Source organism: Urocitellus parryii, unplaced genomic scaffold (assembly GCF_045843805.1).
Source record: "Urocitellus parryii isolate mUroPar1 unplaced genomic scaffold, mUroPar1.hap1 Scaffold_88, whole genome shotgun sequence".
NCBI lineage: Eukaryota > Metazoa > Chordata > Mammalia > Rodentia > Sciuridae > Urocitellus > Urocitellus parryii.
Window position 1 is genome coordinate 192,842 of NW_027554213.1, and position 72,089 is coordinate 264,930.

The 72,089-nt window shown below is 44.7% G+C and overlaps 3 pseudogenes; 1 reads left to right on the top strand and 2 right to left on the bottom strand.

Annotated features, from left to right (window-relative positions):
* Nucleotides 1-1,575: 1,575 nt before the first annotated feature.
* On the top strand, nt 1,576-11,607 carry LOC144253052 (dnaJ homolog subfamily B member 14-like; annotated as a pseudogene).
* A 4,950-nt stretch (nt 11,608-16,557) lies between these two features.
* On the bottom strand, nt 16,558-18,081 carry LOC144253058 (ankyrin repeat domain-containing protein 40 pseudogene; annotated as a pseudogene).
* Nucleotides 18,082-20,052: 1,971 nt separating this feature from the next.
* LOC144253053 (immunoglobulin heavy variable 4-30-4 pseudogene) lies at nt 20,053-20,530 on the bottom strand (annotated as a pseudogene).
* Nucleotides 20,531-72,089: the final 51,559 nt, after the last annotated feature.

Sequence of the window (72,089 nt, forward strand, 5' to 3'; positions counted from 1 at the left end):
CTGGCTGAAATAAGACAGGCAGAGGAAGACCATCACAACACCATCAATCATATGGGGAAACTACTGCATCTGGAAAAAGAGGACTATGGCCATTGGAGATGGGAAGGTGTAGAGAGAGCAAGGGTTAGGATGAGTGGTAAGGACCCCATGCAGAGGGGCCTTGTCCTGGTGCTCCACAGCTCACAGTGCACTTTGGCCCACAGTCAGGGTGTTCTTTAATCTTGCAGACTGGAGCAGAGCAGCTGGGTGGGTTCCCCTCTCCAACGAGGGACAGGTGATGGACAGCTGGGTGTGCACAGCCTGGGATCCATCATGGCACCTGGCACCCATGTGTCAGGGTGCTGTTCTCTCCCTCAAAAGAACTCCACAAGAACTCATATTTTTGTAGGTATAAAAATAATTTTTGAATCACTAGCTATGTTTCTGATGGAGAGAGATGCTGACATTCTTAATAATGTTGGTGATCAAAAACCATCACATGAAAAAGAAAACAAAATACAACAGCTCATTCCTTATTCAGGCCCTTCAAAATGTATTTAACTGTCAAATCCCTAAATCTAATTTATGCAACCAAGTCCAAATATTATACTCATAAAAGTAGACACAAGGCAGGTGCAGTAGTGCACACCTACAATCCCCATGGCTCGGGAGGCTAATGCAGAAGGAACCAAATTCAAAGCCAGCCTCAGCCATAGTGAGGCACTAAGCAACTCAGTGAAATCCTATTTCTAAATAAAATATAAAATGTGGCTGGAGATGTGGGTCATTGTTCAAGAGTCCCTGAATTTAATCCCCAGTACCTCCCACCAATAAAGCTGGTTTAACCAATCAAATACAGACTGTGTGCAAGTAAGGGTGTCATGTTTAGGAAAAGAGATCCCAGCATCCTCCTTGACTCAGGAAGGAGCTGAGTGAGCCCTCTAGAGCAAATCCTGATGTTTCAGTTAGCCAAAGTAGACAGAAATGAAACCATTGAGAAAATAAGCAATTGAAAAAATTCTGTTAATCTGATACAATATCATTTTTCTTTACCAATGAAAAAAGTATTATACAAACTATGATTATTATTTAGGTATATGTAAGAACATCAGAGAAGAAGAAGAAAAATCATTGTATTTGTATTTGGTATAAATAAAAATAGATAATAATTTGAGAAGATAATGACAGGTAGAGAAATTTCATATAGAAAATACAGGCAGGAAACAAAAGACTCTTCAATAAATTTTGTTCATACATCTATGAATATGCCAAAATAAGCAACACAATTACATAATTAAAATTCTCAAATAAAATATTAAAATATGGAAATATTGTTTATTGAAAGAGAAATGGCTTGTATTGATATAAAATATAAAACTCTAACTTAGCAACTTATAAGGTTTATATGCAAAATCGGTGTTATAACACTCAATCAACGTCTTTTGGCAAATACAAAAACAAAACAAAACAAACAAAAAAAAAACAAAAAAAAATTTAATTTTCTGGAATGAACCAGGAGTAACTTAAGATGATCTGGGATATAACAATTTTCCATGACCATTTTCACCCAGATTGCTGCTGAACTCTCAGGACAGGATGGGCATTGACGTGAGCAGGAACACAGCCCAGGTTGTCCCTGTCTCTAATCCTGCAATCTAGCCACAGTGGCTGGAAACCTGGACAGGATCCAAGCTGACTCTGCCAGGAGCCAGGTGTCCTGGAGTTTCTCAGGCTCAGGGTCTTCTCCCAGCAAGATGGGGTTAGAGCAGCACTAGGCAAACTGTGCCTTCAGGGTCCTGAGGCCAGTGGCAGAGCTGACCTGTTATTCCCACAGTCTACTCAGAGCTGTCCACTCTCCCTCCTGGGTCTTTGCCAAGGGTGCCCCTTTCTCTCACCCCTGTCCACAGGCCATGTACAGCTTGGATCCCTGGGTGTGGAGTGTGGATGTCACAGAGCCTTATCATGACAGGTAGGCGCTCACATACACCAAAGTTACTCTGAATATGCATATTTCTGTGCATTGACCAGGTTTAGGACTTTCTGTCACTGCTTCTCTGTTCAGTCCATAGATATTTGGTTCAGATAATTCCTTGCTATGGGTGGTGTTGAGTGATGACTGGAGGTTTGGCAGGTACAATGGTTTCTAACAACTGGTTGCCTTGCAAAACCCTTTCTTAACATAAGTGAAAATAAAATTGAATCCAGACATTGTCAAGGGTCCACAGGGGTGGAAGTTTCTGGCCCACTATGTGGGCTTTGCTGTCAAGTGTGTTCTGTGACCTGATCCATGACAGGAAGCACACTGAGCAGATTGGGAATGAAAAGGTGTCATGGGGAGAGAAAGGGGATCCAGCTGAGAATGCAGAGGGTAAGATATGGCATCAAGTGTTTATAAAGTTAACCTGGGTGTGGTGGAGCTCACCTCTAACCCCAGGTACTCAGAATGCTGAGGTAGGATAATTTGTTCAAGGTAAGCCTGGGCTTCTTAGGGAGAACCTGACTTAAATAAGACTCAAATTGGGTTATAATGGAACTCGGGGTTATGACTCCATTGTATCAATCCCTGGTACTGAAAAAATAAATTTAGAAAGTTCACATTAAATACACTGAGCAGTAAATATTATTAAAAATTAATTTTCATCAGAAAATAATGTTGAGTAGCCTATGCTGAGCAATGGAATTATAGACAAGCCTGATCTAGAGGAGGAAAAGCATCTGAGATTCTGAGACAGGAATGAACTAGAGAATTTCCATACAAGATTGTGTCTTGGCAGGTCCTGGCTGAGGAGGAGCCTCAAGGACTGAGGTAAACTCTTCTCTCCTCCCTCTGAACCTGCTCCTTAGCTTGCTGAGCACCCCCTGATGGCCCTGGGCACCCTGCAGTGAAGTTTATGTATAGATTCACACTGAGGTCCCCTCACTGTGGCTCTGGCACAGTAATAGATGACTGTGTCCTGGGAAGTCAGGGAGTTCAGCTGCAGGAAAAACTAATTCTTGAACATGTCTCTGGACTTTCACTCAGCTTTTGAAATATGGGCTCTAGTTAGTACCACCATTATTTTATATATACTCTATTCATTCAGCACCTTTACTGGGGGCTGAAGGATCAATCCAGTGCGAGCCATAACCACTAGTTGTGATGGACAATCCAGACACAGGACAGGTGACATATAGGGTCTGTAAGGGCTTCAACAGGCCAGATTCTGACATCTGCAGCTGAACCTGCATAGGACACCTGGGGACAAGGACAGTCACATGCTATCAGTCACCTGTAATCACAACCTCTGCATCAACCCAGGTCAGACACTGGAGACACTCACCTTGGGAAGGTGTGACCAGCTAAAGAAGAGTCTAAGCAGCCTCATCTTTTAGAACACACTCCTGCCTTCCCAGAGACCTCAGCCCTGTGTGAGCAGAGAGCTGTGATCTCCCACAGCTCAGAGGGCATTTTGAACCCAGAGCAGGAGAAGGACTTTGCCTGTGGATGAGGCTTTTCTTACATCTGGAGAGGCTGAGGTCAGGCTGCCCAGGTCCTCTGTGCTCCTGAGGTGTGTCCCTCCTTGGAAACCAAGTAAAGCTTTACCTGTGAGAGGAAATTAGTTGGGTTCAGGGGTGCTGGAAGGCTTTCAGAGGAGAAACCAACATTCCTGAGCTCTTCCTCTCAACAGGAGAGGACAGGATGGAAGTGCTGGGCCAGGTGAGAGTACTGGGAGCAGAGGCAGCTCTCAGCTGCAGCCTGAGGCTGAGAGCCCCTGAGTGCCCCAGAGCAGCAGAGCCAGGCTGACAGCAGACAGGATGGCATGCAGGGCAGGCTGGGTGAGGGAGGAGGCCCAGTCCCCCTCCCTGTGCAGCATCCCTGCAGTGAGACCTGCCTTGCCCACAGCCCAGCATTTGGAGAAAACAGTGGACACTGTCTATAGTGAGGTGGGTCACTGAGAGGGCAGGTGTAGTTGCTGACTTCCTGATGAGGTTCAGGAATTATTCTCCTGCTTGAGTGAGCACAGCACCCTAATAAGACATGTGGGCTCCTCTCCTTATTCCCTGTGGTGTTGACCATGAACTTCCTGCAAACACTGAGCCTGCAGCACCCACCTCTTGGTATTGGGGTGGCTCAGATAAGACCTGCTGGTCTCCAGGTTTTCACCAAAAAGCCAGGTGTGCCATTATATGTACTTTCCAAGTCCTAGCAAATCATCTGATTTAGAAAGCTATTCTTCAAGTTAGACCATCACAGCAATGCACCTAGACCCTTGGCATGACACTCTTTTCTCCTCCCCTCATCCAGGTGTAAACCAGTGGGTTCTAGCACCCAGTGTTTTACTTGGCCCTACCTGAGATTTCATGTCCATCTACTACATTAACATCATGCTCACTTATGGCTCTCTTTCATTAAGCTATGATCAAAATATCGTAGATCCAATATTTTGGTCTCGCAGGCTCCTTGACTTCCTCTCCCATAACGTGGGTTGCTTTGGAACTGTCCTGAGTGGCCTCATGCTCAGTTCAGGTGATTTCTCCTCCTACTCATGGATGATTGACATTGGTGACCTGTTGACACTAGAGCCTTGGCCAAGATTTCTGAGTCACAATTGAAAAAAAAAATTCTGTTTCTCACATTCTTTCTGTGTAAGGCACATCCCAGTGTTCTTTCACATCTGAAGTCCAGGGATTCATAAAACATAATTCTTGGGGACAATTTGAAATAATAAAATCACAATGCAGAGACATTGCAGGGAACATGGTCCTCCATTGCTGGTCACAAAAATATTTGTTCACAGCATGAAACAGAAACAAGAGGATGGGTAGAGGGAACCTCCTGGGAATGGATGTCTGGGGGGAATTGCCTTCCCAGGCAGTTAATGTCCATGGATAACAGCAAACATACTATAGGTTTGATTGCAAATTTGACCTGGCTACCAGGGCTGTGGAGGAAAGTTGGCCAGAAATTATATTGGTGACTACCTGTAAATTGCTTAGCTGCTGCCTGAGTATATATACAAGGTAACTGTGCAATAAAATCAGAACTGCTTCTTTCTTGGTCTCCAAAGGTCTTGATTAGTGACTCTGCAGCCATAATCTCCTCTACCCTGTACCGTGGACTTCCTTCCTGGGTGAGGAGAGCCCACGGACCCAGGAGACTAGGAGTCAAGCTACTATGGGACCAGTTTCCACTCCTCAGTACTGATCCACAGACCTAATATCATCAGAGAATAGTGATGCACACACACCAATGTTATAGCAGCATAGCTCCAGGAGCCAGGTGTAGCACCAGCCAGGTGCTGTCCACACAAGAGTGGACAGAGAAAAATGTGACCTGCATGCCCAATGGAGTTCCCACAGCAACAAGAAAGAGAGAAATAATGTCACTTCTTGGAAAATGGACTGAATTGGGAACATGATGCTTGGAGAAAAAAGTAAGACTCACCAAGTGAGGTAATGAAAGATGTTGTCACATGCAACAGTTACACTCAGGGCAACCCACCAATCCAATACCAGGGGCTCTTCTGGAACCTCACAGAAAGTAGGAACAGAAGGAGGAAATACTCCTCAGACCACCCCTCCTTGTCCTCAGGAACAGCATCCTGGGCTGAAGAGAAGAGTCCAGAACAAGAGTCTGAGTCCTCAGAGGAGAAGCATCACAGGGAGTTGGCAACAGGGAGAGGCAGGTTTCTGTGGTGGGTGGGAGGTGATAATGTGGGCCAAGACCACCTCCCCACTGCAGTAGGGACAGACAAGGGCCTCCCTAGGGGCCCTTCATGTGAGCCCAAAGCCAGACTGGAGAGAAGCTCAGAGCAAGTCCCCTAAGGCAATCCCAGCCTGGAATAAAATTTATCAGGTTACAGAGCTTCAGGTGCAGAAAGAAGTAGGGGAGCTGGATGTCATTTAAGGAGCCAGGAACCAGATGTGAGGGGATCAAAGCACAGGGTGGTTCCAAGGAATGTTTTCATAAGACAGAAACCAAATGCTATTGAGGGCCCCATACAACAGAAATCTCCAAATACAGAGTGGACAAGGTTCAAGATGATATATATAGAACACTTAGAAAAAAGCAGGTCTGGGGCTGGGGATGTGGATCAAGCGATAGCGCGCTCGCCTGGCATGTGTGCAGCCCAGGTTCGATTCTCAGCACCACATACAGACAAAGATGTTGTGCCCACCGATAACTAGAAAACAAATATTAAAGATTTTTCTCTCTCTGTCTCTCTCTTTTAATAAAAAGCAAAAAAAAAAAAAAGAAAAAAGGAGGTTAAAGTAATTTTCTGAAATTATAATAAATTATAATAAAACACATGAAATCCAACAAAATGCCTGTCTGCTAACATAAAATCCAAGCCAAGCCCAACAAGACAGGACACTGAGATCAGAAAAGAGGACAAGAGGGACATGAAGCAGTCTCAGCAAGTTGTGTGAAACACAACATACACTATGAATGCTTATTCTGGTTTCAATATGTATTCCACTGTTATATCACAAATCTAATGTATATAACTTTGTCCAAACATTCTACTCAGAAAAGCAGGCTTAAGCTATAGAACTCAAACTGTCTGAAAGTGAAGGGCACCATATTTAGGGAATGGTATCTCAGCATCCACCAGGGCTCAGGAAGAAGCTGAGCAAGATTCCCAGAGTAAGTTCTGAGTTCTGAATGAGGCAAAGGAGACATAAACTCAACCACTAAGGAAAAAAAATTAATGAAAAAATTCTATGTTTATCAAATGCAAAATCACTTCTCTTCACCAATGAAAACAATATTGTACAAGGTATGATTGTTAGTTAGGTATACATGAAAACATCAGGGATATACAGCAAAAGAAAATCATTGTATTTGTATTTGCTATGAAAAAAATAAATTATAATTTGAGAAGATGATGATAATGCTCAATATAAAATATTACAAATAATTAAAAATATAAAAGTTTTGTTGATTGAAAAAGAAATGGGTTCCACTGATATAAAATATAAAACTCTAAGTTACTTAGAAACTTATCTATTTTGTATACAAAAAAAGTGTTATGACTCTCAATCAAAATTTTTTTGGGAAAAAAATCAATTAAAAATAAAATCTTTGGGAAAAAGCACAATAATTTAAATTTATGAAGTGAAGCAGGAGTTGCCTGGGAGTATTGTGGAACTAAATATTGGTGATGCTCATCCTCACCCAGACTGGAACTGGACTCTCAATAGGGTGGGCACCTATGTGTCCCTCTCTGTGATCCTGAAATCCAGCCACAGTGGCTGGAAACCAAGGCACTGTCCTAGGTGCCTCTGCCCAGCAGCCAGATGGCCGGGGGCTTCTCAGACTCAAGATCACCTCATAGCAAGATGGAGTCAGGGTGGCTCTGGGCACAGTGTGTCTTCAGGGTTCTGAAGCCAGTGGCCCCACTGGCCTCACTTCTGGGTATGGAGCTGAGAAAGCTCCTGAGCATGTCTTCCTCTGGTGCTGGTTACTCTTGACCATCCAGGTGGAGCTTTCCCTGCTTACCCCTGACACTGTGGGGGCTCGCTCTCTCCCCTATCCCTAGGACAGCTGAGTCCTGCTGCACCAGTCCAGCACTCCCTCAGCATCACTGTGGGGAATTCAAAGTGTCTCTCAAATTCTCTGTGTCTGTGGAAGGCCCCAGCCTGGATATCACTGTGGAGAAGTCCCTCATGGTTCTGCAGGAGGGCTCAAACACAGTGCTGAGAGCAGAAAAGTACCCGGGAGCCCCCTTACCCTGGTTATCTCCTCTTCTTCCTCTGGCTGCTAAAGGCTCTTCTCTCTGGAGGGATCAGGCTCCATAAACTCTGTCTGTGACATGGGCCAGGCTGCCCTGTGCTGAACTATGGAGCTCTCCTGTGTCTCTGCAACCTGATGACAGCAGAAATTCTGATAACTGGTTGGTTTCAGAGACAGTACTTGGAATCAGGCCCTCCCTTAGGAACCCTTGATGATGGGCCTGAGCTGCGACCTTTGTGTGTCCTAGTATGAGCTGGGTCCGGACCCCACTGTCCATTTTGCCTCACTCTGAATCCAGAGTAGAAAGTCTACTCTGTGACTGATTGTGTGTCTCAGAAAGTGCTGTCAACAACTCTGCAGAGGGCTCTGGATATTGTGTGTTCCACTGTGAGGTCACTCACAGGAGCAGGTGTGGCCACACCCTGTGCTTATGCATGGTGAATCTCTGCTCCCTTACAGTGATGACTTTTGAATGTAGAATTGAGAGCAGATGAACAGGATTATAAATCTAGAAAAGATCCATGGGGAGACTCTGAATTGAGGGGAAGCCCCAGTGGGAATCCATTTGAACCTCCCTCTTCAAGAGTTCAAGTTGGAGCCTGTGATATAGGGCTCTAAGTGGCCCTGGTGTTCCTGGCACCCTGAAAAACAAGGAAACAAACATTTTTGTCAAAGATATCATAGAAATATACAAACTGAATTAAAAAGGTATTAATTGCCTAGGACCCAGGGGGATAGAGAAAAAAAGCCTCAATACACAACAAGAAACCAGTCCTCAACCACTCTCTGCCCCTGCTCCTGTCCTGACCCTGAGATTCTTATTGCTGAGCGCCCCCTGCTGGTCTTGGTCACAATGTGGGAGGTTTGTTTCTGGGCTTATACTAAGGACCCCTCACTGTGTCTCTGGCACAGTAATAGGTGTCCTTGTCCTTGGCTCGCAGACTACTCATTTGCAGGTACTGCAGGTTCTTGCATTTGTCTCTGGAGATGGTGAATTGGCACTTCACTGAGTCTGGGTAGTAGGGGCTAACACCATTTTAGTTAAATTGTCAAAACATTACAGGCCCTTCCCTGGAGCCTGGCAGATCCAGTTCATCCAGTAGCTGCTCAAGGTGAATCTAGAGGCTGCACAGGAGAGTTGCAGTCCCCCCCCCAAGGGCTGCACGAGGGCTCCCCCAGACTCCAACAGCTATATATCCACTTGTCACCTGCAAACACAGAAGCATCCTGGTCAGGACACTTTCACTCATACACTCATTCTCTCACTTCTGTCCACTCACACACTCAGGGTATCTGGTTCTCAATTATTTACCTTTTAAGACAGCCACCAGGAAAACCCAGCTGAGCACACTCTCCATGCTAATTGTCCTTGCAGTGACCAGTCAGGAGTGGGCCATGGAGCAAGCACAGGGACTGCATACATGGTCTCAAGCCCAGGGCTGTGTCAATGGGTAAGGAACCTGCCACTCACACACCTAGAGCAGACAGTGCCAGGCTGCCCCTGTGTCTCCATGGTGATTTGGCCATGATCAGGACCTGTACCTGAGGGTGAGACAGGAAAGGAGAGGCTCTGGCCATGGGCTTCTATTGAGTGAAGTAGGCTACAGCCCTGAGAGAATTCAGACCTCTCCATTTCTCCCATTTTCCATGCCCAGCATCTTTTTTGTCCTGTCCAGGGAATATGGTGAAAGAAATATATGGAAGTGGATACGTGGTCAAGAACAGGAAAGACTTGAAAATTGGAGCAGTGTTCTTGTATCATCTGGGGCCTGAGACCAATTATAGCTAGCTAAATATCTATCTATATTTCTATGTATCTATTATCTATCATCTATCTTTCTCTGTGAATCATCAATCATCTATTATGAATATATTATTTATCATCATTTTCTTATATTTATATCAGCTTTGATAAATTATTTTGTCACTTATTTATATTTGTATATCATCTTTTATCATTTCCTTGTTATCTGTCAATGAAATACCTTATCTGTCTACCATGTATCTCTCTATTTGTCTGCCCTCTGTCTGTGCATATCTATCTATCTATCTATCTATCATCTGTGACCTGTTCCTCCCTTCCTGCTCCTGGGCAGTGCAGGACCTGCGGAAACAGCATCTCACTGTCTGGAACATGTGTCTTGTGATCCTCCTGGGCACACAGCTACTGCCCATGCTGCTGCTGCCCTGTCTTTCTCAGCATGTCCACATCATCCACAGATAGAGAGAACAACTGACACCCTGGGCCAGGCTCCCCAATGGCCTGCCCCTGAGACCTTCCACCATGTCCCCACTGCACTACTGAGGTCATATCCCAGCACATGTTCCTGTGTGGTGCAGAACATGTGAGAACCATGAGGAGGAAGTGCGTCTGAACTTAAGGGTTTGCTGTAGATCCCCACTCTCCAGCTTATCCAAATGAGGGCCAACCAGAGGTCTCTCAGATGGCGGGGGGGATGCCCAGACTGCCCACCTCTAGTCAACATCACACTGCAAGCTTTAGCAATAGCAATTTACAGGACAGGGAAGCAAAGGCCCTTCAAAGTGGGAAGGAACTTCAGTTTTAGATGACCCAATTTTATATACATAAAAAGCTAAAGAGGTCCCTGCCCCTCTCTGCATATGGCTGCTGTTGCCCTGGGCTGCTGTGAGCTCCTTAGCTGGCCTCGCCTCCTCAGCAGTGGCGGCTTCCCCGTTGTAGCCGCGATTCTCAAGGAAAGGGAACCAGGCGCAAGTCCTGGGGGGAACCGGAATAAGAGATCACCAGGGAGGCCCGGATCCCCGGCAACCCAGCGCTCCCTTCAGAAGCTCTACCCTCTGCCCTGGGCCCGCTGTTGTTCAGGCTGGTCTTCAACTCCTGGGCTCAAGCAGTCCTCTTGCCTCAGCCTTCCTGAGTAGCTGGGAACAGAGCACTGTGGGAGATAATTATGAAAAATGAAGCACTGCTGGAAATAGTCCTCATGCGGAACACCATCAGGTACTAGTGATCCCAGCAAACCCCACTGCACAAAGGACAGCGTATCCCGTGGTGGTGAAAGTGGAAAATGCTTTACCAAAGACCAAGTAGTGGGAGTTCTCAGCATTAACAAATGTAAAAATTACTATGAAGTACTTGGAGTTACAAAAGATGCTGGTGATGAAGATTTGTAAAAAGCTTATAGAAAGCTTGCTTTGAAGTTTCATCCAGACAAAACTATGCATCTGGAGCAACAGATGCTTTTAAGAAGATTGGAAATGCTTCTGCTTTTTTAAACAATCCAGAAAAAGGAAAACAGTGTATCTCACAGGCAGTGAAGAACAAGCATGTAATCACCAAGACAATGGCAGATTTAATTTCCATAGAGGCTGTGAAGCTGATATAACTCCAGAAGACTTGTTCAATATATTTTTTGTTCAATATATATTTCCTTCAGGTAGTGTACACTCATTTTCAAATGGCCGAGCTGGTTATAGCCATCAACATCAGCATCCACATAGTGGACATGAAAGAGAAGAAAAAGAGGAATCGGAGGTTTTTCTGTGTTTATCCAGCTGATGCCCATTACCCTACTGATTCTTGTGTTATTATTAGCCAACTGATGGTCTCCAATCTTCCTTATTCCTTATATCCCAGATCTGGATCAGAGAAAACCATTAAAATGCAAACAGAAAATTTGGGCCTTGTTTACTATGTCAACAAACATTTTAAAAATGAATATAAAGGAATGTTATTACCAACGGTAAAAAAAAAGTGTAGAAGAAAATTATGTGACTAATATTTGAAATAATTTCTGGAAAGAAAGCAAAAAACAGATATGCAGTATGCAGCAAAAGTATACCGTGATGATCGACTCCGAAGGAAGGCAGATGCCTTGAGCATGGACACCTGTAAAGAAGTGGAGTGGCTGACTAGCCTTTATAAAGGAGGATGAACTGGAATTTGTATTTATACCTTTCAGCATGCTCTTTATCTCTTTTGTAAATTTAATTTCATCATGAAAGCTGAAAAAAAAGATTTGATATTAAAAACTGAACTGAATAGTTGGTTCTTGAAATCTTGGGCTGTTTATGACCTATTGGTTCCTTTAAATAGTAAGAACTGAGAACTGAAATTAAGATTTATGTTTCTGCAATTATTTTCATTTTAAAAGCTTATATGATTCCTCAATAAAAATGCTTTGAGAAAGGATTTTCATACCTGTAGCAATTCAGTTTTAGTGATTCTCTCTCTTTTCCCTCATGTAAATATTTATGGAATGATCATTTTGTGTACATACAGATTACTGCCTTTTACTTAAATTCTTTTAGTGTTTAGTTCCATAAGACACTTCCTTAAAAAAAAAAAAAAAAAAAAACCAAAAAAACCTAAAGAGTCCACCTTGAATGTTACAACTGACAAACTGGTAAAGTCACAAAATACAAAGTTGCCATGCAAAATGTGACATTTTATACATCAAAAGTAACCATGTTGTGGGCTGGGGATGGGGCTCAAGAAGTAGTGAACTCGCCTGGCATGCATGGGGCATTGGGTTCGATCCTCAGCACCACATAAAAATAAAATAAAGATGTTGTGTCTACCGAAAACTAAAAAATAAATATTTAAAAATTATCTCTCCTCTCTCTCTCTCTCTCACTCACTCTCGCTCTCACTCTCTCTTTAAAAAAAAAAGTAATCATGTTGAAAAATTCAAGAAATAGTCCTATTCAAAATTGCTACATAATTATCTAGAATTAAATAATCCAAAAAAATGAAATATATCCATTAGGTAAACTCTAAATTCGTTTAAAGCAATTGAAGATAAAATACAGAAAAAGTGGAAAGATATCCCAATTCATGGAATTGGAGTAAAAATACTGGTGATTGTACACACCCCATGAAACCACCTGAGGATTCAATGCATCCTTTGCCAAAGTTCCTGTGACATTCTTTACAGAAAGAGAAAGCATAAACTTAAAACTCACAGAGAGCCAAAGAGAAACTGAACATGCAAAGCCACCTTCACCCAAAATAGCACTGCCTGGTCTCATCTCTACCTGCACATCAACATGTACCACAGGTGACAGCAGCCTAGAGAGCTGGCCCTGCACTGAACCCACACACAGATGCAAGGAGATTTTGATGACAGGGTGCAGCCACACACATGTAGTCCACTGGGTCTAGCAAAAAGGTCAGGAATCCTTATTGGAAGGATGGTTCTTTACTGAATAGCTCTGGGAAAACTGGACAACCACAGGCAGGAGATTAGAATTAGACCCCCACTCTCACCAGGTAAAATCTCAGCTCCAAATCAATGCAAGACTTACACACAGGTCCTGAGATGTCAAAGCCATGGAAGAAAACTTAGGAGACACTGAAAGGTGCTCACACAGGAGGAGAAATAAGATAAGAACCTAAAAACAAAGGCCATAGAGTAAAAGTGGACAGATCAAGCAGCAGGATTCTCCACAGCAAAGGAAGCTACTGACTGAGGAGAAAATCTACACACTAGCAGAAAATTTATTTGGAAAGCTGTTGCTCCAACAAGGGTCAGAAATGCAGAATGAGTGGGAAAAGCCAACAGTTCAGTAGCCAAAGATAACACAGAGCAAATACCCCACAGTTTACTGCACTTGGGTAAATTACCTATGTTCACATCTATCAAAGATCACATAGAAATAACACAAATAACTTATCAAATGCTCAACATCACAAATCACCAGGAAAACGCAAACAAAACCACAGGGAGATTTCAATCCTCCCTGATGAGATGGCTCCTTGAAAAGGAGGAAGATAACAAATGCTCACAGTGGAAGGGGTCAGGGTACTACTGGGAATGTAGACTGTGTCATGGAGAACACTGTGAAGCTTCATCAGAAATAAAATCAGGTCTCACCCATGATGTAGCCACCCAGGTACTGAGTGTTTTTCCATAAGAAATGTAATCTGTACATCAAATAATTATTGGAAAACCATTGATTATTGAAACACATTTCACAATCAACAAAGGAGTCATTCAGGGGTAGATGGATGAAGAACATCCACTATGCACAGACCAGGAAATATTTTATAGCCAAAAGAATGACATCCTGTCCTTCCTGGCCCTGGGCATGGCCCTGGAGCACATGGTCCTAGCTGAAATGAGTCAGGCAGAGGGAGACCATCACCACACCATCACTCATGTGGGTAGCCTACTGCAGCAGGTCCTGGAAAGAGAGAGGACAGTGGCCTCTGGAGATGGGAAGGTGCAGGGAGGGTGGGGGTGAGGGTGGGTGGTGAGGGCCACGTGCAGAGAGGGCCTTGTCCTGGGGCTCTGCAGCTCACAGGGCACTTGTGGCCCACAGCCAGGCTGTGCTTCACAGTGAGTGGGACAGAGCAGCTGGTGGGCTCCCCAGACTCAGGAGGGACAGGTGATGGACAGCTGGGCATGCCCAGCCTGGGACCCATCATGGCACCTGGCACCCTTTGTGTCAGGGTGCTGTCTCCTCTGCCTCACAAGACTTTACAAGGTTTTAATGTAATCATGAAAATAAAGCTGGAATGGCCAGCTGTGTGTCTGAGGGAAAGAAATGGTGACATTCACAGTGATGTTGATGATCAAACACCCTCATGTGTGAACAACATTATACAACACATCATTATTTATTCAGATCCTTCAAAATGTATTACACTCTCAAGTCCTAAATCTAATTTGTATAAGTACATCCATGTATTATACTCAGAGAAACAGGCTTAAGCCATCAAATACAGGCTGTCTTCAAGTTAGGGGCATTGTGTTTAGGGAAAGTGATCACAGCATCCACCTGGGTGAGGAAAGAACTGTGTGAGAATGCAGAGCAAGTCCTGAGGTTTCAGTGAAGGAAAGAAGACAGAAATCAAACCATTGGGGGAAATAAATCATTCAGAAATGCCCTCTGAATGCAATTGGGTTCTTTTTAGTCATTAAAACACCAACATTTGTACAATGTACAATAAGAACCTCAGAGACATATAACAAAGGAAAACTGTTGTGTTTTCTTTCTTTTTTTTTTTTGGTCAGTTAATATTTAATTTTAATAATACCTGTTATGTTTGAAGAGTAGCAATGCACGAAGAAAAGAATCCTCTGTGAATGTTTACACCCAGTGTGAACACATGCTTTAAATATGCAGTGGGGAAGGAGAGAATTCACAGTTAACAAAGCTAAAAAAACTCTTGTTATAAATTACACAAAGCATATAAAAATATTTCTCTGAATGCATAGATTAAGACTTTAAACTCACCTACCAGCAACTGTGCAGTCTAATCCCACTGCCAGAGTCACTGACCACAGAGGATTCTATGGAGAGAGAGGTCAAGGTAGGGCAGAGCCCTTGCTCCCTCTGCTTCTGAGCCTGGAGAACAACTCTGTAGGCCACCTCCTAACCAAGGGCCTCCACTGCTTCTGAGAATCTCTAATTAATCTAGGTGGCTAAAAGAGTTTTAACCCCAGTAATTTAGACATGAATTAATACTGAACCATTTCTTGAAGGATAGAACCATAGTTAATTGTATCAGTAAGTTGTAACTTTTCAAAGTGAAGGAAGAGGTTAGTACATCTAGATAATGTAGTTTCTGATTGGTTGAAACACAAGGGAGGTTTCTTTAAAGCACTTAAGAGAAAGTAGGTAATAAAGTAACCTTCACTATGCTATGCACACTCCACAAGGATAAGTCACCAGCAGTAAGGGGGGAGGGGATACAAGGAAGTCATTAAACAGAGTGACTCCAAGAAGTTGGCCTTGAGGAATATCTCAGCCTCATTTCAGTACTTAAGCAGCAGCAGGAGGCCATTATCTTAGTACAACATTCTCTTCCATTGACATCTTCTGCACCTTCTTACTCAATTATAGTGTTCTAATAAAATTAAGTTAACACAATCAGGAAGTTAAGTTTCTTTGGAAACTATAGGCACTATGGGGAGAAAGCTTCTTAAGACAGCAGGGATGCTCTCCAACAGCTGGCTTCAACCCCTGCTCTCCTGTCTACCTGGGCAGCTCTGATTTCTAAAGCTAAGCTGTTTGTTTCAACGAGACAGTAGCTTTTCTTTTACCTTAATGATGCTGAAGAAAATGAAAAGAATCCTCAAATGCATTCTTGAACAAAATTCTTATGCCATGCTCAATAGTTTAATCAGGTAAGTTTTGTTTTTAAGTCTGGTAGACTCACAACTGATTTTGTTGAGTGGATTGGTGGTGGCAGTAGGGGGAATCCCTAAGATCAAACGATTTGTTTTAAAAAGCAACAGATTTCAGAGTTGTGTAAAAATCCTAATAATTTCAAAATAACCTTTATCTTTGTTACAAAAATAAAGATGCTAACTCCTTTAGTTCAATTTCCCACAATAACCTGTAAAATAGCAACAGATTCAGGCTCAAAAACTGCTTTTCATTTCTAGTGGAAAATGAGAATGTAGAACACGGACTGGCAATGCTTGTGCTCTTCTCAAACAGTGCAATTAAATACATTGATGACAGGAATCGCCTCAGTAAAAATGCAGTGGCTTTTTTAGAAAGCCTCAGAGAGCCCTCTAGTGACCGTGAAGGGGAGGTAAAGCAGAGATGATAGTGGAGACAGAAGCAGTTGTGAGTGTTCGCAAAGGAAAAGTGGGGGAGGGGAAGCTTTTGGTTAACAGCCTATTTACAATTAGGTAACTGTATACTTAAATACTTTTCACCTGAGTAACATTTATAAATATGTTCTAAGAAACCTCACAGCACAAGTCACACCAAAATCCCTTTGTCCAGTACCCGTGCTTTCCCCAGTCTTCCTCTCTAGTCAGTTTGCAATTTCAGGAGAGTCATGAGCATGCAACACTAAGAAAGGCACGCCCGGCCCTTCAGGTGCACTGTCAACAGGAGTGGCCGGAAATAGGTTCTGTGCTCTCTCAGCTTCTGCTTAGACAACTCTCTTACATTCTGCACATAAAACACACTGGATATAGAACCTCCGGCTTCTGCCTCTCCAGACCACTTCTCAGCTGTTCAGAGCTTCAAGCAATAGGTTTATTGTGCACCAAGAGGCTTGGAAGAGTGGCACCGCTGCTGGGGGACAGGGGCTTCTTGCCTTGGCAGAACAACGATGTTAGTGTACACTACGCAGTGGCACCAGGGGACCTCGTGGGCATCCGAGGCTTTTGGATCAATGGCTTGTCCTTGCCCCAGAGGTGACATACATTGTCACAATACTCAGCGATAAAAGTCCCTGCTGCATTAGTACGTCAGTTTTGAAGCTCTCCTGTTGTAGCAAGGCCTTTCAGTCAGTGTGGACGCAGCATTTCTGAACAGAAAATTGTTTTCACTTTTCATCAGAACCAGTTCCAGCTCCTGGAAATCTTGGAGTCGAGCGACATCTTTGTCCTTTCTTAGCAGCGTATTTGGTAAATTTCTGATCTTCTCCACTTGATCTGGATTAACACCCAGCTCACAGCAACTCACTCTGAGCAGTTCTTGGTATGTAAGCTCTTGTCGGTCCAGTTCAATTTCAATGAAATCATTTTCTCTAAGAGATGGGTTCTGAATCCTTACCTTGAGTACAAGCTCTTGCATATTAAATGAAAATGTTCCAGTAAAAAAAAAAAATGGCTGGAATGCTGGCTCCGGTCCTGTATAAGTCCCATTTTGAGGCTCCAGAGTCACTGGTGGCTTAGATGGGACAGAAGAGAAAAGGGAGCGGGTCTGACTCACTGGTGGCTGACAAACAGGACCAGGTTTTGTGCTTTCTGGTGTTCTGAGTATGGCAGGGGGGGCAGTCACATCACCGTTCTGAACAAGTGCCAAAGAAGGGTGGTCCCGGGGAAAGGCTCCTAGCAGGGTGGGTTCCCCAGGGGGCAGCAATGGAGGTGAGCCATCTGTAGGGGGGGATACTGGGGGTGTGGAGGAGCCCCCATTCTGCAACTGGGCTGAATCCTCTGCTCTGGGAGTATAGATAAAAGGGAAGGCTGGGTTGGCCAAATAATTGGGAACAAAGGGCAGTTCTGACTCCTTCTTCAGCTGAGGAAGGGTGTCGTCATCATTATCATCTTCTTCCACTCCCATGATCTTCCTGATTTCTCTCCTTGATGTTAACTGCACTGGCATTTCCCCTTTTGTGGTAAGAATCTCTTTGTCAGCACCTGACTGTAACAGGTATAAGACCATCTGACCATGGTTGCGTTTACATGCCCAGTGTAAACAAGTCCAGCCGTTGACCTCATTTTGGGAATTCACATCAACCCCGCTCTCCACCAGTTTCTGCACCTCCCGAATGTCCCCCAAGGCCGCGGCCTCCCGCAGCCTTTCCTGCTGCTCCTTCTGCTCTAGGAGGGCGTTCATCTTCCACTCGGCCGCAGGCCCCCCGCCGCCCCGCCCTGGCCTCTCAGCGCCGTCGCCGCCTACGCGGCCTGCTCCCGGCCATGGGGAGGGAGCGCTGGGCTCGGCTGCCCTGCCCAGGCCCGTGCTCCCTCCCGCCCGCTGCCTGCGGCTCCCCAGGTGCTCCTGGCCAGCAGGCACCTGTGTTTTCTTTTAGTATGACCAAACATATATAATAAATTGAAAAGATGATGACAGGCAGAGAAATTTAAGATATACAAGGTACACAGGTAAAATTGCTCTGCTATAAAATTGTGTATATGCATTTAAAACTACATCAAAACGGACTACACAATTTTCATTTTTATAATGCACAAAAAATTAAAGAAATTTTAAAAAATGAGATTGTTAACGATAGATGTAGAATTGACAAGCATTGTTACAAATTTTAGTAGTATAAATTTTAGCCACTAGCAAACTTTATATTTAAAATCAGTGCCATAGCTGTCAACCAGCCCATATTTTTCAAATATTCCCAATAATTTAATATTCTGGAATGAACCCGGAGTAGCTTAGGATGATCTGGGATATCAAAATTGCCACTGTTCATCTTCACCCAGACTGGAGCTGGACTTTCAGGACAGGGTAGACACTGGTGTGAGTAGTAACAGAGCCCAGGGTGTCCCTCTCTGTGACCCTGCATCCAGCCACAGTGGCTGGAAACCCAGGCAGGCTCCAAGCTGCCTCTCCCCAGCACGTGTCCTGGAGCTTCTTGGACTTGAGGTCACCTCACACCAAGATGGGAACAGAATGGTCCTGAGCAGAGCATGTCTTCAGGGACCTGGAGCTAGTTTCAGAGCCACCTTACAGCTCCCACAGTCTCCTACATAACTGACCATGCTCCCTCCTGGGTCTTTGCCAAGGGAGCCCCTTTCTCTTCAAGACCTTTCTCAGGTCACCCCTGTCCACAGGCCATACAGAACTTGGAGCCCTGGGTTTTGGAATTGGGTGTCACAGAGCGTCATCACTAGGATAGACAGCTCACATACATGAAAGTTTATTCTGAATATGCATATTTCTCTGCATTTTAACTGGGTTTAGGCCTTTCTATCACTGCTTCTCAGTTTCGTACATAGCCATTTGGTTCAAATAATGCCTTGTTGTGGGTAGTATTGTGTGATGGCTGGAGGTTTGGCAGCTACAATGGTACCTAACAACTAATTGCCTTGGAAAATTTCTTTTTTAACAGAAGAGAAAACAAAACTGACTCCAGACATTGCCAAAGGTCCCAGGTGTGAAAGGTTCTGGCAGTATGTGGGCTCTACTGTAACATGTGTTCTATGACCTGACCCATAACAGGAAGCACACTGAGCAGATTGAGAATGGGAAGGTGTCATGAGGAGAGAACAGGGGATCCATCTGAGCATGGAGGGGATAAGACATGGCATCAAATGTTTATAAAGTTAACCTGGATGTGGTAGAGCTCACCTTTAATCCCAGGTACTCAGGATGATGAGGTAGGAAGATAACTAATTCAAGACCAGCCTGGGCCTCTTAGAGAGAACCTGTCTTAAAATAAAACTGAGGCAGGGCTAGGATGGAGCTCAGGGTAGGGCCCCCTGATATGAAACCCTGGTACTGAAAAGATAAGTTTATAAAGTTTACGTTGCAGACACTGGGCAGAAAATATCATTAAAAAATTAATGTTCGGGGGGGGCTGGGGTTGTGGCTCAGCTGTAGAGTGCTCACCTAGCACACGTGAAGCCCTGGGTTCGATCCTCAGCACCACATAAAAATAAATAAATTAATTAAATAAAGGTTAAAAAATTAATGTTCATCAAGAAATATTGTTCAGTAGCCTGTGCTGAGCAAGAGAATTTCATACAAGCCTGATTTAGAGAAGGACAAACTTCTGAGATTCTGAGACAAGAAAGATGTAAATAATCTCTATTCATGGTAGTGTTAGGGGGTGTGCTGGCTGGGAAGAAACCTCAGGACATGAGGGGAACTTCACTTTCTTCCCTCTGACCCTGCTCTGGAACTGACCCTGTGTGCTGAGCGCCCCCTGCTGGCCATGGGTGCCCTGCAGGAGGTTAGTGTCTGGGCTCACACTGAGGTCCCCTCACTGTGTCTCTGGCACAGTAATAGGTGGCTGTGTCCTCAGTGGTGAGGGAGCTCAACTGCAGGGAGAACTGGTTCTTGGACGTGTCTCTGGAGATGGACACTCGGCTTTTGAGGGATGGACTGTAGTTAGTACCACCACCACTAGTTATGTACCCTATGTAGTCCAGCCCCTTCCCTGGGGGTTGACGCATCCAGCTCCACCAGTAATCACTGGTTGTGATGGAGTAACCAGAGATAGCACAGGTGAGGGACAGGGTCTGCGAGGGATTCACCAGGCCAGGTCCTGACTCCTGCAGCTGCACCTGGCACAGGACACCTGGGGACAAAGACAGTCATACCCTGTCAGTCACCTGCAGCTACAACCTCCCCATGGATACAGATCTGACACTGGGGACACTCACCTTGGGGAGCTGTGACCAGGCACAGGACAAGACCCAGCAGCCTCATCTTCTAGACCACACCTGCCTTCCAGAGAACTAAGCCCTGTCTGAGCAGAGAGCTGGGAGCTCCCACAGCACAGAGGGCATTTGAACCCAGGGCAGGAGGAGGGATTTGCATGTGGGTGAGGCTCTTCTGATATCTGGAGAGGCTGAGTTCAGGCTTCCCAGGTCCTCTGTGCTCCTGAGATGTATCCCTGTCTTGAACCCAGGTGGACCTTTACCTGTGAGAGGAGAGCAGGTGGTTTCAGGGGTTCTGGAAGGCTGTCAGAGGGGGAGCCTACCCTCCTGAGCCCAGGCTGCCTCTTTCAAGCCCTTCCTCCCTGCACCTGGGAGGGTCTCAGAGTGGCAGGAACATGCCCAGCATGTAAGAGGCCCCAGGTTCACCTCTCAGCCCTGAAGGAGAAGCCCTCAGTGATGACTGAACAGAGCCCAGGGCTGAGGATGGGGTTCCCCACATCCAGGAGAAGAGCCCCCCTTTGTTCTCAGGACTAGTTCTTCTCTTTAATCTCTGTGAGATTTGGGGGCTACAGACTGAGCAGGAGAGGAGTGAGCAGGGTCTCATCCTGCTGTGTGCCCAATGCCCTCCCCCACCCTCTGTCCTGCTTGTCCTCCTGACTGTCCAGCCAATTCCTGTGGACAGCAGTGGGTGGGAATCTGCTCTGAGCTCTTCCCCTCATCTGTCCTGCCCTCTGGTCTCCACCCGGAGAGGACAGCAGGGAGGTGCTGGGCCAGGTGTGAGTCCTGGGAGAAAAGGAAGCTCTCAGCTGCAGCCTGAGGCTGAGAACCACTGAGTTTACTCAAGCAGCATAGCTTGACATCAGACAGGGCTGGCATGCAGGGAAGTATGGGGTGAGGGAGGGAGCCCCAGGTCCAGTTCCTTGTGCAGTGTCACTGCAGTGAGACCTGTCTTGCCCACAGCCCAAGACCTTGCTCATCTCCATGATTTTACCACCTAAATTCATGAGTGCCATCTGGTGAAGTTTCTATGTCCTAGAAAATCTTCTAACTTAAAAAGCTATTCTTCCAGGCGTACTAAAGGGGAGACATCTTCAGATGATCTTAGCCCTGACCTGGGGAATCTGGACTCTTCTTTAGGATTCTCATTCCCACTTCACCTGTGTCAAGTGTGAGACGGTAGACTCCATCCTGCCAGGGCTTCATATGGCCCTGCTTGAGGTAACATTTCCATCCAGTCTCACTTAGGCTGAGCTCTGCATTTCTGTTATGATCAAGGTGCATGGATTCAATATCTTGTCTCTCAATTCTCCTCCATGAGTTCTGCAGCCAGGACTCACGTTGCTTTGGAACTTTTCTGAGTGGCCTCCTTTTCAGCTCAGATGATTCTACTCTAGTTTGTGAACATTGAGAGTGCTGACTAATTAAGACAGGATCCATTGCCAAGATCACTGTGAGTTATAGCTGAAGAAAAACTTCCTGTAACTCATTTGCTTTCTGTCAGCTTTTTTCATCCTTCTTGCCCCTGGGAAATTCTTTATGATGAATGCAAATAACCAAATCCAAATTCACAGACATTGCAGAGAATGTGGCCCTCCAATGTGGTCAGAAGAAATTTTATTCTTAACAGAAGACAGTAAAACAGGATACAGTGAAGGATCTTCCTGGGATTGGGTGTGGGTGGGAAATGCTTTCTCAGGCAGCTCATGTTATGGAAAACTGCAAAACTACAACAGTTTCAAATGTGAGTTTGACCTGGATCCTAGGGACGAGCAAGTCTGACTTGGCCTCCAAAGCTGAAACACTCTTGCTTTAGAAGTCTGGAGCAAGGCTAGCCTCGTGTTCTTATGTTCCTATGATGCTGCTTCAAATCCTCAGGTGTGCCTCTTTCTCTGTGTGCACAGCAAATAAGGAGAAGGAATCACACAATATTTAAAATTCTTTAGACTTATTGATATAGTTATCAAGGCTGAGAATTTAATGTTGAAATTCATGAAAATGTTGAACCTCACAAGTACATGGGCCCAGAGTAGGAAAACAGAATATTACTTACGGATAATAACATTTAACATTTAAGAACTGCAATCAGACAGAGAAATTGGAATTTGTATAATTAGACAAAATATCTTAATACAAACACTCCTCTGGACAGTTCTTTACCTTATCCTGGGGCAGAGCTACCCTTGATAGCCCTGAGCTCCCCCTCCTTGTCCTGAGCTCCCTGAGTCCCCTGAGTCTCCTGCTGATTCTGAGATCCCCTGCTGGTCCTCAGCTTCCTCTGCTGGTCCTCAGATCCTTGCTGGTCCTCAGCTCCCCCTGCTGGTCCTCAGCTCCACCTGGTGGTCCTTAGATCCCCATGGTGGTCTTGAGCTTCCCCTATAGGCAGGTTAGTGACTGGGCGCACACTGAGTTCCCTCACTGGGTGTCTCCCACTGGAATGCACAACCATATCCTCAGGTATTAAGCTGTTGAGTTCTAACGATACCTGGCTCTTGGAAATGTCCCTGGTGATATTGACTCTCAGGAGTATTGATTTCAACCCCTGCAGGTGCAATTGGGAAAGACATCTGGGGAAAAGAACCAGCATATGCGCAGGTACATCAGGGAGTCCTCAGGAACAGCAAGGGGCTCAGGAACAGGTGTGTAATAGTATCTGCTTCCACCACTATATGTTCTTCTAGCATACTCCAGGACCTTCCCAGGATCTTGGCAGATCCAACTCAGACCATAGATGGGAAGTAAGAATCCAGTGATATCACAGGTGAGGGACAGGGTGTGCAAGAGCTTCACCAGGCCAGGTCTCAACTCCTGGGCTGCACTTGGGACATGACACCTGGGTACAAGAAACATCACCTCTTGTTAATCACAATAGCACCTGCATAACCACAACCTTCTCAGGAAATCCTTGTACATTCTCAAAGAGAGGTGTCACCAGGCAGAGGAGCAGCACCAGAACCTCCAGGCTGCAATGAAGAATTAATGAGAAGGAGAGGGGAGCTGCTCAGCCAAGGCTGGGCTTTCAGCTTGAGATTGGGAGCTGCTTTGCATGAGGAAGTCCTAGGGTACAAGTAGGGAGCAGACGGCAGTGCCACCATCTTTCCCAGGAAGAGTGTTTGCCTTGTGCTTCTCAGAGGCACCGGGAGACAAGCTGGGGAGTTCTTTCATGCTTCCTGCTGGTCCTCCTCCTGCCAGCCATCCAGAAATGGGGAGGCCAAGTGTGAAGGGATTGCTAGCATCACACCAATAAGGGATGTTTCCTGCAGGAGTGCACAGCCATGCAGAGGTGAGTTGCAGCCACACAGAAAGGTTCTGGATGAGTGGTGTGGTGTGCTTGTGGGGCTCTTGCAGGTGCAAGGGCAGCATGGTCAAGGGTCAGCTCCCATCCTTGTTCCCCCAGGATCAGTGAGGTCACTGTATTCTGCACTACTCCTGTTTAAACACCTCGTGATGAAGCTGCTCATACCCCTGGGATGCCTGAGATTCTCAAGTTCTCAGAGGATGTCTGAGGCCTGCCTGTATCTGTGCCTGCACAGCTGCACCACCATGAGGACTCTGGGCCTGAAGGTCAGCCTCCTACATTTCTCTCTTCCAGTCTGTCCTCTTCTTATAGAGCCCATAGCAAATCAGGAGATACTTAATGTCCTCATTTGTTTAGTCAGGGGTAGAGTTGGAAAATCATATATTTTAAAGACATTCTAAGAGTGACCAGAACAAGAGGGCAACACAGAAGAGGATTTTGTTCCCATGCAGAGACCAAATGCCTCTGGTTGCTACTGTGACATCACCAGCAGGAAGAGAGTCTGATGTCATCTTCTGTGGGGCAGGAATTAACCTTGATTCCTTAGGCTTCAGAACCACCTGTGGATAGTGAAGGGATCTTGGCACAGAGCAGAGGCTGTGGAGGATCCGTCTGGACAGAGGGCACCACAGGAGGAGAGCTAAGTGGGAACCCTCAGTACCCCATGCTGTGCCCTGGGGAGTAACACTTAAAAGAGGAGGACGGGGTCCCAGCCTTGAGCAGCTGCAGAACCACCTGTGGGAGAGGTCTGGAGAGCAGGGAGGTGGGAAGGACGTTCAGCTAGCTCAAGTGTGTTCAGGGTCCAGGGGACTCACCAGAGGGCAGCCTCCAGGGAGCACTGAGAGTGCAGGGGCATTTCATAGGGGAAAAGGCACTAGGAATGGAGTGAATGTGAGAAGATATTCACCATAAGTCCAGCCTTTTTATAAACCAGATAGATCCTAATGTAACAAGATATCAGGGGTGTAGTAAAAGTCAAAAATCTTTAGAAGAAATGCCAATCACATTGCACACCTAAGAGTTAACATTGGAGAAAAGCCTTTCACATGCAGTGAATGTGTGTTGGGGTTTAAGTGTGCAGAGTTTAGCTCCCTCAGCCTGACACTTTGCAAGAAGCTGTGGCTGTGATTTAGGTCAGCTGAAGGCATGCCTCGCTAGGAGAAGGAAAGGTCCTTTTCCCCTTATCACAAGACACAAGCTTCTGCATGGTTTGGCCTAGAGGAAGAAGCTTCCTGCATACTGGACCTGGGAACAGTACATTCGGGGATTAGATAATGTCTACAAAGAACTTTGGGAGGGTACTTATCAAAAAGAACAGGAACAATCTGAATTTAGCTCTGTGTACCCGCTGAGGCATGATATTTGGGCTATGTAGATGAAATGTTACTGAAGAATTGCTTGCTTTGTTAGAAGAAGAATATAAAAGGAACTTGCAAATAAACCTCAGCATGCAGTTGCAATTGCTGCCTTGGCTCTGCATCCCCTGTGTCGCGGTGATTTCGCGACCCTTACCCAGGGACCCGAACGCACTAGACGTTCACAATTGGCGCCTGAACAGGGTACCCTGCATGATTGTCAGGAAGGGTGAGTTATTTTTCTTTATATTACAGGGTGATGGGACAATCTTCATCTTCTCCTTTTCTATGTATTCTTAGGCATTCACTTGCCGTCTATGGTATTATTATTTCTCATTCTGATATAGAGATGTGTCTTAAGGTGGTCAGGGAATGGAATCCCTGGTTCCCGGAAGAAAGATCTATAGATATGGATAAGTGGAAACGGGTCCATTATAATGTTGAAAAGGCCATGAGGCAAAGGGAAAAAATTCCAATTCGGTTTTGGTCTATCTGGTTTATTTTATATACAATGTTTAAAGCTATGGAGGAAGAAAGATTAATTGGCAATTTACAAAAGGAACTAGCTCCTTCTATTCTAGATCTCCCTCTGGATATTAGTGAAAAGGAGGAGGTAGTAAAAGATACGCAACAATTAACTCATAATTCTTCACAAAATTCTGCTGATTTAATTGATAATGTGACAGAAAAGAAAACGAAAGTAAAAACGACGATTGATGATTGTTCCGTCTTGGAACAATTCAAACTCCTTATGGAGGAGGTTCTGGGATGTCTCAATAAATTAGAAGCTAAAGCGGACTCTAGGCCTTTATTGGGAACCAAGCCCTCTGCCCCTCCGGCTATCAATCCTTTTTTGGCAGCTTCTTTAAAAGCTGTCCAGGAAACGGACTCAGAGCCTTCTGATGATGAGGACGAAACTCCTTTCTTTGCTTTTCCTATAATCAGGCCTGATCCAGTTAATGGACTGGCACATCCACCTCGGTGTGAGGGGATTGAGATTGATCATATTGACAGATTAAAAAAGGCAGTGACAATGTACAGACCTCAATCTCATTATGTAAAAAAATTGCTTAATGCTTTTGCTATTCATTACAATAATTTTGCCCGAAAAATGGGCGCTAGAATCCATGTTGTTTGCATCACCATGGTAACCATGGGGTGCCTGGCCAGAAGAGCGGCTTCCTGGTCCCACCTCCCACACTTTTGCGGGCTTCCAATTGGTTCTTCCACAGTCACTTAGGACTTCTAGTCCCACCTTCCAGCCACTAACCTGTACTACTGTGTTTCAGATTTCTACCGGAGCTGCTCAGAGTCTGTATTTTTAAAAATGCCTACCTGTAAATGCTAACAAAAGATATCTTTTTCAGACAAAATTTAATTCCACAGGTTTCTATGTTACAGTCCTAAATTTAAGCTAATTCTAAGTTAAATAACCTGACTTTTTCCCTATAGTTGTGTTACTGAATAATGTTCTATTGATGAGAGATATCAAATATGCTTCTTTATTTTACTTTTAATTTTGAAGGTTATGAGGATGCATTTGCTCGCCACAGGAACAAGCCGGCAAAGTTCCTGTGATGACCAAAAAAATCCTTATTCTCATTGCTAACTATAAGAATAAAAATGTATACTCAAGGATCTTATTTCAGTTATATCAAGTGACGTCACATAAAAGAGTGCACTCCTAGTTAAAAATAAATTAAAATGGATCCAAATATTTTAAGACCACGTGGTTACATAAAATTAATACAATTATAAGTTATGTTCTTATTCTTAATATATGTATATCTTTTTATAGATATTTAGATAACCTATATTTGTTAATCTATAAATTAATTAGCACATGCCTAATTGATTAGTTAATATATATTTGCCTAATTGTTTTTCTTCAACAGAAAACCCATAATTTATGTTTTATATTTACATTTATCAGATACTCTGCCTTTTCAGTTACAGATATTTGAGATAAATGTGTTTACTATAAATTTGCTTTTAAGTAAAAATACAATCAAATAGTTTCTAATTCTCAAAGTGTAAATAAAGAAGGTCTATGTATGTTGGCTCTATAGTTTTAAGTAAGTGATAAAGAAGATCTATGTCCGTTGGCTATATATGTACATTTTTAAACAAATAATCTTAAAAAAATTAAGGATTATACAAATATGGTTAAATAACAACTGTTATTTTACAATATTCTATTATGTTATTGCTTTAAGAGCTAAACTTAATTAATATAAAAACATCAATAGTAATTATGGTACTATTACTCTTCTTTGTATATTAAATGTGTTCATATTTTCCAAATATATAAGTCATTAAGATAAAAGATTTAAAAAGCCTTTATCAAGCTGGTGTTCTCCAAAAGGTTACATGGTAATTTTAAACTTATAAAAATAACATATTGGAGATTTATTTATATCCTTTAATGTTCTTTATATATCAATAAGATATGTAAAGTTTTATGTTACTTTTTACACTGAGGTACAATTTAAATGTATTTTTTAAGTTAATGAGAGCCCTATCTACATAAAGGTTAATATTATAAAACACAAATTAAAAAATTAAAAAGGAGGAAAATGACAGATTTAAATATGCACTTGTTTAGACATTTACAAAATCAACCTAAAGCATTGTTACATCAAGCCTTATTCATTTTAAATTTCCTTAATCTTCCACAAGGAGAAATATTGACAAGAGCAGAACGACATTTTGAGCAAAAAACCTTAGAAACAGTTCATGAACCAATCTGGATAAAAATTGCGACAGATGCTGAATGGCAGCCAGGGATTTTACTTTGTAGAGGAAAGGGCTATGCTTATGTTTCAACAGAAAATGGACACCGGCAGTGGCTCCCAGGGCGGTGGATCCAGACCCGTCACAATCAGAACGGCACCAAGGGGGGCACCCTATCCACTACCCCAGCCAAGGAATCAAGATCCTGAGCTTGATGTTCCGGTGGCAACAATAAATCCCACCGAAAGAGAGATGGAATGAAACTATTTGGAACGACAAATTGATTGCCTGGGGTGATGGCAGAATTGCTGACCCATGCTTGGTTTCAGTGCAGTACCCTCATCATTTACAAACACATTTATGGAAGATTGCTGCTGCAACTAAACCTGTAATCTTGTCTAATGGCTCTTTCTCTGGGACTAGTCAATCTGCTGCTTCTTATAATTTTACTGTATTTAAAGAATATAATATAACCACATGTATGCCCATGCCATATCTGTTCTTAATTGGAAATGTTACTTTTGATGAGGAAATTTTATGCTTTAATTGTAAATTGTATACCTGTATTAATACATCTGTTTCTATTCCTTCTGGTTATTCCATTGTGCTGTTACAACAGCGCTCTCACATTTGGCTTCCTGTGAACTTACAAAGACCATGGTCCCAAGATCTTGTAAATACTTTGGTTCTGGAATTTTTTAGACAATTGTTAAAACGTACTAAACAGTTTGTGGGACTTGTAGTTGCTGTAATTCTAAGTCTTATAACAGTGGCTACAGTTGCTACAGTTTCAGGGATAGCTTTACATACTTCTTTACAAACAAAACATTTTGTTGAATGGCATTTTGTTGAGGAACAGCTCGATTAATGATTGATTCTTTACAAAAGGATATATTTGAAATTTTTGGAAAAGGGTTTCAACATGATGATGCTACACAAATTGCTAAATTGTTTTTAAAACAGTTAGAGGGATTAAATCCCAAAGAAATTGCTCAAAGTCTTACCCATACGGCTGAAAGAGTGGGAATAATGTTATGCTTAGTTATTATCCTTTTTGTAATAACATACTGCATGTGCATAAGACCATCTCAAAACTCTATATTAACTTTGTAAAAGCTGTTTTAGAAAAACAAAAGAAAAAAGAAGGAATTGTTGGGGTTTAAGTGTGCAGAGTTTAGCTCCCTCAGCCTGACACTTTGCAAGAAGCTGTGGCTGTGATTTAGGTCAGCTGAAGGCATGCCTCGCTAGGAGAAGGAAAGGTCCTTTTCCCCTTATCACAAGACACAAGCTTCTGCATGGTTTGGCCTAGAGGAAGAAGCTTCCTGCATACTGGACCTGGGAACAGTACATTCGGGGATTAGATAATGTCTACAAAGAACTTTGGGAGGGTACTTATCAAAAAGAACAGGAACAATCTGAATTTAGCTCTGTGTACCCGCTGAGGCATGATATTTGGGCTATGTAGATGAAATGTTACTGAAGAATTGCTTGCTTTGTTAGAAGAAGAATATAAAAGGAACTTGCAAATAAACCTCAGCATGCAGTTGCAATTGCTGCCTTGGCTCTGCATCCCCTGTGTCGCGGTGATTTCGCGACCCTTACCCAGGGACCCGAACGCACTAGACGTTCACAAATGTGGAGATGGTTTTAGGCAAATTCCACACCTGCTCAGCATCACAGGCTCCATGGTAGAGAAAGTATTTTTTTGTGTGTGCAATGATTATGGTCAGGTCTATAGCCACAAGTCCAGTCTGATTTTTCATGTGTTCTCACCCTAATCAGAGTGGTGAGTCAGCCTGCCCACACTACAATCTCCAGGTATTTGACTGAAGAGTAACCAAACCCATTTTAATAGCCATGGTAAACTCAGTGCTAGAACTCTTCAGAAAAATCCTGGCAAGCTGCAAACTGAAGAGCAGAGCACAGTAAGTGAGCCACACCTGTCAGGTGGGCCTGGGATGCCTCGACAGATAAAGGAGCAGTTCACTGTGATTCTTTCCTCAGCACAACAGAGGCCAACAAGAGAGTATCTGCACAAGCACAGAACCTATCACTGGATGAAATCCAGCAATTTCTAAGATCAAAGTAACATGAAAGTTTCGCAGGAGGAACACAACAGTGAAGTGAATCCTGCTTTAGTGGGAGACTGTGAAGGCTTTCCCCTGAGACTGAACTAGGGCAAGAAAGCCCCCCTCAACTTTCCTGTTCCACTAAAGTCTGGGACCCTGACAAAGCGATAAGCCAGTAAGAATGTTGAAAATCATCCAAGTCAGAAAAGATGAAACTAACCATGTATGTTGGCTAATGATGTGAACACATGGATAAGAGTCTTAAAAAATAAACCAACCAACAACATTATAAAGTGCAAAAAAAATCAAGATCAGTCAATGAGGACGGTGACAATCAGAAGGTTCTGTACAGCCCAGAAGAAATGTATATGCATGGAGAGAGAGCCTAGAGACTGGGTGAACACCTCTGCTCTGCTCCTCAGAGAGGGATTAGTACCCAGAATATATAAAGAACTCAAAAGCCTCAACCTTCAAAAACAAATAATTCAATAGCTTATGGGCAAATAACAGACACTTTTCAAAAGCACAAATACAACACACTAAAAATATTTTTTAAAAATTTGCATTTCTAGCAATCAGAGAAATGCCAATGAGAATGACAATAAGATTACTTCTCACTTCAATCAGAATGGTAGTTATCAAAATACAAATAAAAATATGTGCTGTAGAAAACATGGGGAAAGGTACACTCTCACATTGGTGGAACTGCAGATGAGAGGTACCCTGAGGGAAGCAGGGTGAAGATCTCTCAAAATAGCATGGATGAAGCCACATTGTGACCCAGCTCTCCTGTTACTTGATATTTATCCAAAAGACCTAAAGTCAGCAAACTACTATGACCCAGCCACTTCTGGGTTTACATAGTACAATTCCCAAGAGCAAGGTTATGCAACCAGCCCACATGCCCATCAATAATGGATGCATAAAGGAAATGTGTGTCATATACCAATAATGCAGCTCTTCTCAGTCATTAGAAAGCATGAAATTATGATGAAAGAGTGGAGATGGAGAACATTAGGGCAAGAAAGTCATGGTACAGTGTTTTCTCTCATATTTGGAAGCTAGAACAAATAAGGAAAATAAAGGCAGGTGGAATCCCAAGAAAATACAAGAGATCAGTGGAGAGGATGAAGGTGACTAAGGGCGAGTAAGGATGGACAGGAAATAGGAGGAACCAGGAGTTATATATATATATATATATATATATATATATATATATATATATATATATATATATAGAGAGAGAGAGAGAGAGAGAGAGAGAGAGAGGGGGGGGGTGTAAACATATACATAGTGTTTATTTAAACAAACGTATAAAACATGGAAGAAAAATCAATAAAGTAATTGGGGAATTTGAGGAGAAGGAAAGAGGAGTCACTAGGGCAGAAAAATAGCTTTTATATTTAATGAATTATATAATCATATCAAAATGAATCCCAATGTTATTGTTTGAATGTGAAGTGTCCCCAAAAAACTCATGTGTGAGACAATACAAGAAGGTTTGGAGGAGAAATTATTGGGTTATAGCTTTAACCTAATTAGTGAATTAATCCCTAATGGGATTAACTGGGTGGTAACTCAAGAAAGGTGGTGTGTGGCTGGAGACAGTTGTTCACTGAGGTGTGGTTTGGGGTATATATTTGTATCTGGCAAGTGGAGACCTCTCTCTGCTTCTGATCCCCATGTGAGCTGCTTCTTTTTGCCACACTCTTCTGCATGATTTTCTGCCTCAGCTTGAGTCCCAAGGAATGGAGTCAGCCTTGTATAGATCAAGGCCTCTGAAACAGAGAGCCCTCAAATAAACTTTTATTTACCTAAAATTGTTTTGGTCATATCCTTTAATGGCAAGGTCAAAAAAGCTGGCTGAAATACCAAATGAGTACAATACCGATGCACTATTTTAAAAGAGGAAATACATAACAAAAACAGAATAATTATCTTAAGAGATATCCAGAATTAGTATAGGCAAACCCACAAATCTCCCCTGGGAAGCTGATACATGGAGAGGCCCCCAGATGCAGGAAATCAACCTCCAACCCTCATCTGCACCTGCTCCTGTCCTGGTAGTGATCTCCTGTGTGCTTAGTGCCCCCTGCTGGCCCTGGGTACTCTGCAGGGAGGTTTGTGTCTTGGCTCACACTGAAGTCCCCTCAATGTGTCTCTAGCACAGTAATAGATGGCTGTGCCCTTGGCTCTCAGCTGGCTAATTTAGAGGTAGAACCTGTTCTGAGAGTTGTCTTGAGATGATGAATTGGTCCTTTACCAGGTGCATAGTTGATGACCCCTCTACTATTGCTAATGTATAAGATCTATTCCAGCCCCTTCCCTGGAGCCTGGTTGACCCAACTCATCCAGTAGCTACTGAAGGTGAACCCAGAGGCTGCACAAGAGAGTCACAGGGGCCTCTCAGGCTGCACCAGGCCTCCCCTGACCCCATCAGCTGTATGTCACACTGGGGAATCAACATGCTCCACTTGTTCTTTGGTCTCTCTGACAGAAAGACCAGACAGTCTAAGCTCTTGTGGCCTGTGGAGTGGCCCTCATCCATAGCACTGTAGACCTAGCAGTTGGCCACCTGGCCATTATCACAGGTGGTGGCCATGATGGTCTTTCCATGTTGGAGGCAGTGACAAAAACACAGCCCCTGGTAGTGCAGACAGTGCAGGCTGCCCCTGTGACCCCATGTGATTTGGCCATGGTGGGAAATGTGTACCTGAGAGTGAGAAGGAGCAGGAGAGGCCCTGGCATGGGCTTGTGGTGAGTGACAAAGGCTGCAGCCCTGGGAGAATTCAGTCCTCTCAATGGTTCCCATTCTTTAAGCCCAGAATTTCCTCCTCTAGTCCAGCAAATGTGCTGATGAAGACTGACTACAATGCCAAGTGGCCACAGTTAGGAAGGCTTTTAAATTGTGTCAGTGTTCCTGTACAATTAAGGACATGAGACCAATTGTTGCTCTCTGTGTCTATTTATCATCTATCTTTTAATCTCTCTCTGTTTCATTATCTATCATCTATTATGTATATATTATCCATAATCATCTTATATTTCTGCCACGTATGATCTATTACATAGTTATCTATGTCTATAAACTATCTTATATAATTGTTATCTATGTATAAAGTTATTTATCTGCAATCTATGTGTCTACCTGGTGTCTCTCTGTGTCTCTATCTACCTTTCAATATCATCCTCATCATCTGTGATTCATACCTCAGTTTTTTGTCCTTGAACTGTAGGATTTGGGGAAATAGTCTCTCTGTGTAGAACAACTATTTTGAGATCCTCCCAAAAACACAGTCACCTGCCAATGAACACCTGAACATTGTTACAGATGGTTCCTATGATGTTTTTACTTAGACTTGGTTTCAATAACAGTAAAGTAGATGCTCTCTTTCACCCTGCAATTATTTGGAGCAAAGTAAATGAAAGAGGTAGAATTAGACCAGAATATCTGCAATTGTTAGAATAAACTGTTGACTCCATAGATAAACACATTTGCCCAAAACTAAATTTCTAAACAGGTTTACAAATATAAAAGAAATAAAACCAAGAATCAATAAGTGTATATCAACATAGAAAGCCTCTCTGCACAGCACTGAAACCAATTAAGGAATGAAGACAGAACCTACAGAATGTGAAAATACAATTGCCAGTTTGTCCCCCAACATAGGATTAGCATCCAGAAACACAGAAAGACCAGAAAAAAACTTAACACCCCAAAATAAATAACTCAATTACTAAATGGGCAACAAATGTAAGAATACTGATTCTGAGGTCACCTGCAGATGAGGCTAGTGAGATTGCAGGTAGATATGGAAATCCTCCTGGACCCTGGCCTGGAGACCACCTCCACTACACCACAGCAAAGAACTTGTACCATTTTGTGCATGATGTGGCACTTGGTGGGAGCTGGGCTCACTCAGGCTGGAGCAGACTGTGGGATGGACTACCTCAAGGGCACGGGGAGGCCCTAGCATGTGACCTCCTGATTGATGTCAGGCCATGTGCAGGACAGGGAGGGGCAGAGAGGGGAAGTGCAGGCAGAGCTGGTGCTTGCACTTTGTCCAGGAGAGCAGCACACTTGTGGTGCTGCCCAGGAGCTGTGGCCAAGAGGGTGAGGCCAGCAGCTCCACTGAGAGCAGCCAGGGCTTTGCACCCAGAGGATGGAGGAGGTTTCAGGACCCCAGGGATCAACAAGGCCCAGCTTCCCCAGCTCAGAGGCAGAGATGAAGATATGAAGGACCCTCCAGGGCAGGGCCTGTGGGAGAGAGTTCTGGGCTCCTGACCCAGGACTGCCCAGGGCATGGTTTCAGCCAGCAAGGGGCTCAGAGTTTCCCAGCCCTGGTTCATGGGAGGCCAGGACCTGCTTTCTGTTGAGGCCAACCTTGTCCTAAGACAGGAACAATTATACACATTATAGAAGAAATTTTAGGAGGACTCTTCCACAGCCATAGAGTGTAGCACTACTGCTCCTGCATCCATTAGTCAAGGGTCACAGCTGAGAGCCTGGGGCCACTTCCAAGTATCCAGGATGACCCAGAAAGAGGCAAACCCTTTGTAATATGAAAAAATAATAAGAGTCCCTGCTGTCTCTGGCCTGGAGGACCTGTTACCTTTCTATCTTTCTGACATATTGATTTGGAAGGAACCATGTGTGTTCTACATCTGTCCTTCCACTTGAGTGTGGAAGCAGGTATGTCCTGTTCACTTCCCTGGCAGTTGTACAAATAGCAACAGCAAATTGGTTCAGGAGGATTGATTAGGAGGGAGACTATAGCAACAGGGCCAAAGGAAGATTGATTAGTAAATGGGCAACATTTACTAATCAATCTGATTCTAATGGCCCTCTGGTCTGCAGTCTCCTAGACTGTCCTGATTGCCCTAGTGAGTGCTTCCACAGCAGAGAGCTTTTGGCTGGGTTGGGAATGGTGGTGGATATTTCCTGGGCCATAGCTCAGCACTGCAGTAATGAAGGTACTTCAGAGTCACCCATTCATCAGCTACTGCCACAGATGTCATTACACTTGCTCTCCTGGGAAGACAAGTCGCTGGATGTCCCTCAGGTCTCTCCTCTGCCCCTCTTAGCATGGTTTGAACAATTCAGGTATTGGGCCACCTGGAATCTTAGGCAGGATCTGGGCAGTCAGGCTCCTGTTCTGAGGTACGATGTCTGGCAAATCAATTCCAAGCTGAAAGAGCAGTAGTGGAGATATGACAAATTTTCACCTCAATTTTTTTGACAGAGCTATAGTAATAAAACCAGTATGGTGCTGGGGCCAAAGCAGAAATTAAGATCAATGAAATAAAGTAAAAGATACAGAGACAAAACACATAAGTGCAGTCATCTGGCACTTGACAGAGTTTCCAAAATTTTGGAGAAATGACAGCCTTTTTTAACAGATGGTATTGGGAAAACTGAATATCAATATGTAAAAGAATGTAATAGGTCACTGTCTCTTACTTTACAAAAATTCAACTCAGAATCAGAAATCTGAGAATTAGACCAGAAACTTTGCAAGTGCTAGAAACAAATATTGCATCAACCCTCCTATGTACTGGCACAGGCACTGATTTCCTTAACCAGGTTACTAAAGTGCAAGAGACAAAACCAAGAATCAACAAGTAGGACAGTATCAAATTAAAAGCTTCTGTACAGCAATGGAAGCAGGCAAGAATGTGAGGACAGAGCCTTCAAATGGCAGATCTTTGCCACCTACTCCCCAAGTAGGGCATTAATATCCAGAATATATAAAGAACCCAACACACTTAACCATATAATGAAGGAAACTTCCACCCGTGGGGACATTTGGCAATGTCTGGAGTCATTTTATTTCTCCAATGTTAAGAAAGTGATAGTCCAATTTAAAGACCATTGTGGCTGCTAAACCTCCAGCTATCAGCCTAGCTCCTGCAGCAAGGAAATAACTGACCCAAATGTTCGTAAACCAAACTGAGGAATGCTGACAGGAGGCCCTAAACCTTATTAAATTCCACATAAATGTGTATGTTCAGAGTGATCGTTGGTGTATATGAAATGTCTATTCCTAAAAATGATGAGGCTGTGTGACATTCATATCCCACACCCAGAGCTCCAAAGGGCAGAGGAAATTAATAAAGAACAAGAGACCCTGAGTGTGTGAGTGAACATAGTGAGAGAAAGAGTGGATAGTTAACAGTGTCCTGACCAGGCTGCCTGTATATTTCTAGGTGTCCAATGTTATGTGCACCTGGTGGAGTCTGGGGGAGGCCTGGTGCAGCCTGAGGTTTCCCTGCAACTCTCCTGTGCAGCTTCTGGATTCACCTTCAGTGACTACTGGATGAACTGCTCTGCCATTTTCCAGGGAAAGGGCTGGAGTGTGTTGGAGATATTAATAAGAATGGTGGTACAATAAACTATGCCAACTCTGTGAAGGGCCAATTCACTGTCTCCAGAGACAACACTGAGAATATGATGTGCCTGAAAATGAGGAGTCTGAGTGCTGAGGACATGGTCACCTATTGCTGTGCCAGATAGGGGAGCAATCCATTGTATCATCCTTGGCTCTGACAGGGCACATCAGAAGTTGAAGATCACACCTGTAACAGGTCATTAGGCTTTGGGTACATATTTGTATCTGGAAACTGGAGACTTCTCTTTCTCTCTGCTTCCTGATTACCATGCAATCTGCTTCTGTCTGCAACACTCTTCATCATGATGTTCTGCCTCACCTCCAGCCCAAGGAATAGAGCCAGCCTTATATGGATTAAGACCTCTGAAACCATGAGCCCTCAAATAATCTTTTTCTCCTTTAAAATCATTCTGGTCAGAACCCTTAGTCACAACAGCAAAATGTTGATTAAAGCAGGGACCAACAAATCGAACCCCTACTTTTCAGATGAAGAGCCTGATTCATGTTGGAAAGAGATGGTTTCCAAGTATCATAGTTGCAATTTAAGACATCCACGTTCCCATGCTGTTTTCCTATACATTCACTCAAATGCACTGACACACTCATACACATACACAAAACTGGTTTTTACTAGTTTTCTCTAATGACAAGAACTTGAGAATGTGGCCATTTTGGACTGTAATCAATTCCACTAATTTGGAAGTTACGGCTGGCAGAAAATAATGCACAGCATTTCAGACAGCAGTTGAAGTTGAGTCTGGGCAATATCTAGGTGTCTTGACCCCTGGTCTCATGTTCAGTTCACACCTCTCTTTCTCTGTGAAAAACTGTCCCAGTCAGACACAGGATGCTTTTATAATCAAAATGTCACTATCACGATTTAAAGTGCTGGCTAAGCCCTCTACTGGGGCTGAGGCTGGGTGGGATGTGGAGGGCTGTGGGCTCAGCTTCATCTCTGGTACTGTGCATCTCAATGAGTCCAGGAGAAAACCAGAGTCCAGGTGGACAGCACTGAAGGCCACTTGTGAGGCATAGGGCCACTCCCATTGCTTCCATGTGGAATCCCATCAAGCTTGAATAGATGGGTGCCATGTAAACGTGGAGGCTGACTCAAGAACAACCTATGGCAAGGACACTATCAGACAGAGGGAGAGGGAGGAGCAGCAGCCACAGCAGGAAGACTTGAGTCTCCCACCTCCAGAGGCACTTCAGAGAGTGTCTGGTCCCAAGAGAGGCCACTATCATCTACAGAATCCAGGTGCTTTCCACAGAATCCCCATAAAACTGAGGCCAGCTCCTGATGGCCCCTAAGTCTCCAGACTGCAGAGGCAACCTTTTCTTTCAATGTTTAGGACAAGCTGCCTTGAAAGTTTGCCTTAAGTCAGGAAACTCAGAGGGCTTCTCAGGTCTCCAAGGACTCTTAATACGCTCAGAATTCTTCTAATCATTCTTGGCTCTGAGTTTCTTCTTCTGAAAGATTTATTTGATATGATCTTGAATTTCACAATGAAAATTGGCAATCAGATAAAAATGAATAGAGATAATCAATCGCACATCAGCTTCAACAACTTCCAATTCACAGTGTAATATTTCAATAAATATCCCCACTTTTTACCAAAAAAAGCCCCAGACAAGCCCTGTGCACTGGTGCACACCTGTAAAGACAGCTGCTCAGGAGGCTGAGGTGGAGGACAGCAATTTCCTAGCCAGCCTCAGCAACATAGTGAGGTCTTATCTCAGAATAAAATATTAATAAGTTCTGGGAGTGTAGCTCTGTGAGAGAGGATCTTTGAGTTCAATCCAAAGTCATATACACACACTTTCACATACTCTCACACACACACACACACTCATACCCATCTCACAATCCCACAACCCTGACACTCATGTGCAAAACCACAAACACACAAACACATACTGAAACACTTGCACATATTCTCACAAATACACATACTCACACTCTCACACACTTGTACACAAACATTCATATACACACATTCACACACCCTAACACTTTTACACTCTCTCACACTCACAAGCACACACTCACATGGACATGAACAAATATACACTCACAAACACTAACACACAAATGCAAAAACTCATGCACTCACACACACCCACTAGTGCACTCACACACACACACACACACACCTTATGCACTCAAATGCACACACCCACTCACAATGCACTAAAACACTCACACATGCTCACACACTCATGCACAATCACATATACACACCATACACTAATAAATACATACACACTCACACATGTACACTCACACTAACACACCATTGACACACACACATTCACCTACATTCACTCACATGCACTGACACACTCATACACATACACATGCACTCACACACTCAAATACTCACATACACACCAGCACACTCACACTCACATGCACACAAATGCACTAACACACATTTACACACACCATTCTAAAGGTGCCCCATGGTCTCCATTTCATGGTGCACATATCCTGGTGTAGTAGGGGAAGGCTGTGTGACTTACTTGTGGGCAAGGTATGTGACTTACTTGTAACTGACACAACACAGCAAACATGACAGAATGTATCTGTTAAATAATGTGAGACTGTCATAGCCATCTTTCTGGTAGACTAAAGCCCTAGGCTGCAAAAAACAAGCTGTCATGATGTAGGTATCCCAACATGGCATGGAATCCAGAGCTTGCAGCCTCCAGCTGACTACCAGCAAACAAAGTACAGTGCGGGAGCTGGCCAAAAACCAAATTCTCACTCCATGGCATAAAAATGGAAGTGCACACTTCTTTAGGTAGCCTGGGATGAGCCCCAGCCCTGGGGACACCCTTGTCACAGCCTCAGACAGAAACAGCTGAAACATGTACAGACAGTAGTAGATGGTGCAGTTCTCAGCCTCCAGGTTGACTGTGCATTACTTAATGCAGACCATAGATGGGTGCTGTTCTCAGTCTCCAGGTTGGCTGTGTGTTAATAATGCAGACCATAGATGGGTGCTGTTTTCAGCCTCCAGGTTGGCTGTGTGTTACTAATGCAGACCATAGATGGGTGCTCTTCTCAGCCTCCAGGTTGGCTGTGTGTAACATAATACAGACCATAGATGGGTGATGTTTTCAGCCTCCAGGTTGGCTGTGTGTTACATAATACAGACCATAGATGGATGCTGTCTTCAGTCTCCAGGTTGGCTGTGTGTTACCTAATGCAGACAATAGATGGGTTCTGTCCTCAGCCTCCAGGTTGGCTCTGTGTTACCTAATGCAGACCATAGATGGGTGCTGTTCTCAGCCTCCAGCTTGGCTGTGAGTTACATAATGCAGACCATAGATGGGTGTTGTCCTCAGCCTCCAGGTTGGCTGTGTGTTACCTAATGCAGACCATAGATGGGTGCTGTTTTCAGCCTCCAGGTTGGCTGTGTGTTACTAATGCAGACCATAGGTGGGTGCTGTTCTTAGTCTCCAAGTTGGCTGTATGTTACATAATACAAACTGTAAATGGATGCTCTTCTCAGCCTCCAAGTTGGCTGTTTGTTACACAGCACTGGTTGACTAATATAGTACAAGTGATTGTTTATTTTAGGTGTCAACTTGATCAGATAAAGGAAACTAGATGGTTACCAAATCTTTGTTTTGGGGTATGTCTATGATGCTGCTTGCAGAGGATATTGGTGCGTTCATTTTCATCAGTCTGGGTAAGGATATCTTCCCTTAATGTGGGAGAGCACCTTCAATTAGCTGGTAGATATAAAGATAAACTGATAGGATAGAAAGGTAGTGGGATAATGAATCACCTTCTTTCCTGGAACTGGGTCCCTCTTCTCCATTCCTGGACATCAGCTCTTCAGCCCTTGCACCAACCCCACCCCAGGGTTCCTGGGCCTCCAGAGTTGGATTAAGTGCTTCCCCAGTGGCTTTCCTGGTTCTCAGCCTGTGGTAGTGAAGTGAGATTTGCCCTGCTTCTCTGAGTATCCACCTGGCAGATGGCCCATTGTGGGACTTTTCAGCCCCATCATCAAACAAGCCAATTCTCTTAATAAATCCCTTTCATCTCTCTACCCGTTCTTTTCAATGGGATACTCACACCACAGTGGCCTTCTTCCCTAATGTCAGCAAGAGTATCCTAGAAAGATGGCTAGATAGTCTTCTATTATTTAATATATAGTATTGGTTCTGTCCTGAATCCTGACTAATAAATATAATATGTATCAATAAAGAGTTAAAAACATTACCGTTATCACCTGTGGAGAGTGGTGACAGTGAATGGTAGAGCAGTGCCTGAGACTGGGTTCTCTTATGACTTCATGGCTGTGGCATACTTGGTGCCTAGGAAAGTTTCTGTGCAAAGGTGCAGGATGCTGGTTGCTATGATAATTCTCTCCATAAGGAGGCTCTGTGCTAGAGTCTTACCAGCCTCAACCTTGATCTCAGGCACACAGCTCCTGAGAATAAAGAAACCCTTTTGCTAGACAACCTCAGAGTTTCACTGGCTCTGCTGCTCCTGAACCTTCTCCCCTAACAGTAACTTTAAACAATAGGCTTTCCTGAGAGCTATACAAGCCTCCCAACATTGCACATTGCAATTGTAGTATGTAACTGAGGAATAAGCTGCACAATGTTGCAAACTCTATAAATTTGATGAATTCAAAGAATAATGATTGCATAGACTTTAATCTGATTAATGAGACAGATATAATAAAGACTGCTGGTATAATTCTTTGCACCTGCTTCTACATCAGAGAGCTGCTGTTATCTTTAAAATCTCTATATGTGAGTCTTTATTCTTCTAATCTCCCATTGTCCCTCACAGGAACCTGCTAGTTTGGCCACATCAGTCTTGGCATTAGCCTGGCATGGTGGCACATATCTATAATGCCAGCAGCTCGTGAGGCTGAGACAGGAGGATTACAAGTAAAAAACCAGCCTGAGCCCAAGCAAAAGCATGGTTCTAAGCAACTCAGTGAAACCCTGTCTCTAAATAAAATACAAAATAGGGCTAGGGATATGGCTCAGTGATCCAGTGTCCCCGAGTTCAATCCCCAGTAAAACAAAACAAAACAAAACAAAAACATTACCATGGTACAATTACCACATCTAAAAATAATATAATTCTTTCATGTCATCAAATACCAAATAGTTCTCCAAATTTCCATGCTTATAATTTTCTTTTACAGATCATTAGTGCCAGTTAAGAATGCAAGTCCACACAAAGTCTTCACTTTTAATATCTCCATATCCCTCTCAATTTTTTGATTAACTCTTTCTCCTTTTTTTAACATTTGTTTACTGAATAATTGGTCATGTATTTTATATGTGAGTTGGAAGGCTCTCTACCTTCCAATTCTATAATCCCACTGCTTCTCAGTGGGATTGTTTGACTTGGCCTGCAAGCCCCTGTGTGTCTGTTAACTTGCTAGATCATGAGGACTGATCAGATGCTGATCTTTTGGAAAGGTGGGGATTACTTCCTAGATGTCTGTGCAGCACTGACAGCAACACATGGGGAGACTCCTGATATCTGGATGCCCATTTTCTGATACTAACATGAATCTCTGGGTTTGGGTGTTGTCAGCATCACTGACTAGAATGAAGTTTCCTGTTGAGCTTTCACTCAGGGAGCAACATTGATGATAACCTAGTTCCATTATTTTATCACAGTTGCACAAGGGTGAGCAATGTCATTGCCTATGACCCTGTCCATCTCCTCTTCCATGGTCTGCTCTGTGGACACCATCCCTGAGCCTTAGCATCCCATGCCACTGTCTCAGGGTTGTGCTTGTGTCAGGCTTCTGTAGTGGTTCAGACATTGGGGGGGATTCTGAAGCTGCAGAGCAGTAAAGCCCACAGTGCCAGCTTCAATCTGGGTGTCTCTTCCTTTCCTACTGTGGTGCTGGGGTCACTAGCCTGTTGCAGCCTGCCTGAGGTTTGCCTGAAAACCCTTGCTCCTTAGTGGATCTTTCTTTATGTTGACGACTTTCTCTCCTGTGACTCATTTTCCTGCCTGCACTATTTATACTCAACTCCTCAAATCTTAATAGGGCAATTTGTCCTCTACACACTCCTACCCATTAAAGTTGTTTCCAGAGGCCTCATCTTCCAATGAGCCACCTCCATAATGCTCTGCTCAAATATCCAGGCTCAGCTCAAAAAATGATAGTCTATCATATTCCCACTAAGTTGAAGGTCACTGTGAAAGAGGGCTTTTGTATTCTCTTCTTACAGATGAGAAAAATAATGCAGGAAACATGGGGAGAAGTGAGATCAACTGAGGTTTCCAAGAGAGGTGGACACCTAGGTGTAAAAGAGGGAGGCCAGGCTGTGACCAAATGGGAAGGGAGGCTGGGTCTGTTCTGCCCTGCAAGGCCGAGTCCACCCACAGACAATCAAACCTCCACTGACACTTAATTATGAAAAGGACACAATTGATTTGTGTTTTGGGTTGGAGAAAAACTGGAGGTAAAACACTCTGAGGAGACTTGGAGGTAAGAAGCCAGGTGAATGCTCTTCTAGGATTTGCCCCTTTGCATTTGGCTGGTGCTACACATCCAGCTGTGGGAAAGTCAGTCAGCATCAGAACATCCTTTTCACTCTCCTGGGGAGGCTGCAAATATGGGTTTTCACACTTCCATGAGTTCTTAGATGGGCCAGCACCAGGCTGCCTTCCAGGGAATGCTCTTGGCTTGTGTCATGTCCTTGTGGTACAGCCAGGAGAAGGCAGCCTGGCTGAGGAAGGAGCAAGCTGGACTCACAAAATGGAGGCCCAGCCCACTCCCAAGTCATCTTCTCTGGCCTCTGCCTGGCAGGGTGTTTGGAAGCAGACTCACATGCTATCAATAGGCAGTGTGCCCGCCAGGCAAGGGATCCTGAGGATGGAACAAAGCTGGCAAGTAGGCCTGGGCTCACCTCCTGCATCTAGCGTGCTGCACAGTCACCACACAATCTTCATGGTGAGGGGAGTAAGTGATACCAGGGACTTAGACACCTCAAACATCATCGCCATTTTGTTGAGGTGCAAAGCAAAGGTCTATAATGACTCGTCCTTGGCTGTGAACATGAGGGTGGCAAAGCTGGGAAGCTAGCTCAGGCCTCCTGAGACCTGGCATTTGTTCTGCAAGAATGCAGTGCAGAGTGCTCCTGTCTTCCTCATTGGATGTGAGAAGAGTCAGACCAGGGTTCCCAGCACAGCTGGCATTCACGCCCCCGAGAGGCTTTGCTCCCTGCTTGTGGCCCAACTCCTCAAGCCACTAGCCATTTTGTCACTCTGCTGCAGACATTCCTGGTAGAGAGATCCTTACTTCACACACAACACACACATTACCGGGCTGTCTTCTTCAGAAAATGTCTTCATCCATTAAACAAAATGCTGTTGCCACTGTCACACTGTAACACCTGACGGAAGATGCCAGAGTTATGAGTGAATCTCAGGTGAGTCACAGAATGTGCAAACAGGAGCCTGCACTTCCCACAGCAGGGAGAGCCTGGTGGGTGCTCAGGCACCTGGCCATGGTCAGTGTTAACCAGGCACCTGCTTCAAATCCCACCACAGTTGCAGCTGTGACCTTTGAAGGATTACTGAAGCTCTCTGCCCTTCAGTTTCTGTATCTTATTCAATGGAATGGTTTTCTTAATTGCCCATTTTAAGTAAGATCATCCATGCAAGACCCAGTGGACAGAGTCTGACATACTCTGAGCACTCAAACCAAGAGAGTTCTTTTTGAAATTAAAAAAAAAAAACAAAAGAAAAAAACAAAAGTTCAGCCTCTCTCTAATAAGGGTGAGAATAAGACCAAGCTTCCATAAAACACTTTGGAGGAGGAGAAAAGATGTCATGATATTATGGTGTAGATGTGTGGTGTCTCCAAAGCTAATGTGTGGGACAATGCATGAAAGTTTGGAGGTAAAATTCTTGGGTTATAGGCGCCTAACCTGCTTTAGTCCACTAGAATACTGGGTGGTGACTATAGCTGGTAAGATGTGACTGAAGGAGGGGTCCCTGGGGCATGACTTGGGGTTTATATTTCATCCTTCCTGAGCTAAGCAGTCTCTCTCTGCTTCCTGGTGCCATGTTCTGAGCTGCTCTCCTTCACTGTGCTCTTCTGCCATGATGTTCTGCCTCACCTCAGCCCCAGGGCAGTATCATTGGCTATCGATGGACTGAGACCTCTGAAACTATGAGCCCCAAGTAAACTTTTCCTCCTCTAAAATTGTTCTTGTCAAGTCTTTTAGGTACAGTGCCAAAAAATCTAACTCAAACATATGGCAAGAGTTAATATGTTTTAATTTAAAGTGGAAAATTGTGCAGGGAGAAAAGACTTATCTTCCAGAGGTTAGTCCCAAAGCTCACATTTTTCAAGTACTTTATCTCCAAAACTTACCTAGAATGTGAAGGATATCTGCATCTGGATTCAGCAGCTTACCCATCATTACCATGGTGACATTCTGGATTCAGCAGCCTCATCCATGTTTACCACAGTGACATTCTTGATTCAGTAGTTAACCTGTTGTTACTATGGTGACATTCTGGATTAAGTTGTGTCACCCATTCTTACCATGGTGACATTATGGATTCAGCAGCTCATTCTTCACCATCATAGTGACATTCTGGATTCAGCAACCTGCCTATTGTTACCATGGTGAAAATATGGGCAATTACTTGAACTTGAGTCATGACAGCTAAAAGAAAGAGGAATGAATATGAAAATCATTAAAATCCATAGAGTTTAAGGCTGAAATTTATAGCTACTTAAAATTCAAACACAAGTTCTGGTATATTTAGGAATCAGCATAAATCAGGATATATCTTCCAAAAGAATATTTCAATTTTTTTAAATAACATTAAAATCTACCCATTTATCTTTCTTGGACAAATACTCTTCTGGTGATGAGACAAACAATGCACCAGCGAATGGAAAAAGAAATATAGGCTGAATCAACCAACTGCTGCCTGCATTGCTTCTGCAATTGCTGCTGCCTCTGATTCCACTGCTGCCAACCTGAGATCTCTTGGAGGTCTTCTTTCTGGGTGCTGCTGCCACAGAAGACACTACTGCCCCAGATGCAACTGAAGTCGATACTGCTGCTGACCCCTGGAGATTGTCTGGTGACACTGTCCCCACAGCTGCAATTGCAGCTGCTGCTGCAACTGTCACTGGGGCTGACCCCTTACCTGCCTCCAACAACCACCATCACTCCCACTGCTGCCACCACTTAGAGGACTGCTTCAGGGGAGATTCTAGGTTTGGTTGCACATGGCTACACCCATTTTGGAACACCAGCCTGACCTGGAGCCTGGATGCCAGCAAGTTTACCACCACAAGAGCCTCTGTCTGGGGACCCCATGTGGAACTGCCATGTCCAGTGTGGGGGTGCCTGCAGGTTTGGAGGAGCCTGGGGTCTTCCTGGTGAGAGTGCTGGTGGCTCTTGTCTTGCTGCTGCATCTCAGGGTTGCCACTTAGTATGAGTGTATCCCTGGTGGTCTCTCTGTAAATAGGAGCAGCATTGAGATCTTGAGACTGCAGCATGACAGAGCCTGAGTATCTGAAGCCTAGATCAGTGGGACAGAAACTAGGTTTGTGAGGGCTGATCTGGGTTTGGTGATCTCATGGGATGTCAGAGACAGAAATGAGAAACTGTTGAACACTGAGGGAGACAGTTTGACCTTCCAGCAAGATATATTTTATTTTTTAATTTACTAATCTCACTACCATATTTGGAACAGGATGTTTTTATGAATTAGTGTGTGGAGGACAATGATATATGAATGATGTCTTGCATTTTTGTTGTATTATTGTCTTTATTTATTTTTTGTTTGTTCATATTCTTCCTCTCTCATCTATTTTCTTCGATTTTCTTTCCAACTCTTCTCTAACCAACAGCCAATCTCTGTTGGCTCCTCTTCTACTCTTCTTGTGAATTTTTACTTCTAACTCCTCTCTTCCTCTCTTGCAAATATCACATACTACACTACCTCTGTTCTTTCATGTACCATTTTAAGTTGTAAACCATTTTAACAAATTTTCTGTTTGTACTATAGATAGTTATTGAACCCGTCATTTGGGTTTAATATGAGAAAGCAGTAGACACCTTACTAGATGCCTAATAAAGTTTAAGGCTATATATTGTAGTATGCTGGGTGCTGTTGATATTGGTCTCACCATGAAAGATGAAGCACTGGAAACCTTTAGGGACACTATAGGTCTACAAGGTAGAATTTATCCTGCCTTAGATCCATACTTCTAGATGGGAAAATACACTAATAACATGGAAAAAACAAGGGAATAAAACACCCCAAACAAACCAAGATGCTTCAACGACAGAAGCCACTGATAACAGAGTAGAAGAAATTTCCAAAAAGGCATTTGGATTGTATATAGTTAAATTGATTTGTGAAGTAAAGGTTAGTAGAAAGAGTGAAATCAAAGAAAAAATACATGAAATGAAAGACCACTTCAATAAAGAGTTAGAGATCATGGAAAAAAGCAGAAAACCTCAAAATGAAGGAAACAGTAAACCAAATTATAAATTTAATATAAACATCACCAACAGACTAGACCACTTGGAAGATAGAACCTTAGACAATGAAGACAAAATATATAATCTTGAAAGTAGAGTTGACTATGCAGAGAAGGTGGTCAGAAACCATGAACAGAACATCCAAAAATTATGGGATAACATGAAACAAATGAATTTAAGAGTTATCAAGATAGATGAAGGATCAGAGATACAAACAAAAGGAATACATAATCTGTTCAATAATATAATAGCATAAAATTTCCCAAACCTAAATAATGGAATGGGGGCTGGGGTTGTAGCTCAGCAGTAGAGCACTTGCCTAGCACATGTGAGGCACTGGTTTCTATTCTCAGCACCACATAAAAATAAATAAATAAAATAAAGATATTGTGTCCAACTAGAACTAATTTAAAAAAATTAATGGAATGAAAGATCAAATACAAGAAGCTTACAGGACCCCAAATGTACAAAATTATAGCAGACTCACATTATAATGAGAATGACTAACAGAGAATAAAGATAAAATTTTAAAGGCTGTGAAAGAGAAAAAAATCAAATTACTTACCTTCGTCAATTTTCTGTAGACAAAGAATGCAACACATAATTATTTTTTAAAGAGAATAACTAAATGAGGAAGCATGAACACAGGGACTTGTAACTATTAAAAAATAGAATGGGGTGTGGTGGCCTGTACAGATGCTGATACTCAGAAATAATAAAGTGTCCAATGTAAATTAAGCAAGAAATCACAGAACACATACCGTAAATGATAATCAGTAAAAAGCTAAATCCTTTTAATATTTGATTAATTAGGCCTGAAGAAAAAGAAGTGGCCCCATAAGTTAAATTGGTTTTTCTCCCTCTCTCATTGCAATTAGAAAAAATAATGGGAACGCCTAAAACATTGTGTAGGGTCTTCTATTTATATTTCAATATTATGATCAATAGATTCAGACAACTAGTAGTAGGTATGGCTAAATTTAGTTTCCTTTTAAAACTTTACATAGTTGCAGATAGAGTGTAGGCTGCTGATTTGGGTGTAAATTTTGGAAACTACTGTTTTATATGGTACTAGGGATTGAACTCGGGGTGCTTTATTACTCATGTATATACAAAATTATTTGATATTTTATTTTGAGACCTAGTCTCACTTAGTTACCAAGGCTGGTCTTGAAGTTGTGATCCTTCTGCCTCAGCCTCTGATATTTGGGATTACAGGTATGTACCACTACATCAGGCCTGGACACTACTTTTTTTTTACATGCATCTAATAATCAAAATTATTGTAAATATTTTTTCCTTTTCTTTGATATAAAATATTCAATACTATCTTACCAAATTGCTTTTGACCCTAATATTTTTTTGAAAAGGCAAATATTCATGTTTAGTAGTTATACTTTTTTTTTCTTACCATAACAAGATTTACTCATTAGATTCTATCCTGAGTTAGCAAGTCAATTTTATCTGTGTTTTAGAAAAAACAAATTGCTATAAATTTTTCTGGTAAGTATTTTAATAGAAGTACCTTCTTCTTAGTCATAATCAAAAAAAAAAGATAGGAGAAAATTTAGTAAAGTCAAAAGCTAAGATCCAACATTTGGCCAGTTCTTGTTTCAACCAGATGTTTATGATTTATTGTTTCTCTTTTAAATTTCTTCTTCTGATTTATCTGATGGCCTTTTCTATGATATTTAATAGTCAGCTTCATTTAAAAGCACTTGTTTATGTGAAAAGTGGATACTAAGGGAAATAAATATCTGAAACCAATTCATAGTACTCAATATGTTTCTCATGATTATATACAGTTTCCTCCCACCATTCTGGGATTTCAATTTATAGAGCTTTACATGACTTCCATTCTTCACTATATTTCACTATCAGCACATGCAGAAATAATTTCTCAACAAATTTATATTAAATAAGTAGCAATTTAGAGAAAACCAGATATAATTTATACCTGTGAAATTAAACAATATATGTGGAAGTTTGCTAAAGAATACTTGGCATATTCAAAGAATAAAATGAAGAAATTTATCAGAATTGTTGCTTTCCTTTAAGTGATAGGGCTCAGTTTATTGACATGTTGTTTCAAAAAGACATTAACGTTTTCCTCATGAAAAAATAGTTGTTATTCTTTAACATAAATTTTACTTGATTTTTTTTATTTTTACCCATTTATCTTGCACACTGAGAAGGTTTCTGCTGGGGTAAAACACAGTGAGATACTGATCAATCAATTGTATTTTCAACTAATGTTGTAAAATGCATCTCTGACACATTTGGTTGTTTTCATTTTATATAATAGCATCATGCACAATCAGCATGAGAAGAGTTTGCTCATTATTTTGGTATCAATAGTGGGTTAGGTACATTGAAAAGATGTTGAGAAAATTACATCTATAATGGTGGAATCTCCCAATTCTTTGTTTTTATCTTTCCTGTGGTGCTTCTGCTCTTGATATTAGTATGTTAATTTTAATTTGCATTGTCCATACAGTTTCTTAAAACATAAGACACTTAGAATTTAGGAAATCACACATAGTAAGTTTATTTCATAAACTGATATAAGACTCAATGAAAGACTTCAGCATTATTAATGTACATTTTATGAAAATTCCATTATATCACGATGGTATATACAGTATTAAAATTTTATATACCTAAAGGTTTTTTTTTTTTAACAATGAATGACAGGCACCCTAAGCAAGTATGTAGTTCAAATTATTCATTTACTGAGCTTCATTCATTCATAATATAATAGTTGACAAAAAACACACATCAGAATGTCTGTTTTTGAAAAAATTGTTTGGTGAATTACTAACAATGCAGCATAAATTTTTTATTTATTTTTGGATCATTATACCCACATCTTACTTACATAGTAAGATTGTTATAATATTCAATAAGTTGTAGCTAAAATCATGAAATACCACATATGATATTGTACAGATTATATAAATGCTCTTATTATTGCTTCATTCTTTTTCACAAATATTTATCAGGCACTTACTATATGTTAATTAAAAATAAGTTCATTATAATTATTTCACATATTTGTTTAAAAAAACTGCAAGACCTCATTTGCAAAGAGCAATATAGATTTCAGAAGTAAATACTGCTTCTCTAGTGAATAATGTGTATAGAAATCTGCTAAGGTCTTGGGGTATGCAAATATATTTGAGATGCATCAGAGAGTACATATGAAAAAAACAGTACTATTTATTATGGAGGAGAAATCAGCAGCCCATAGGGCTTTTGAAAGTGGTCTTATGTGAAAAGAGGCTCAGGTGTGGGCACAGGAAATGACATCATTGCCTTGACAATGGATCAAACAGAACATGGAACCCTGGTATCCAGGCACCCACTTCACTGACCAAGCCATCCGAGGAGCTCATTTGGATGGAGACACTGGAGTGAGAAGGATGTTCCCCTGTCCTTGCAAACAATGCCGAGCCTCAGACTCCCAGGAATCTCAGGGGGGCCAACTAGCCCTTTTGTGGTTACACTGGGTGAGGCTTCATCTAGACGCCAGATCCTCTGGCAATTGTCCCAGAGGAGCTCAAGAGTAACAGTGAGTAGCACAGGGCAGGTGAGCCCAGCAGGCCCTCTAGTCTGATCCCTGATGAATGGCAAAGGACTCCTATTCTTACTCTGTGTGTGTTTGTGTGTGTGTGTGTGTGTTTGTGTTTGTTTGTGTGTGTGTGTGTGTGTGTGTGTGTGTGTGTGTTTGTACTGATGGGAACTGTCCCATTGTGCTTTGACTCTAGTGTATTGGCACAAGTCATTTTTCTGTTTGTCACCGTTTCCATTTTGAACCCACCATTCTTGGTTCCAACCCAGGGTGAAAATGATCAGAACACGGAGGAGCCCTTCAGGCTACAGAGCCTTGAACCTTACAGGCAGGACCAGCTTAGGAATGAGCTCCTGCCTGTCATTGGTGGGAGGAACCTACATTTCAGCAGCAACATGGGGTTAATCTCCTGGGATTCCACCCCAACCCAGCAGGTGCTGGAGCTCTTGTTCCCAAGGTAAGCACCAGACCACCAAGCCCAAGTGTGCAGCCCCCTCATGCCTGGGTCTTGAAGCTTCCATGTACCTCTCAGGGACCCAAAGGTTTGTGATACCTAATGAGATAGAGGACCACACTCATAGTGGAATGTCAGCCCCGAATGGGACGAGTCCTGGAGGTGCCTGCCACAGCCTTGCAAGGGGAGTGAACTTTCCCTCTCAGGCAGAGAAACCATCCTGACTCCAGCTGATCCACAGAGGTCCGTGGAGCGGTCCCCACACACTGGGCAACACAATTCAATGGTGTGCACTGAGCTCATTCCCAGGTGGACTCAGTGAGGCCAGGTGGCCTTTATGGTTGATGTTGGCTTTGTGAAGAATGTAGATCTGTGCCAGAGGCATCTCAAACCTCAGGCCTTCAGAAAAGCACTTTTGGGTTAATAAAGTCATGTTAGTATACATAGTGGGACAGAGCGTCCTAGCTGGGACATAGCTGGACAGGGGCTTTGGACATGGCAGCTCCCACACCCAGAGATATGTGGGAATCAGCAGTTTGGGCTCATTCACTGATGAACATGGAGAAAGCACCCACTGTGTGAAGACACGTTTCCAGTCACGTTTCATAATTCAGTGAAAAATGGGGTGCAAATGACTGCCATTGTGTCCCTTTTCATGGGGGTCAGCCTAAAATCGCAGGTGCCATGAGTACATATCCTACATGTGACTGCATCCCTGACTCCATGAGGCATAACTGCACGTTGTCCTCTTCAGTGACTATGGTGGACCCCTGGACCAACTTCAACATAGAATGGGCTTGGGGTCAAGAGGGTGGGCTCATGTTTCCAGAATAGGGACCTGCAAGGTGATTTGACTTGGGAAGGCTGAGGAAAGACTGCTCTCCCGAATTCAGTTTTCTGCCTGCAGTGTAAGGTGTGGGGCTTCAACAGTAGGAGGGGTAAGGCGGGGAGTTGTAGGTGGAGTCATGGTCCTCTGGGAAGCCCCTAGGACAAGGGATCCCCCCACACTACACCTCCCTGTCCTCCCCCAGGGCCACAGAGATGTGGTCTGCACTCATGGGAAAAGAGAGGTCCACCGCTACTCAGGGGGACTCAGTGATAGCTCACAGAGAATGAGGTAGCATTGCAGCCCACGCCAGGGGAGGAGGTGTCTCTTGAGCCCCGAGAAGAGTGGGCAGGAGGACAGACGCTCTCGGAAGGTGCATTCCAGGTTGGAGAGCACATAGCCAAGGGGAAGAAGAGTGTCAGGCCTTCCCAGAGGAGGGGAGAGCTGGTCATACCATGGATCTAACGCTCCTTGGTTTAAGGTTCTTTGCTTGTAGCGACCTGTCCTGTCCCTGCCTGTACAGCCACTGTGTCTTGTCTGAGGTGGACTGGTGTGTTCAGAACCAGGGACGGTTCAGAAGTGTAGGGTCAGAGGTTCTCTCTGGAGGCCATGGCGAAGGCAAGGCCAGGGTTTTGCTGACTCCACACCTGCCTCCCCACAGTGCCTCACCTTCCTTCCTGGGGACCTGGGTGAACTTCTACTCCCAGGCTTCCCATCAGCCTCCAGGCTCTCTGAGTCGGCAGCAGCTGCTGCCATATATGGGTCTCTTGCTGGTTGGATTGTACCTGGAGCATCAAGCACACCACCTGCTGGCCCCAACTGAAGATGGCATATCAAGCCAGGCAGAGCCTGAGAGCCAGGCGGACCGGGGTGAGTACCTAAGGGTATATGAGGAAAGGTCCGACTCTTGTCCCACTGCAGGGAGTCTGTATGCCTGGTGTTGGGCTGGAAATTAGGATAAGCCTTTGTCCATTCAGGAAGTGACCCCAGTCTGCAAAGAGGTCCTGTGTGGGCTAAGGGCCTGAGTCCTTCCTGGCAGCAGGGGTATTGTCTGTCTGTGCGAAGCTCAGGGCAAGGCAGTCATGTTGGCATCTTTTCTCCTCTAGCTACAAGCTCAGTTCCTGTCACGGCTCCTCAGCCAACCCCAGAGCCAGAGCCTTCTCCCTGGGAAGGGGCAGAGCCAGAGTCCAGGACATCAGGGGTCTCCACTGGGTACTCCCCACGGCCCCAGTACAACAGGCGGGTGAGAGGCAGGTGCCTCATTCAAGTCTACCTGGAAAATGAAAGACGACACAGTATAAGAGCATCCTGGTGAGTCTTCGAGCAGGGGAGTCTCCTGGGAGCCCACACTGGGGAAGACCGAGTCCACAGGAAACACCTTGGACTAGGCCTGTCTTCTTGAACTGGAGCTTATGGAAGGTCAGGAAGGAGAGCATAAAATGAGGAAGAGAGAGGCGGGAGAGCAGCAGCATGCCAGGTCTGGGTGCAAGTGGGCCTGCGTGTTTTGGGGTGTGCAGGTCAGAAGTGCAGGAGTAAGTGCTGGGTTCAGAGGAAGTCAGAGAAATATCGAGGGTACAGGCCATCCTCTACTGATTTTGGTATTGAGGAGGAGTATATTGAACCATGGAGGTTGAAGCAGAGGAGTTGGCAGTCATTTTCTTGTGTGTGGGAGGGGATATGTTGCTGGTTGTTGAAGGGAGCTATTGTAAAATTATTAGGGTGGGTAGGTGTGGGTCACAGACAACTGGGTGCCTTGGAGGGGCCCATTAGTGTCCTAGTTTGCATGTAGGTGAATAGAGATTTAGCGGGTCTCTCTGCAAAATTTTCCTGGGTGTGGAGTATTCATCCTGAGACTCTGGTGTCCACCTCCAGGGGAGACTTTTGGAACCACTGCACCTGCTGGGTCCGAACCTCCAGACACCCCAGCAAGCACTGACACTCTCGAGCCCAGCAACTTCCATGCCTATCATTAAAGAGTCCTAGTGTGTGTTGTGCCCTGGCAGTCAAGACCAAAGCACCTAGGGTTTGTGCCTGGTCCACACAAAAATGCAGCTGCATCCCAGACCAGAGCAGGGATATGGAAGTCCACTGGACCATTCCTCCCATCTTGATGGGACTAGAGTGTGTCTGTACAAAGCCTTTTGGTCCTTATTCCCTTGACCCTGTAGGGCATAGCAGGTTGAAGCAAACTCTTGTACCAAGATTGGACTAGAGGCTCATAGGAATACCCCACATGATCACATGAAGGCCTCAGGTAGCAGGGTAACAAGATGGTGCCCTTGTGTTGAGAGCTCTCTAGTCTCTGATTGTCCTTGAGCACTGTCCTCTGGGTAGCTACTCCCAAATTCCCTCTCTGATGAGCTTTCTCCAACCCTGCTCAGGTGACCTGCCAGGACAGCACTCCAGTCATCATCCGCAGGGCCTTAGATGCACACTTGCTCCAGCAGGAGGATCCAGAAAACTATGAGCTTCTGCAAATTGTCTCAAACCATCAGAGAAAGTGGAACCATCAGAGGGTAGGGAGCAGTGAGTCACAGTGGGCTCATGATAACTGGGAGCCAAAACACAGTGTGCATTGACCCAATGCCCAGGAGGAGTATGGTGGGACTTGTGCACAAAACAAAATGTAATGATGAGGCATAAATCTGCAGGTTCTTCATGTTCCCCAGGGGCTGTGGACCTGCCTATCATGTGTTCTTTCCTTGGCCTGAGGAGGCATTGCAAAGCTATTATCCACGTGGGGCCAAGAAGAGAGGCTTCTTTGTCTTGTGTCAAAGAAGACAGACAACCACAGGGTGCCTACTTTGGCAGCCTTTCCTGACCTAGACGAGTACATGAGAAAAGCAGTTCAATGAAGAATCATTTCTGGCTTCCAATCTTTCTATTCACTGCAAACTGAGTCCACTTAGGACCAGAGGCCATTTCTAGAGAGAAGTATGTAGTAGAATAGAACCCTTCACAGCTTGTAAACCCTTCTTGGAGAGAGAGAGAGAGAGAGAGAGAGAGAGAGAGAGAGAGAGAGAGAGAGAGAGAGAGAGAAAAGAAGAAGGAGGAGGAGGAGGAGGAGGAGAGAGAGAGAGAGAAAAGAAGAAGGAGGAGGAGGAGGAGGAGGAGGAGGAGGAGGAGGAGAAGAGGAGGAGGAGGAGGAGAAGAGGAGGAGGAGGAGGAGGAGGAGGAAGAGGAGGAGGAGGAGGATGAGGAGGAGGAGAAGGAGGAGTAGAAAAATGAAAATAAGTTGAAGGAGGAGACCATGAATAAGAAGGTCAAGATGACTATAAGAAGAAGCATGAGGAGAAGATGAAGAAGAACAAGAACAAGAAGGAGAAACACAAGCCAAAGAAGAAGTATAACAATAAATTGATTTAAAATGTGAATGAGACTTATACTCATGAGGAGGAAATGCAGAAGTGGGGAAGTCAAGAGAAATATATTGCTCTGGATGGCACAGCCCTGCTGTGGACACCCTCCACCCATGCTCAACACACCTCCAAACCACACCCCTCAAATTAGTGTAGCCCTGTATGAGTGGATGAATCTACTGGCAAGGTGGAGGCACCCACCATCAAGTGCTTTTCCCCAAACCCACCTGTGATCATTGCTGCAGTGGGGAGAAAACCTTGAACACATGAGTCTTTGGGGACCAATCCAGATACAAAGTCTAGCTGTTTCTCTTTGGTGGGTCCAACATGAACTAAGAGGTTCTGGGGTACAAGGGGCTATTTCCTTGAAAGGTGTTCCTGTAGTGGACCTCCTGTGCATAGAGGGTCCTCAGGGAGGAATCAGTGGGGAGTCTTTGGTGGAACAGTAGCTGGATTCGGGGGCTCTCAGGTCTGTGTGTGAGACCTGAGCTGGCAGAGGCTCTCAGTTGTGGGGGATGTTGGGTAGTGTATTCCTTGAGTGTCACCTACCACACCTCTGCCCCTGCCTCTCCAGAGCTGAGGATCCCTGCTGATGGGAAAGTATATTACGACCTGGATGGAGGAGTGGATTATAACTTTCTTCTTTGGGAAACAGCTGCCAGCAAGTCGTTGAAGGTCAAGCCAAATGAGGTAAACAGCCACCTTCTTCACTCTTTACTCCTGGTGCCACTCCACATCCTCCAAGGGGCAAGAACCTCAGGTTCTGGATGGATGTTGTAGAACGCCCACAGAACCAACTGCCAGGGTGGGTGGGGTGCAGTTTCTGGGCTTTGCTGATGTTGTCATCCCCCACAGTTCTTGGAGCCTTCTGTGGCAGTGGCATCCATGAACCCAGCAGCTGTGAGCAGCATCTCTGCAGTGGCTGCAGGATCATTGCCCCAGGCCACCCAAAGCAATGAGTGCTGCATGAGAAAAGTCACCAGTAGCAGCTCCTCACTGCTTCACTCCAGCGAGCAGGTGGAAGACAGCCGCTTTGTTCACGTCCTCCTAGAGGGACAGAGCCTGAGGGAGACAAAGTGCATCCTGGTAAGCCCGACAGCAGGGCTGCCTCCTGGGTGTCCACACAGTGGAAGGCAGGAGACACAGCCAACCCAGGGGCTGTGGTGGGAAATAAAGAAGAGAGAGGTCCGTCTTAAGGGCTTGACCTGAGGAGGGAGAGCATCAGCATGCCCAGCTCCAGTGGTGAGTGGGCCTGTGTACTGTGGGTTTTGCAGGCCAGAAGTGCAGTCGGAAGTGCTGTGGACAGATGAAGGCAGAGATATGTCCAGGGTGCAGGCTGCAGTGCCTAGAACTTTGTATTCTCAATGAGTGAAGTTGGAGCAGAGGAGGTGGCAGTGACTTGTCACATGTGTAGGAGGGGATGTGTTCCTGGTGGCAGGGAAGAGAACCTCCTTAGCACGACTAGGTGTAGGAATTTGGGGTCGGGATCACCTGGGGGGTCATGCCAAAGCTTCGGAATGTTAGCCTTTGCATGTATGTAAATACGGAGCTAAAGGGGTTCTTGGCAGAATTTCTATGGATGTGCAGTAGACACTCTAATCCTGCAGGTGTCCAGCTGCAGAGGAGACATGTTCAGTGACTGCCAGTGCTGAGTCAAGTACATCATTACAACCAGACCCGCACCGAGCTTCCAGAGGCCAGGGCCTCTCAAAGCTATCATGAAGCACTCAAGTGCACACTATTGTATCTGAGTCTGTTTTTGTATCTGAGTCTGTTTGGCAGTCAGGACCAAAATTTTCAGTGCATCTGCCTCTTCCACCCACAAAGGCAGCCTGCATCCCAGAGCACACTTAGTGTGCAGATCGATGGCCCATTGCTCTCATCTCAGTGAGATGAGAGTGTGTCTGTGCATAGGCAGATTGGTCCTTTGACATGAGTGGAATGTGGCTCCCCAGGGGGAGGGGAGATGGCAGGTACAGGCAGATATTTGTACCAGGATTGTTCTAGTAGCACATTGCAAGAACCCAGGGGGTATATGGAGGACACACTCGGGTAGTAGGATAACAAGATTGTGCCCTTGTATATGTAGCTGAGATTTCTCCTAAATGTTTGACCACAGGCTTCTGGGTAGCTCCTCTAAAAGCCATTCTCTGATGACATTTGTCCCACCCTGATCCAGGTGACCTGTCAGGAGATGGTGACAAGCCTCATCCGCAGGGCCTTGGACCAAAATTTGTTGCAGCATGAGGATGTGGACAACTTTGAGCTGCAGAGTATGATGTCTGAGGATGAGAGTAAGTAGGGCAATCAGACAGTGGGGAGACATGATCCACAGTGGGCTCAGGATAACTGACAGCCAAGAGAAAGTGGGCCTTGGCCCCAAAATACCAAAGTGTCATGGGCCTGGTGGAGACTCTCAGGGGTTGTGGGTGTTTTGTGGTATAATCCTTGAGTGCCACCTAACAATTCTCTCCACTTCATTCTGCAGAAATCAAGGTCTCTGACCACTCACTCGTGTGTCTGTCCATGAATCCGGGAATAAAATATTTCATCTTGAGGAAATGCCCCCAGGTCAAGGGAAAGGAGGTAAACACCTACCTTATTCAAGCTGTACTTGTGCTGCCATTCCACTCCCACCTGAGGAAATAAGAAGCCTCAGCACCTGGACATATATGCTAGAAGCCCATAGAGCCAACTGACAGGCTGGGGTGGCTTTCTGTTTCTGGGTTTGCTGATGTTCCATCCCCCACAGTTCTCAGAATCAACCTGCAAGTCCTCCAGGCCGCTTTCCCACAAGCAGGTGGGAGACACCTGCTTAATTCGTGTCCACTTAGAAACACAAAGTCCAAAGATGGCCAAGAGTGTTCTGGTAAGCCTGGGAGCAGGGGTGTCCCCTGGTGCTTACACCTGGGTGGGGAGCAGACACTGGTCCAATACCATGAACTACTCATGCCCTCTTGAATTTGGAGCTTCTGGATGATCAGGAGGATAGATGGGAATCAAGAAGGGAGAGGTCAGTGTGAAGGGCTGGAGCTGAGGTGAGGGAGAGCAGCAGCTTGTCCACTGCCATGTCTGAGGGAGTCTGTGTGTCAGGTGGCAGCATGCAGTCCAGAAGGGCAGGGGCAGGTATGGGTGACAGATGAGAATAGGACAGGACCTAGGTTGCAGGTTCCCCTGTATGGGATGCTCACATCTATGGAGGAGGACAGCAGTGTGAGGTTCTCCATGTTCCTTGAACAAGGAGCTGAGAGAGTCTCTCTGCAGAGTCGATATGGATGTGGAGCAAGCACACTAAATGTCCAGGTAACCCAATGACCAAGCTTGCCGGATGAGGTGACCTCCTACATCCCAGCCAGAACTGAGCCTCTGGAGGCCAGGAGCTCTCGTGGCTATCTTTCAGCACTCCTGTGTGTGGTCATGTTCCTGGGTCTGTTTTTGGCCCTGGCCATCCAGACCAAAGCCTCTAGGTTTTGTGCCTAGGCCATTCCCAATGCCGCCTGCATCCTCGGGCAGACCTGGGATCTTGGAGGCTATTGTCCCATTCCTCCCAACTTGTGGGATGAGATTGCATCTGTATGCAGGTAGTGGGGTTCTTTCACTCCAAGAGGAGTGCAGCTCCACAAAGAGCAATGGCAAGCCCAGGAAGTCCTATGTACAAGGATTGGGCTAGTAGCCTATGGGAAGAGCCCACACGATGAGCACGAGGTCAGCCACAGGTAGTAGGGACATGGATGTTGCCCTTGTATTTAGAGTGGAGGTGCCTCCGGAATGCCCCTGCCCACTGTCCTTGAGTAGTCACTTCAAGGCCCATTTCCTGAAGGCCTGTCTCCCATGCTGCTCCAGGTGACCTGCCACGATAGGGCTCCTGTTGTCATCCACAGCGCCCTCGACCTACACTTGCTTACTGAGGAGAAACCGGAGGATTATGAGCTGGGCCAAATCATCTCTCGCCGTCAGAGTAAGTGGGACAATCAGATGGCAGAGAGCAAGCGTCAGGATGTGGACTCAGGTCAACTCTTAGCACCAAAGAGTAGTCTCTGACCCCCAAGAACACTCCAACAGGTGTGTTGGTTCGTGCACAAAGCCTACTGCACTTCTGCTGGTGGAAGGTCTTGAGGTCCAATAGTATACCCCAGTGGATATTGCAGCTCCCCACCAGGTGCCCTCCCCTGGACATGAACAGGCATACAAAACTGACATCATTGAGGAGTGAGGAGGAAAGCCTCTTTCCAGGAGCAGAATGCTTTCATGGTCTGTGATAGGAGTGGTTTCAAAGGAAAATGGGAATGCATGGGCTAAAGATGGAACTGGCATTTTGTGGACTGAAGCAGTACTATTGAAAGCCTTCTGTGTGACCAGAAATCCACTGCCTGGGCAGAGCATTGCCATGATTCTAGCAAGCAGTAACAGGAAGAAATTGGGAAGAAAACACAGCCTGGGAGACAGCCTGAATCATTTGTTTTTGCATAAATTCCATGGTCTTCCACACCTGAGTCCACTTGCCAAGGAGTGATCACAATAGCCAGGTTGTGATCCCTAACTAAAGTCAGATGAGGGCTTCCTGAGCACTTAGCCACAGAGCTCATCTGATAATAATGCCAGTGCTTTTTCTTTGGTTGGTTGGTTGGTTTTTGTGAGCCAAACACCACAGCAGCCATTATCCCAGCCTATGTACCCTGAAGACCACCATCCCTATGAGTTCTAGGATCACTTGTCTCCTATCTTAACCTACTGTTAGGTTAGTAGAGTCTATGGAAGAGGAAGTCTGTCTGGGGCCTTGGTAGCCTAAGAAATTCATAGCAGAGATCCCCACATCCAACCCAGAAGTGATGGAGAACAGGCTCTAGGTTAGAGGAGGGCGACAGGAAACAGGTGTTCAGAGGAAGGAGAAGCATGCTGTTGTATTCCCCAACTCGGGGTCATGGCACCACTGGGCCATACACCATGTTGGAGGGAAGCAGTCCCTTTGCTGTTCTTTGGAACCATTGTTCTCAGTAGGGCAGCATTTGGAATGTGGCCTTCATTCTCAGAAGTCTGGTTCACATGGAGGCGGGCTCCACCAATGCAAAAGCATGGCTCTAATGTGGTATCCGTGCTGGTCAGCCTGTCCTCATTGTGGCCATACTTGAGGAAAATAACTCAGAGGAGGAATCCTAGGCCTTTTCTCTGGGTTTCATAGCTTTCTCTTTGGTTGTGCACTGAGGCTGTCCTTAAAGCTCTAGTGTGTGGCAGTGGAGAGCTCCTCAGCCCTTGCCACACAGGCATAGACTGGGAGAGAGAGAACGAGGCTGGCAGAAAAGGAGAGAGAGAAAGATGGAGAGGAGAAGGAGGACCTCTACTTGGAGAATGAGGATTCAGTGGAGCCAACAGGAACAAGGTACTGTTGCCCAGGGCGCAACCCTGTTTAGGTCTTCCTCCAACCATGCTCAACCTTTCTTCCAGGCCCTCCCACCTCCCAGTAGTGTATTCATCTTGAATGAGAATTTCATGTTGACATTAGAGCACTCACCATCCAATGCTTCCCTCCAAACCCACCTATGAAGATGGCTCATGTGGGGACTGAATCTTTGGCACAGGAGCCTCATGTGGGAGATTTCAGATGTATATCTAGTGGTGTGCTTTGGCAGATGCAAGAGGATCTGAGATGTTCTGGAGTCCAAAGCCTTTGGTAGGAACAGACATTAGGTCTGTTGAAGTGCTCTGCTTATAGTTCTTCCTCAGGGAGGACTGTGGAGGCTGTCTTTGTTGGTATTGGTGCTGAATTGGAGAGCTCTCAGGTGTGTGGCTCTGGCCTTTTCTGGCACAGGCTCTCAGATGTTGGCATGTCCTAGGGAGCACCTCCTGAGTGCCACCTTCTTTTTGTACACCCCTCTCTTCCCAGAGCTAAGGATTCCAGCGCAGGCCAATGTATTTTATGCCAAGAATCCTCACAAAAAATCCAACTTTGTGCTGAGGAAAAGGAGCCTCTCCCAAAAGAATGATGAATGGATCCAGCCTCAACCTCCCTCTCATCCTGCAAAGAAGGCTCCACCCCTCCTGAGGATGCTTGCAAAACCATTCTGCTGCTGTGTGCCTGGGCGGGGCTGAGGCAGCCCAGGAATATTTACATTGATGATTATTTGCTTCAAAGTTTGAATCTATAGTTTGCCATTGTCCTTGACCTTGTTTAGTAACACAGTTGTTACTCTATCCTGTATTTGTTGTTTCCATTAATATATTATTATTTTAAAATATATATGTTTTTGTTACCTGATCTACTCTGATGATTTGAATACACTAAATGTATCAGTGATTCCTAAAGGACACATCCAAACCAACAGGAAGGAATGTTTCATTCTATCAGCAAGAACTTTGGTTTTTAGGAGTTTGGCAGATGGCATTATCTGAGTCAGTTTTCCAATGGGGGCAATGAAGTATCAGCTATCATGGTACAAACACAAACAAAGACACACAAACACACACAAGAGCACACACACTCACTGAGAGATAGATAGACAGATGGAGTTGGTCTCTGCTGAAATACTTTGGAGACGTGGTTCTGATTTCTCCCCTTTTGGAGTATTTTCAAGTGCACAAGATGTCTTGCAAATGAACCCATGTCTGAGGAAGACATGCATGTGTACTTCACATGCCACTTTTCACATAGCAGGAAGGTCATGTCATGTAATATTTTTCATGCAGCTGTCTTTTGACTGTGAACAATCCCATGAGGTCAGCTGTGGAATTTTCAACTTGTAGCATCACAATGGGGATCCACTCTTTGGATTTGGGGATATTTCCGATTTTCTTGAATCAGATTGGAATGATATATAATATATATATATATATATATATATATATATATATATATATAGTTTTTGATGAAAATTCTGCATTTGATGGTAATGAATGCCATGCATCTAGGAATCTGTAGACTGCCTACTGTTGCCTGGACTGGTCTGAAAAGTCCTGAGCATCTGAGCATGTGTGAGGGCTGTACAGGTCTTGCAAAAAGTCCAGGTCAGATGATCCTCCACAAAGCTGAACTCATAGTGGTCTCCACAACAGTGTAAGGGCCAAGGAGAAACACACTTCCACACAGAAGTTGGGAAGCTACCTTAAGAAGTTGATCATAGATACGGGATCCTCTTGGTAGGACCCATTTTCTATTGGGCCAGAACTGTGCTCTGAATGTGGTTGCTAAAAGAACTTGGAATTTTCTAACTGAAGCAGTTCGTGCAAGCTGCTTCCACTTTCAGGAACAAAGTGTGTTCTCGTTGAGCACTTTAGGCTGTCCCTGGTTGAACTAGAGTGTCAGAAGCACTTGTAATGATTGGCATTCACGGTTTCACATTGAAGCCTCTGTGCCATCTGTCAACCAGTGATGGCTGCAAGTGGGGAATGGAAGCCATTTGCTGCAAGCAGTTTCAACTTGCAGGACTAACTTTGTTGTAAGTGGGCACATGGTGTTTTTCCTGTGTGAGCTAGAAGAAAGCAAAACTGCTTCTTACGGGTGACAGGCATGCTTTCACATTGAAGCTTTGGTGCTGTTGATCCAAAACAGTTCACTCATGTGGGCACCTGCACTTCAACTGTATATTGTAAACAAGTGTGACAAATGGATGTCAGTGAGACTTTGGAGAACGGACCTTCTTAGCTGGTCTTCTTTCCTCCTGCAAGTTGGTGATCTCTTTCTGTCACACTTTGTGTTTCATGCCTGAACTGTGCTCTGAATGTGCTTGATGAGAACAGTTTAGAAGTGCAGAAGTGAAGCTGTTTGCAGAAGCAGCTTCAAGTAGCACAAGCTAACTTGTTCTCAGTGAGCACATGGAGACTTTTCCCTGGTTGAAGCAGTGTGAAGGAGAATGGCTTCTCAGAGCTGGTAGGCATGTTTGCTTTTGGCAAACATTGCCATCTGTCACCCAGAGTTCCTTGCATGCAGAAACCTTCTTTTAAAGTGTTCTCATAAAGGGCTGATGAGTGGATTCCCATGGAATTTCGTGGAATTGATCTTTTCAGCAGTCCTCATTGGCTTCTCAAAATTGGTGATCCTGGGCGCAAGGACTCTCTTGCCAGCCAACATTGTATTTTGGGCCTGACCTCGGATCTGAATGTGCTTGCTGAGAGTAGTTTGGGAGTGCAAAAGTAAAGCAGTCTCTCAGCAGCTTCAACATTCAGGAGCTCATTTTGTTCTCAGTGAGCACATTGGGGTTTGTCACTACTTAAACTAGCATGAAGAACCACCGCTTCTCAGAGGTGGCAGTTTCCCTCTGAAGCGTCTGTACAATTGGTCAATGTGAGTTCAATGCAGGCAGGCACTTGGATTTCAAGTGAATTCTGTGACAAACAATTGAGCAATGGATTTCAATCAACCTTGGGAAATTGCTCTTCCCAGTGGGCCCACAGTTCTCCTCCAGTTGCTGAACCTAGGTCCAAGGGCTCTCTTGCCAGCACTCTTTGCATATGGGCTGAAACTGTGCTCTGAGTGTGCTTCCTGAAAATATTTTGGAAGTGCAAAACAGAAGAATTTTGGCAAGCAGCTTTCATATTAGGAAATGACTTTTTTTCTCATCGTGCCCATTGAGCTTTGTACCTGGCTGAAGTAGCCTTACATCCAATGGCTTCTGAGAGCTGGCAAGCCCAGTTTCCATTGGAAGCAACTGTGCTCTTGGTCAATGGCAAGTTGGTTACTGTCAGGTACCTGCAATTTCAATGAGTTTTTAGAAGAAGGAGACCAAGGGGATAAGATTAAACTTGTGTAATTCATTTCCTAATCAATGTTGGTGATGCTAGACCAGAGTGGACTTTTGCAATGATACTTTCTCATGTTTTTTGCAGGAAATGTGTTCTGAATGTGCATCCTGAGATGCATTTGTAGGGGGCAAACAGAAAAAGTTTGTGCACAAAGTAGATTTGTTCTCAGTGAACACATGGCGGGTTTTCCTTGGTTGAACATGCAGGAAGCAGAACCTCTTGTCAGAGCTGATGGCACCATTTCACTTGGAACCATCAATGCATTCAATAAAGCAGAGGTCATTGGAGAAAGGGACATGCAACTTCAAGATAGTTTTCAGAATCCGTTTGAGGAATGGATTCCAAAGAATCTTTGAGGTATTGACCCACCCATGAGGCCTATCACTTTCTATCTGAGCAAGTGCTCCGAGGTACAAGGGCTCTCCTGCTAGCACACTTTGGATATTGAGCCTGAACTGTTCTCTGAATGTGCTCAATGAGAAGAGTGTGAAGTGCAGAAGAGAAGCAGGGTGTACAAACAGCTTCAATTGCAGAATGTAAAAGTGTTTCTAGAGAGCATATTGGGATTTGGGCTTAGTTGAACTAGTAGGAATTGGAATCCTTCTTAGAGCCAGCAGTTACGGGATTTACTTAGAAGTTTCTGTGTCTTGTATAAAGCAGAGTTTGTTGCTCATGGGTACCTTCGTTTCCAGTGAGTTTTCAAAAAATTTGAGAAAAATATTTCAATGAAACTCTGGGCCATTAATCTTGTCAACCATCCAATGTTCCACGTGAATATTGGTGATGTCCCAAGGGATCTCTGGGTAGCACAATTTGCACTTTGGGTATAAACGTCGTCTGAACGTGCTGGCTGAGAAAAGCTTGGAAGTGCAGAACAGAAGCATTTTGTGCATGCAACTTCCAATTGAAGGAACGGTCTTGTTCCTTGTAAGCACATTGAGGTTTGTTTCTGGTTGAAGCTGCATGAAGTGGAACCACTTCTCAGAGCCGGCACTCTCAGTTTCTCTCTTAAGCATCTGTTCCATTGGAAATGTAGATTCCCTTCAATAGGGCCTCATCTAGGGAACCTGCCCATGTGCCTCCCACTTGATTCAAACTTCTCCAGTGCACTTGTTGTCAAAGCAGGGACTCTGAGGAGAGAGGGGCTCTCCATTCTTCACACTGAAATCTTTCAGCAGGGAGGACTCCTCCATGCTTGGATGGCAGGGCTGTGATCACCTGGGAAGGTGAAAATAGGAGGCTGGTGGTGTTCCTAGCCAGGATGCTGGTGACTGCAGTGCATTTAATCTGTGGATCTCAAGGAGCCTTATGCTGCAGATTTGTGTACTTCTGCATCTGTATGCACACAGTTCTTCATGTGGGGAAAAAGCAGTGTTCTCAAAGTTTGCTTTATATTATACTTAACTGATAATTTACAAATCCCAGTGTCCCATCTTAGCCCAGAACCATTCCATCAGCCCAGGGCCAGTGGGTGGTCCAACGGTCAGTACTATGCACAGCTCCCAGGTGGCTCCAGTGTGTAGCTGAATTTGATAGCCAGTGTACTGTAGGATTTTCCCTTGAAGTTAGAATTCATTGACTTCCTCTTATGTCATTTGACTAGTCAGGATGTCTTATTAACTATCTGTGAAATCTTCAAGTTAGCAATCTCTGGTCATTTCTACCCTCTGAGGAACCTGGTTCAACAGTTGGTCATGGTCATGGGTAGTCCTGGGTCACAATGAGGGAGAAGAAGACAATAATGTGGAATGGTGGTGTAGAGAGTAAGGGTGGGGCCAGAGCCCACACTGTGGTTAGGGTAGGGAAGGGATCTGAAGAGACTACCTTGAAAGCGAGCTCTGGCTGCAGTTAACCAGGAATCAGGGCCTGGAATTGGAAGCCATGACAGGGCTTCTGACTAGAAAGGACACATCCTTCTGGGCTGAGTTGGAGGTCCATCCAGGCAGAGGCAAACAGAGAGGATGCAGGAGAGCGGGGGATGATCTAGATCACAGAGCAGCTCCGCCATCATATCTTAGAGAATGGATTTTTTTTCCAGTTGTTGGTAAATTCTAATTCATTCACGTGTTACATTCACATCCACCTCATCCATTGGAAAAGTTGTTCAACTACCACAGGCAGTGATATCTTGGTGGATGTGTGCATTCTAAAAGGAGGTGAGGTTGGCGCCAATAGAGTGTGTGGGCACTCAGGCATTGGCAAGCTTGCTTTGGAGAGTGAATCCTCTAAATGTTATTGGGATGGCTTTTGAGAGCTCCTGTGGTTTGGCTAGACGTAGAATTCTTCCACACAATTTAGCCTGGTGTATATTTTAGAGAGCATGATCACTGAGAAGCAGTTTGCCAGTTTGAAGCCGTGAGCATTAACATCTATCAAGTTTCTCACCTGGAGTTGGCTACCTACAACTGGTGACAGTGTTTTGCTACTGCTGAGCAATACTGAACAAGTCTCTGGGCCAGTAATCCATTGCTGAACTACATCACCAACAAAAAGACACTGAGTGAAGGTGAGGACCAGAAGAGCCCGGGAACCACCTGACAGCAGCCCTGAAGTCCTGAGCTCTGGCACATCATATGCCAACTCAACTGGGTATCAACCTTGTCCTCCTGGGCTCATTAGAACTGTGTGCTTCAACTTTCAGAAGCAAATGCAGAATGACAGAATCTTCTCTGAGGACACTTTTCTAAGACTTGTTTGCAGCACGTCTTCTAAGTCTTATTTGCAGCATGTCTTCACTGGAATGAGTAGGCATTCGGCATTCTGTTGTACTTAAAATTTCACGAGATTCTACCCCTACTTGGTAGGTTGTGTGAAAGTGACTCGGCCTGAATGCATTTTACATCCCAAAATATGGCTTGTCTTTCCTTCTAAACCTATCAGGGCAGTCAGAGCAGCCAAGGAGTACTATAAATTCAGACATAAAATGGCCAGATAGACTGGGATCACTGTACATCTTTCTAGAACCTTCTTTCATGCTCTGGCTTCCCTGAGGTAAAGTGTGGGAACTCTGGGATCCAGATTTGTTAGAAAGTAGTTTCCTTGGAAGGCGATGCTAGAAAACTCCAGGTGGGAACAGGAAGTGATTAGGAACTGGAAGACAGGGTGTACCAGCCAGTTGTTGTCACTGAGTGACTAAGCACAGTTCTGATAAGGAGTGCTGGGGGTCCATGTAGATCATGCTCCTAATAGAAGCCTTCCTACAGGGTGAGAGAGCTGGGGTTCTCCACCCACTCCTGCCAGCCATGGCAGGATTCTGCTGCTGGCCTTCACTGTAGGCAAATGGGCCATGGTGCTGGGGGCTCTAGGTCAGCTGGGGTGTGAAGAAATGGCATAGTGCTGGACAATGTCATCCAGCTTTAAATCCCCAGACTGGGATCTTTAGCAGGGCAAGGTCAGAGATTGTACTCAATGCAGCGTCTACTTCTCAGCATAGTGCCAGGCACACAGCAGAACTTCATCAATACCCGTGGAATGCACTGGCTCACCCCAGCCCTGCTCCAGGCCTCTCTCAGCTGGGCTCTCTCTGCTGGTCCTGTCTGTTCTAGTATATTCAGCTCTTGCTTCTTTGTATTTCGCTTTCCTGAATTATGTCCTCTTTCTCCACACTCCTGTGGTCACTCTTTCTCTACACTCCTGTGGTCCCAAATGGCTGTCTGGTGGGACTGTGGCAGAGAGATCTCATTACTACCAGTGATGGAGTTTTTAAACCAAATAAGACAGGTGCTCTGCTGCTTAGGATTGTCTTCAGCTTAACGTGAGGTAGAAGGTTTGAAATTAGGATTGTCCTCCCAATCTTAAGGCATGTAATCCATGTGTGCAGACCAGGAAGTGCCCTGGGAAGAAAGGCAGGTGTGGGTTTGGAATCAGACACCAGCATGAGAAGAACACTTTCACTGCTTACTAGACAATGAGTTTGGGCATGTTCTCTAACCTCTTGAGACCTCAGTGTTTGCATATCTGAAATGGGAATAGTTGTACGACTGACTTCAGGAGGTGGGTAGAGAGAATCCTAGAAGTAGAGGAAGAAAACACACAGCATCTGTGAAGCAACCCGCCACCATCATTAGTCTTTCCATGATTTTCTAAGCATGTGTTGATTGACGGTTGGTTACAGCATGCCTGTAGATCTACCTGAGGTCCCGTCTAATCCACATGGATGGAGAAGCTCACTTTTGCTCAGTTGCCACATTTGCAAGGACACCTTCTAATAGAATCGGATCTAGGAAGCTGGGGTCCCTTTGCAGAACATACAGGATCCACAGCAAAGTTCAAGCCCCTGAGACAGAGGGTTTCTGCTGGTGTCCTCATGTCCTCATGGGCACTGCAATGCCTTTCTCCACCGATGTTCATTGAGAGCCTGGTCCAGGCCAGGCCAGGGCTCCCTGCTAAGGATGTGGCAGAGAATGAAGCACATGCCTGGCTGGCTTGTAGGGAACTCAATAATCGGGGGCAAGACAGGCCATGATGGTGAAGACAAGACCAGTTAGTTGACTTGTCCGAAGGTCTTGGAGCCAAGCACTCTTCTAAGCACCTTATCATAAAAGCTTCCTCATCCCTCAATAGTTGCAGGAGGAACAGTGCTTTGGTTGTCCCCATTTTCCATAGGTGACAACTGAGGCACTGAAAGATCAGGTCACTTGGCCAAGGTCATGGAGATAGCACAGGGGGAAGTGTTGGCTGCAAACCCTCCCAGGTGGCTACAGCTTTGGGCTCTTTATCACCCACAGCCTGCAACCTCTTGGTCATGCTGTGGCCCCTGTGACTTGTATGTCACCAAACAGTGATTCACTGCAGGGCCTTTCCCGAGTCCTCTTCCACCTCAGAGTGCCTGTGTCTCACAGAGAGTTAACCAGTTTCCTGGGCCCCACTGGAGTTCCTGGTTTTGCCAATCTGGGGTGGGGTCTGAGAATGTGTGTTTGTAACAAGGTCTCAGGTGACCCTGAAGGTGATGGGTCTCAACACAGGTGACTTTCCCCCTCCCCTTGGGTCATTTGACAATGCCTGAAGACCTTTTGTGTTATCACAAGTCAGGGGTGCTGGTGCAAATCTCAGGTAGAGGCCATGGGTGCTGCTGAATGTCTACACTGCACGGGGAAGACCTCTGCAGACTAAGAAGGATATGGTCTGATGGGCCAAGGGTGCCAAGGTGAGGAACCCAGTGTGGAGTACAAGCACATGAACTTGGGTGTGTGAAGGTATGGCCTTGGGGCTTGTTTCAAACGTGGCTTCTGTCAGTGCAAAACTCCAGCACCTCTGAGTGGCAGCGTTTCTGACAAGCTCTGAGCAGGGATGCTGGTGCTGATGACCAAGCGACCACACTTTGAGTAGCCAAAGTGAAGTGGAGTTCTTAGGACACCATGAACTTCTCAGAAACGCAAAGTGGACATCTCCTGCATTGGTTCAGAAGGAAAGAAACTCTGAGTTGGAATAATCCTCTTTGGACTCACCTAGTTGCAAATTTGCCCTTAAAGCAGCGCTGAGACAGCGGGGCCAGGTGGGGGACAGAGCTCCACTCCTCTCCTAGCCGCAGGCACAGGCCTGCTGAAAATGAGAAGTGAGCAGAGGTGGATGAGAACTACCTTGCTTCAGTCCCCAAGCATCCAGTCAAGTCTATTGTCACCTGGAATGGTGGCTTCTTTTGCAGGGCCCACGCTAGCATTGGGGTTTGCATCTGCCTGAATTTCAGTTCTGCGAATGGAAGGTGGGAACTGGCTGCTTGAGACATGGTTGCTCTCTTGGGAGAGGGTATGGGAGAAATGACAGGACGCCCAGCCCTCCAGAGCCCGCACCCCTGCCCCTGTGATAAATGGCAGCATTAACAAGGTTTGGTTGAGAGGGTCCCCCAGATTTGTGACTTCCCATGTCCGCCAGCAGATGTCACTATGGCTGGCAGAACAGAAGGCCTTTCAAGAGTGAGCAGAGAGGGGAAAATATCATCAAATAGAAGGCAGAAGCCAAAAGTACCCTTGGCCTAGCGGGATATGGTCCATACTATCATTTTAGGAATGGGGGACATTCTCCAATAAACCCACTATCAGAACTTGTCACTGAGGTCCAGCTTCTGAGATTTAGGCAGAAACTCTCCAATGAAACACAAAGTTCCTGGCTTCTCTCAACTGAGAAAGTCTCCAGGTTTTGGCTCCTGGCCTATATGTATCAGGAAACATTTTCTTGAAGGAAACAAACACGTTGCACTGAATAAACATAAATTTGTTGTAGCTTATCCTGAGACATCATATTGATGGGTTTTAAAAATTGATTCATTTTACAAATTCAGCAGCTTATTCTGAAGTTCCATTGCCCTCAAAATCCCTTATGATTGGCACATTAGCCAACAAGCTGCATTCTCTGAAGCCCCAACAAGAAAAAAATAAAGTCAAATTCCTGTTTGTTGACATTTGAGGAAAACAAGGGAGAAGCAAGGGGCCCCACTCATTGGTGACAAGGTCTGGTTGAACATCTTTTATCTAATGCTTACCAAGAATGGTAGCAGAAATAGCACCGGTTCCTCAAACAGGGCAAGAGAGAGGTTGACACAGATGAAGAAGTATGTGGCCATCCGCATGGCCCAGTGATTATAAAAATAGTAAAGTCTGGAGAGGAAAAACAGTAAAGGTGGTTATAACCACTGAGCAGGAGTTATATAAAAACTCAAACTTCTGTGCTAAGAGGAACAGGGGCTCGTGGTGGGACAGCAGCTCAGTGGTAGAGCAGTACCCAGCATGCACCAGGTCCTGTGTTCCATCACCAGCACTGCCAAATAAACGGGTAAATAAACAAATAAACAAATAAGACTCGTGATGGGTCACATGCCCTTTAGGTTCTCAGGAGCAGGGGTGATATTACTTGAGCTCAAACTATAAAACACTAACAGAAAACATCAAGACGATGATCATATCTCAAAGCACACTTGATGGACAGTCTCGAGCCAGCTTTAGCACCTTCTTCATGGGGTTGTTGTGACAGTAATAAGAGAACACTCTGAACCAGAGACTGACAAGGTGAACCCTCAGTTAAAGTGACCTAATGCCATGTGGGCGTAGCTGAGTCCAATGTGAAAATGCGCACAGCCCATCTCAACGCGGTATACTCAGGACAGATGTGGCTGCCACATGCCAGATCCCTGCAGGGTGGGACAGTCCCCCACTCCTGCTTGGCAGTCTGGGCATATGAGGTGTTTGTTGCTTTTGGAGACACTGACACCAAGCGCTGATGTAAGAGTGGGTTTTTCCTTACTCTAGCCAAGGGCTTGGTCTTAGTTGAAACTTTAGGGGGAGATAGAAAAGGCTGGATTCCCAGGAAAGGAGTGAATGTGTGGGTAGCATTAGGAGGTGACAGAAGGGAACGCTGGCTAGAAAGAAAGGTGGCCATGTGCGCCCAGCTTGGGCATTACATCTCCTGGCCTTGGTGGTGTCCATTACCCCCGATCTGCTCTTAACTGACCGGATGCTCCCTGCACGTGGGACACTGTGCTCTTAGAACTTAACCCAAACCAGCAGGCTCAGGGGCTGGGCTGCAGCTCCGTGGTGGAGCACTTGCCTAGCACAGGCCCATCTCTGGGTCAGCTCCCAGCACCACAGAACAAAACACTCTTGGGTTTTACCCAAATTATGTGCAGTACCTAGACCCCTCTGAAAAGTTTCTGTAGAAAGAATACCTCCAGGTTTGTCTCAACCTCTAGAACTTAAGGTGGACAAGTGGGACAGCTAGATGATTAAATTACCTGATAGCCTGAGGGGAAGTTTGGAATGGAACGTTCCTGTTGTACTGGGCATCAGAAACATAGGCAGCTACAAGAGAAGGTTCTGGAAGGGAGAAAACGTCAGCACAGGAACTAAACTGCTTTTTCCTTGTGGGAATGCATCAGGCACGGAGGGGAGCCCTGCCCCTCCACCTCCAGCCCGGCTCCCTAGAGGTTGCCACCATCAGCAGAGCCATAGGTGCCTTTCCTGGTGGGTCCCCTGGGTCCAAGGATCCTGCAGCAGAGCTGGCCACGTGCACACTGCATTTTCTAGAACTCAAATACAGGTTCTCATTTGAGGAAGGAAAATAAGAAAGCACTCAACAGAATATGTACATGGCTTACATGGCATATTTACACATAAATAAAGGTTGCGTCTGTCCAAATATACATATGAGTATATGCACACAAACCCAAGTATAGAAACCCAAAATTATATTCAAGCCACTTGGTGGGTGATTGAAGGGATTTTTGAGGCAAAATCTGACAAGTGAATTATCCATGTCTTCCAAATCTACTTAAGGTAGATCTCTATACATACATGGAACTGAAAACCAGTCACAAGGCT